Source organism: Salmo trutta, unplaced genomic scaffold (assembly GCF_901001165.1).
Source record: "Salmo trutta unplaced genomic scaffold, fSalTru1.1, whole genome shotgun sequence".
NCBI lineage: Eukaryota > Metazoa > Chordata > Actinopteri > Salmoniformes > Salmonidae > Salmo > Salmo trutta.
The window spans coordinates 533444-605532 of NW_021823195.1; the positions used below are offsets into that span (position 1 = coordinate 533444).

A 72089-nucleotide genomic window follows, 5' to 3' on the forward strand; every position below is an offset into this window, starting at 1 on the left:
GAGATATCAGCTGATGCAAAAAGGGCTTTTTAAATAAAGTTGATTGGACTCAGTGTAATAGTCGAATATTGTTTAACATGATTTTTGAATGACTACCTCATCTCTGTACCCCACACATACAATTAATCTGGAAGGTCCCTCAGTCGAGCAGAGAATTTCAACCACAATGACCAATGAGGTTTTCCAATGCCTCAAAGGGCACCTATTGGTAGATGGGTAAAAATGTTAAAAAAAACAGACATTGAATATCTGAGCATGGTGAAGTTATTAATTACACTTTGGATGGTGTATCAATACACCCAGTCACTACACAGATACAGGCGTCCTTTCTAACTTAGTTGCTGGGGATGAAGGAAACCACTTGGATTTCACCATGAGGCCAATGGTAACTTTAAAACAGTTAGAGTTTAATGGCTGATAGTCGACCTGAGGATGGATCAACAACATGTAGTTACTCCACAATGTGAAAATATTGTACAATCCAGGTGTGCAAAGCTCTTAGAATCACCTTTGGCAGTGGGTGAGTGTCTAACATGTATTGACTCAAGGGTGTGAATACTTATGTAAATTTGATATTTCTATTTAATTTGATACATTTTGAAATCTAAAAATGATATGAATACAGGCTGTAACACAATGTGGAATAAGTCGAGGGGTATGAATACTTTCTGAAGGCACTGTATATACTTACATGGAGTTGTTGCCTCTATCAGGAAGTTTCTGGATTGATACAGTGGCAGTTGAATTGGCTTGTTCTTGGCATCATTTTTCAAACCAGGATCATCTAAAAACTACATGGGGGAAAAAGTGTGCGGTTTAAATAAATATGTATTTCAACCAGGGGTTGGAACTGGTTCGTGGAAATAATGAAATGTTTCTACGAACAGAACCAGAACCGGGAATGAAAGTGATCTATACTGTTCCGGAACAGAACTGTTACGTTAAACACATGGGAACCAGTTAATAACGTTATCCCTCTGTCAATCAGAAACTTCTTCCAGCGTCTGCCTGCCAGCTAAAAATCGTTGCCATTATGTGTGCGTGTAGGCTACCTGCCCCTCGCCCTCCAAAGCATTGCTGTAACCTACTGACGTTACAAGCATGATTCAGAAGATGCGGGGAGAGATTTTTAATTAGAGAAGAATGGATTCACTTTTTCAATGCTAGTTAGGGATACTGTAGTTATCACATTGGGTTTATTAACTACAGAAAGGTAAGATGTGATTTGCATTCTGGTACCGCTCTGCACACACAAGCTTGTTAACTAGCTAGCTTCTCTGGTCCAATGTTAAACCAACTCTGAAGATCAAAGACGTTCAAAGTTCCTCCAGAAGCCGCTCCTCTGTAGGTATAATTCTGTGGCCCTGATTCCAAATTTCAGTTGCATCTCACGCCCGACTAGTCTTTCTATCACACATGTAAACACCTCACTGAGCTATAGCTTTCCAGCTCCATAACAAGCTGCTCTACTGCACTGCAGGATTGGTGAAGTTGGTTTAAAAAGGAACGATATAAACCGGTACTTTTCTTTGGTTCGAACCAGTTCAGAACTTTTATTTTGCTGGTCAGAACAGAACGGGACTAGTCATTAAGGCTGTGTTACTATAGGTTGACTAGTCATTAAGGCTGTGTTACTATAGGTTGACTAGTCATTAAGGCTGTGTTACTATAGGTTGACTAGTCATTAAGGCTGTGTTACTATAGGTTGACTAGTCATTAAGGCTGTGTTACTATAGGTTGACTAGTCATTAAGGCTGTGTTACTATAGGTTGACTAGTCATTAAGGCTGTGTTACTATAGGTTGACTAGTCATTAAGGCTGTGTTACTATAGGTTGACTAGTCATTAAGGCTGTGTGTGTTACTTTAGGTTGACTAGTCATTAAGGCTGTGTTACTATAGGTTGACTAGTCATTAAGGCTGTGTTACTTTAGGTTGACTGGTCATTAAGGCTGTGTTACTTTAGGTTGACTAGTCATTAAGGCTGTGTTACTTTAGGTTGACTAGTCATTAAGGCTGTGTTACTATAGGTTGACTAGTCATTAAGGCTGTGTTACTATAGGTTGACTAGTCATTAAGACTGTGTTACTATAGGTTGACTAGTCATTAAGGCTGTGTTACTTTAGGTTAACTAGTCATTAAGGCTGTGTTACTATAGGTTGACTGGTCAATAAGGCTGTGTGTGTTACTATAGGTTGACTAGTCATTAAGGCTGTGTTACTATAGGTTGACTGGTCATTAAGGCTGTGTTACTATAGGTTGACTAGTCATTAAGGCTGTGTTTTACTCACATCATCCCGTTGAAGCTTGTGTAACATATCATTGTTTTCCTCTGAAGTACGTCTCTCCTTCTTAAAACACTTAGTTACAGGAGAGGAGCTGCCGTCTCTAAGGTCGGTCCCTCTCCACCCCACTGCACAGAACAGAGGACAGGACACACTGGAATCAACTGTTTCTAATGATCATAATAATAACCTATTTCTATAACACACAGTCAAGAGATCTTCTGGCAGAGAAGGTACAATTCACCTGGTTTCTTTACTGTGTCTGCAGGACCCTGTTCAAAGATGGAGTGGGACTGAATGGTTTGAGGGGGGCGCTCTCTTCTCTCCGCTCTTCTCTCCCTGTGCCTGTCCTCCCTCACTCTTCTGTCCTTCGTTGGTGCAACATGGGCCTCTTCCTTTAACCTGGGGGAAGGTGATCAACATTAACATGTATTCTTCTAAACTGGATCCTTGGTAGTCTAATGGAATGTCTCTTCAAGCAATACAGTCCACACTCACTCATCTTTACTTTTCCTCAGAGAATGGACATTGGGTACGAAGGTTTTCTGTAATAAAAATATAAATGATTAATTTCTACTATTTTTGTCACATTTGAATATCATGACTGTTTTGTTTAATGCTTGTGACAGGACACTGGACAGCTGTATATTTGCCTTTTGTTCATCACCCACTGTGTTTCCGTTTACACTGTAGACTGGTTATTTAGTAGTACTTAAAATAGTGGCGAGGACGATGAGTCTACCGTGACCGGAAGAGACTTCAAATTCATTTTCTGGATTCAGATTCACGCAGACAGAGTTTTAAGCTTTTACGATGGACATTTACAGCTGATTTTGGCATAGCATATCGATTCGCTCTCCTTAAATATTTCCCATCTGATATTCCTTTGTCTCTGAATTGTTTAATCAAACTTTTCCCCGACAGCTCCTGATATCAGGGTATAAAAACTACAATCTGTTCTGAATTAGCCTAGTGCGCATGTCCGCCCAGCTATATCCGGTCTCTAGCTTGTTTTCCCTGGCTAAACTAGCCGTGTTAGTTTTCGTCACTGTCAAACTTCATAAATACTGCACCTTCAACTTCAAAACTCATTTGCTAGTTTATATAATTATGTAACTAAGAAATTCGCTGGAAAGAAACTTAAATGATGTATTGTTTTTGAACAGTCACGACTGGTTTGAGTTATATGTCAGATAACGGTGGAGAAGGATGATATCGTTGCTACTTGACCCGGATCCACCGACGTCATTGGCGTAGCTGGACGCTGACTGGTCTGGGAACTGACGTCATGCAGCCTCTTCTCGCATGGCTCGATGGGATATGTCGTGCAATAACTCAAATCGTCTGCACTCCTAAACAACGTATATTTTTTTATATGTTGGAAAAGGGTAAAGTCTACAAAACGTAGTCCACTCTGTTCGTAAACATATTCATTCTTGTTTTCGAACAGAAAATTGTATTGAGATCAAATGTTTCATCGATGAGAAAATTAGCAGAATGTCAGCCAACATCCATCTCGTTCCATCTTTTCCCACCGCCGGCCACTGGGCTTCCTCTCACTACCATATTTGGTAGTAAGTGGAAACGCCAAGCGGATGCTTCACATTTATACATCAGGTGAAATATATGGCTCATTGTTCTATCTATGGGATTAGCACGGGCAGCACCACAGGGCTTTCGCCATTTTAATGGAGTCAACTGGGTGGGACTTCAACTTCATTGGCTGATCCTATTGGGGTCATGTCCAACTGGGTCATCAGGAGGGTTCAGCCAATCGTGAAGAAGAACATCTACCTTCTTGCCCTTTGTACTGTTGTCTGTGACCAATGTTTGTACAATTTTTTTTGTGCAGCTACCATGTTGTGTTGCTACCATGCTGTGTTGTGTGTTGCTGCCTTGCTATGTTGTCTTAGGTCTCTGTTTATGTAGTGTTGTGTTGTCTCTCTTGTCGCGATGTGTGTTTTTTGTCCTATATTTATTTATTTTTATTTTCAATCACAGCCCCGTCCCCGCAGGAGGCCTTTTGGTAGGCTGTCATTGTAAATAAGAATTTGTTCTTAACTGACTTGCCTAGTTAAATAAAGGTTAAATACATTTACATTTTAGTGGCCCCCCACTTTATGGTGGAGATAATATATTTATGTTTTAAAGTACATTTCCTGGCATTCTACACCTTTTGCCATGGGGTGAAGATAATGTTGCAGTTTTAAAGTAAGTTTTCTACAGTTCTACACAGTTTGGCATGGGGCAGAGAGACATTTTTTCAATTGTATAACATTTCATGCAATTCTACTCGTTTTGCCATGGGGCAGAGCAATTTTTTGTTGTTGCCGTTTTACAGCTAATTTCCTGCAATTTTGCATGTGCCCTGCGTTGCCTGGTCGGTATACCTGGGGCAGCAGGTAGCCTAGTGGTTAGAGCATTGGACTAGTAACCGAAAGGTTGTAAGATTGAATCCCTGAGCTGACAAGGTAAAAATCTGTCGTTCTGCCCCTGAACAAGGCTGTCATTGAAAATAAGAATTTGTTCTTCACTAACTTGCCTAGTTAAATAAAGATAAAATTAAATAAAAAATGTGGCTACGATTAGTTTAGATAAATTGGCTGGCTAGACTATCAATCCATTTTTTTTTCTGACGTGGCTAATTGAGTAGGGGGGCGTCTTAGCAGCCTGGGGCCCCTTAGCAGCCTGGGGCCCTAAGCGGCTGCTTATTTAGCTTATACCTGGAGCAGGGCCCTGGCGGCACAGATACAAAGATGAGTCCTCTATCTATCTCTATGGGTTGAGTGCGTAGTCTGTGATATACCGTATGAGCGTTCCCATTGGGTATCACCTTTTTGAACCCGCCCAGAGTCAGGTCCCGGGACCGCAGGGACGTCAGTCTGCCTGGAGGAGGGGGAGAGTTCAGCACAGTCCGACGAGGTAACCCACTGCCAGCTACATTTAGTCTGGTGATACCGGAGTAGCCAGCCATAAAGTCCGTGTTGCTGTTTGGATCAGTCATTCTGCATCACTGGCTGGAACGGACGGCTTTGTGACAATACAGTATTAAGGGGATGTAGACTGTTGAAGGCTATACTAAACCTACACCCTTTATTCGATGGGGTAGCCTACAAATGAAATGGCAGTATAACTCCGATTTGGAATAAACAATATTTGAACCGAATTCCTATTTCTTCTTCATCACGCTGTCCAATAGCCTAATACACAGGCCTGTGATAAGTGGATGAATAATAGGCCTTCTTACTGTGAAGTCAGAGAATGCAGGTTTCCCCTCCGTAAACACGGATATCGGTGTTCACACACCCCTCTGTTATTGTACTGTAAGCCCCCAGAAGCCACCGCGTCCATCTTGTCCGTAATGTCTGGCCACATCTGACCAAAAACAGCGACTGAACAGCAGCCTATATACGATCCAAATCCAACAGTCTGTCCTGGAAAGCATATTGTAGGTGTTGCGTCCAAGGCCTTGGTAAAAAGCATTCGGCTACATCCTTGATACAAAGTAACTTACTACCTGATCACAGTAAACACAACCTACATCCGGTCTCTGCAGCCCAGTTCCTACTAATATAGGACACTTCACAATAGACGGTTCCCCGAGTTAATCACATCAGCACCGTTTATTCTGCTTTGTTATGTCTTCACATGATTCCGTTATCTGAACACAAGGTGGCAGTGTTTATTCGGTCTGAAGTATATCTGTATTGTTTTTTGTTTGTTTGTTTGTTTATTTATTTAACCTTTATTTAACCAGGTAGGCCAGTTGAGAACAAGTTCTCATTTACAACTGCAACCTGGTCAAGATAAAGCAAAGCAGTGCGACACAAATAACAACACAGAGTTACACATGGAATAAACAAAACATACAGTCAATAATACAGTAGAAGAAAAGAAAAAGTCTATATACAGTGAGTGCAAATGAGGTAAGTTAAGGCAATAAATAAGCCATGGTGGCGAAGGAATTACAATATAGCAATTAAACACTGGAATGGTAGATGTGCATATCTATTGTAACCTGATAAAATAGTATTGCCAATTGTAGAAGAGAACCCCTATTGAATTTGTTCCAATTCATTATTGGTATGTTTCCTTTTCTGCCGTTTTGGTGAGAATAATAATTCCCGTGAGATGATAAGGCCCAGGACTGTGCGACGTGGTAAAGGCCACACCCTCTCATGCAACACTATGCCAATTGGCCACATGGTGGCGCTATAACAATCTATTGAATATGCTAACTTTGAAAGGTCAGCCCCCGCACCCCGTGTGACTTGGAGTCATGAAATTTGGTCCATAGGTCCCTCTCCTCACAAGGAACAAATTTCCCTCAAGAACCCATAAAGTCCGCCATGATGGATTTTCCGCCATTTAGAATTTTGTGAAAATCACTTGAAACTCTACTCCTCTCGCACCGATTGACGGATCTGCACAAAACTTGACATGTGGCATGTATGGACCAAGGTTAATCAACACAATCATTTCCATACTAGTAACAAAAACATGGCCGCTATTTCCCAATTAACATTCATGTGGGCGTGGTCTCACACATAAATGCATACAAAGCAGACAAGGATATTCGTATTGTGACAAAAATTGGTTCACTGTCAAAACTCAACATATGTAAGCACATTTAGATTGGCCACACGGTGGAGCTACAACAGGCAGGGGTTTCAGTCCAGCTAAGTTGTAAAGTATGGTTCAGCAGGGGTGTCAGTCCAGCTAAGTTGTAAAGTATGGTTCAGCAGGGATGTCAGTCCAGCTAAGTTGTAAAGTATGGTTCAGCAGGGATGTCAGTCCAGCTAAGTTGTAAAGTATGGTTCAGCAGGGATGTCAGTCCAGCTAAGTTGTAAAGTATGGTTCAGCAGGGATGTCAGTCCAGCTAAGTTGTAAAGTATGGTTCAGCAGGGGTGTCAGTCCAGCTAAGTTGTAAGGTATGGTTCAGCAGGGGTGTCAGTCCAGCTAAGTTGTAAAGTATGGTTCAGCAGGGGTGTCAGTCCAGCTAAGTTGTAAAGTATGGTTCAGCAGGGATGTCAGTCCAGCTAAGTTGTAAAGTATGGTTCAGCAGGGATGTCAGTCCAGCTAAGTTGTAAAGTATGGTTCAGCAGGGATGTCAGTCCAGCTAAGTTGTAAGGTATGGTTCAGCAGGGATGTCAGTCCAGCTAAGTTGTAAAGTATGGTTCAGCAGGGATGTCAGTCCAGCTAAGTTGTAAAGTATGGTTCAGCAGGGATGTCAGTCCAGCTAAGTTGTAAAGTATGGTTCAGCAGGGATGTCAGTCCAGCTAAGTTGTAAAGTATGGTTCAGCAAGGGTGTCAGTCCAGCTAAGTTGTAAGGTATGGTTCAGCAGGGATGTCAGTCCAGCTAAGTTGTAAAGTATGGTTCAGCAGGGATGTCAGTCCAGCTAAGTTGTAAAGTATGGTTCAGCAGGGATGTCAGTCCAGCTAAGTTGTAAAGTATGGTTCAGCAGGGGTGTCAGTCCAGCTAAGTTGTAAGGTATGGTTCAGCAGGGGTGTCAGTCCAGCTAAGTTGTAAAGTATGGTTCAGCAGGGGTGTCAGTCCAGCTAAGTTGTAAAGTATGGTTCAGCAGGGATGTCAGTCCAGCTAAGTTGTAAAGTATGGTTCAGCAGGGATGTCAGTCCAGCTAAGTTGTAAAGTATGGTTCAGCAGGGATGTCAGTCCAACTAAGTTGTAAGGTATGGTTCAGCAGGGATGTCAGTCCAGCTAAGTTGTAAAGTATGGTTCAGCAGGGATGTCAGTCCAGCTAAGTTGTAAAGTATGGTTCAGCAGGGATGTCAGTCCAGCTAAGTTGTAAAGTATGGTTCAGCAGGGATGTCAGTCCAGCTAAGTTGTAAAGTATGGTTCAGCAGGGATGTCAGTCCAGCTAAGTTGTAAAGTATGGTTCAGCAGGGATGTCAGTCCAGCTAAGTTGTAAAGTATGGTTCAGCAGGGATGTCAGTCCAGCTAAGTTGTAAAGTATGGTTCAGCAGGGGTGTCAGTCCAGCTAACTTGTAAAGTATGGTTCAGCAGGGGTGTCAATCCAGCTAACTTGTAAAGTATGGTTCAGCAGGGGTGTCAGTCCAGCTAACTTGTAAAGTATGGTTCAGTTCGGCACATGGTGGTGCTGTTTATCAGGAAAAAATGTCACGCAAGTTCATTGGCTTGTAGCGCCATGTTGTTTGATGTAGTCTTGGAAAATACTGTGTTTAAATATGTCCGTGGATAGCTGCTACAAACCAAATTGGGTTTTGATCGGTCCAGCGGTTTTGGTGAAGTAGAATTTTAAAGTAATTAAGAAAAGGTCCAAAATGGGCATTTTGTATGATCTGTTTGATGTTGAGTTCTGATATTTGGCAAGCACGGTATAAAGTACATATTTACTCATCCAACTGGAATGGATCCAATTTGTCCTGATGGCGGCACTATGGAACCAACAATGCACCAACAGATGTGATGCTTATTTACAAAGTCATTTTAGGCCTCAGCCCCCTTATCTGAGACACCTACTGCAGCCCTCATCCTCCACATACAACACCCGTTCACTCCCCCCTATCTGAGATATCTACTGCAGCCCTCATCCTCCACATACAACACCCGTTCACTCCCCCCTATCTGAGATATCTACTGCAGCCCTCATCCTCCCCATACAACACCCGTTCACTCCCCCCTATCTGAGACACCTACTGCAGCCCTCATCCTCCACATACAACACCCGTTCACTCCCCCCTATCTGAGATATCTACTGCAGCCCTCATCCTCCACATACAACACCCGTTCACTCCCCCCTATCTGAGACACCTACTGCAGCCCTCATCCTCCACATACAACACCCGTTCACTCCCCCCTATCTGAGACACCTACTGCAGCCCTCATCCTCCACATACAACACCCGTTCACTCCCCCTTATCTGAGACACCTACTGCAACCCTCATCCTCCCCATACAACACCCGTTCTGCCAGTCACATTCTGTTAAAGGTCCCCAAAGCGAACACATCCCTGGGTCGCTCCTCTTTTCAGTTTGCAACATCTAGCAACTGGAACGAGCTGCAAAAAACACTCAAACCGTTCTAGTGTTCTATATTGTTGTAGTGTTCTATATTGTTCTAGTGTTCTATTTTGTTGTAGTGTTCTATATTATTATAGTGTTCTATATTGTTGTAGTGTTCTATATTGTTGTAGTGTTCTGTATTGTTATTGTGTTCTATATTGTTTTAGTGTTCTATATTGTTGTAGTGTTCTATATTGTTGTAGTGTTCTATATTGTTGTAGTGTTCTATATTGTTGTAGTGTTCTATATTGTTGTAGTGTTCTATATTGTTATAGTGTTCTATATTGTTCTAGTGTTATATATTATTATAGTGTTCTATATTGTTATAGTGTTCTATATTGTTATAGTGTTCTATAGTGTTCTATATTATTATAGTGTTCTATATTGTTGTAGTGTTCTATATTGTTCTAGTGTTCTATATTGTTATAGTGTTCTATAGTGTTATAGTGTTCTATAGTTTTATAGTGTTCTATATTGTTATAGTGTTCTATATTATTATAGTGTTCTATATTGTTATAGTGTTCTATATTGTTGTCGTGTTCTATATTATTATAGTGTTCTATATTGTTGTAGTGTTCTATATTGTTATAGTGTTCTATATTGTTGTAGTGTTCTATATTATTATAGTGTTCTATATTGTTGTAGTGTTCTATATTGTTGTAGTGTTCTATAATATTATAGTGTTCTATATTGTTGTAGTGTTCTATATTATTATAGTGTTCTATAGTGTTCTATATTATTATAGTGTTCTATATTGTTGTAGTGTTCTATATTGTTGTAGTGTTCTATATTGTTGTAGTGTTCTATATTATTATAGTGTTCTATATTGTTCTATATTATAGTGTTCTATAGTGTTCTATATTATTATAGTGTTCTATATTGTTGTAGTGTTCTATATTATTATAGTGTTCTATAGTGTTATAGTGTTCTATAGTGTTATAGTGTTATAGTGTTCTATATTGTTTTAGTGTTCTATATTGTTATAGTGTTCTATATTATTATAGTGTTCTATATTGTTATAGTGTTCTATATTGTTATAGTGTTCTATATTGTTATAGTGTTCTATATTGTTTTAGTGTTCTATATTGTTTTAGTGTTCTATATTATTATAGTGTTCTATATTGTTATAGTGTTCTATATTGTTGTAGTGTTCTATATTGTTATAGTGTTCTATATTGTTTTAGTGTTCTATATTGTTTTAGTGTTCTATATTGTTATAATGTTCCATATTGTTGTAGTGTTCTATATTATTATAGTGTTCCATATTGTTGTAGTGTTCTGTATTGTTATTGTGTTCTATATTGTTTGTGTTCTATATTATTATAGTGTTCTATATTATTATAGTGTTCTATAGTGTTCTATAGTGTTCTATATTATTATAGTGTTCTATATTAGTATAGTGTTCTATATTGTTGTAGTGTTCTATATTGTTGTAGTGTTCTATATTATTATAGTGTTCTATATTGTTATAGTGTTCTATATTGTTATAGTGTTCTATATTATTATAGTGTTCTATATTATTATAGTGTTCTATATTATTATAGTGTTCTATATTGTTATAGTGTTCTATATTGTTGTAGTGTTCTATATTATTATAGTGTTCTATATTATTATAGTGTTCTATAGTGTTCTATAGTGTTCTATATTATTATAGTGTTCTATATTGTTGTAGTGTTCTATATTATTATAGTATTCTATAGTGTTCTATATTATTATAGTGTTCTATATTGTTGTAGTGTTCTATATTATTATAATGTTCTATAGTGTTCTATATTGTTGTAGTGTTCTATATTGTTGTAGTGTTCTGTATTGTTATTGTGTTCTATATTGTTTTAGTGTTCTATATTGTTGTAGTGTTCTATATTGTTGTAGTGTTCTATATTATTATTGTGTTCTATATTGTTGTAGTGTTCTATATTGTTGTAGTGTTCTGTATTATTATAGTGTTCTATATTGTTATAGTGTTATATATTGTTGTAGTGTTCTATAGTGTTATAGTGTTCTATATTGTTCTATATTATTATTGTGTTCTATATTGTTGTAGTGCTCTATATTGTTGTAGTGTTCTATATTGTTGTAGTGTTCTATATTATTATAGTGTTCTATATTGTTGTAGTGTTCTATATTATTATAGTGTTCTATATTATTATAGTGTTCTATAATATTATAGTGTTCTATATTGTTTTAGTGTTCTATATTGTTGGAGTGTTCTATATTATTATAGTGTTCTATATTGTTTTAGTGTTCTATATTATTATAGTGTTCTATATTGTTTTAGTGTTCTATATTATTATAGTGTTCTATATTGTTTTAGTGTTCTATATTGTTATAGTGTTCTATATTATTATAGTGTTCTATATTGTTGTAGTGTTCTATATTGTTTTAGTGTTCTATATTATTATAGTGTTCTATATTGTTTTAGTGTTCTATATTGTTATAGTGTTCTATATTATTATAGTGTTCTATATTGTTTTAGTGTTCTATATTATTATAGTGTTCTATATTGTTTTAGTGTTCTATATTGTTATAGTGTTCTATATTATTATAGTTTTCTATATTGTTTTAGTGTTCTATATTATTATAGTGTTCTATATTGTTTTAGTGTTCTATATTGTTATAGTTTTCTATATTATTATAGTGTTCTATATTGTTGTAGTGTTCTATATTGTTGTAGTGTTCTATATTATTATAGTGTTCTATATTGTTTTAGTGTTCTATATTGTTATAGTGTTCTATATTATTATAGTGTTCTATATTATTATAGTGTTCTATATTGTTATAGTGTTCTGTATTGTTATAGTGTTCTATATTGTTTTAGTGTTCTATATTGTTGTAGTGTTCTATATTATTACAGTGTTCTATATTGTTTTAGTGTTCTATATTATTATAGTGTTCTATATTGTTATTGTGTTCTATATTGTTTTAGTGTTCTGTATTATTATAGTGTTCTATATTGTTTTAGTGTTCTATATTATTATAGTGTTCTATATTGTTTTAGTGTTCTATATTGTTTTAGTGTTCTATATTGTTGTAGTGTTCTATATTGTTCTAGTGTTCTATATTGTTATATTGTTCTAGTGTTCTATATTGTTCTAGTGTTCTATATTGTTCTATAGTGTTCTATATTATTATAGTGTTCTATATTGTTTTAGTGTTCTATATTATTATAGTGTTCTATATTGTTGTAGTGTTCTATATTGTTTTAGTGTTCTATATTATTATAGTGTTCTATATTGTTTTAGTGTTCTATATTGTTATAGTGTTCTATATTGTTTTAGTGTTCTATATTGTTTTAGTGTTCTATATTGTTGTAGTGTTCTATATTGTTCTAGTGTTCTATATTGTTATATTGTTCTAGTGTTCTATATTGTTCTAGTGTTCTATATTGTTCTATAGTGTTCTATATTATTATAGTGTTCTTAACTATGAAGTTGTTCATGCTCTCAGCTTTATCATTAGAAAATAGACGCATAAAAAGATTCTGAGGATGAGCATCTTCAATATGTTCCCATTGTTCCTCTTTAGGATATTTAACTATATGTTGCAAGTAAAAGCCTTGGGTAGTGAGTTGATACAATTCCAAGTCTGGAAGGTTAAAACCTCCCTCAAACTTAGATGTAAAACGTTCCTTTTTATTCTATTTTATTTGCCCATAATGACCGAGTATACTTTTTAAAGAATGTCTTCGGTGAGGTAATTGGTATTACCAAAAATACATTTAAAAACCTTGACAACAGTGCAATTCTAAAGATGTTTATTCTACCTGTAAGATTTATGGGAAGATTATTCCATGTAATTAAATCTTGTTTCATATTGTTGAGTAATGGAATATCTTTATATATTTGTTGTCTGTTATTAAGGATCCTAAGTATTTAATATTGTTTTGTGGTCCACTGAAAGGATTGCTGTAGATCATGAGTTATTTTTTATTTTTCCTATTGCCATTAATTTGTTTTCTTTCCACGTACATTTTATAACCTGAGATTTTTGAGTATTCTGAAAATACTTTTAGCAAAGGGGGTATTGAGTTTTCAATTTTGGTCCAGTATATCGGGAGATAATATGCAAATAAATGTAGTTTATATTCATGTTTACCAATACTGATACCTCTTACATTTGGGTCCCGTCTAATTTTTACTCATTTTTGTTATTATTTATTCACTGTATATTTATTCCTCATGTGACTATTTCATTAAAAAATATATATATTAATCTATCTATCTACAGTATCTATCTACAGTATCTATCTATCTATCTATCTATCTATCTATCTATCTATCTATCTATCTATCTATCTATCTATCTATCTATCTATCTATCTATCTACAGTATCTATCTATCTACAGTATCTATCTATCTATCTATCTATCTATCTATCTATCTATCTATCTGTCTATCTGTCTATCTGTCTATCTGTCTCTTTGAATCGGCATTGTTGGAAAGGACCCGTCAGTCAGCATTTCACTGTTAGTGTACACCTGTTGATTATGAAGCATGTGACAAATAACGATTTGATTTGATCTGATGGTGTGCCGTCACAGGTGAAGGTAGGTGCCTGCAGCCGGCATATTGTCACATTTCAAATGAAGTATTTACTGGCCTTCTCATTTATTTGTAGACCAAAATAGAGATGAATGTGAAGGCGACAGAGGTTTCATTGGAGCTGCGACACTGCGCAGCAGAGTAATCTGGTTACATCAGCCGTCATTTAATTCATTTTTTCTGCTAATCCCTGCTCTATGTTCTCTGCCCCGAGGCTAAATAAACACACGTGGCCTGTTACATCAGCAACGCATTAATAACACAATAACGTGTCTAATAGATAACGCCATGTTCCCTCCTTTTTCTCCATTTCTTTCCGTTTATCCACTGCGTCTCAGCGGGGACCGTTTGTCCAAGTAGTGCCGTGCCATGCCGCTGTGCTGAAGCTGCTTGAGTACTGGAAGGGGACCTGAGAGGAGCAGGGGGGGAGGAGGGGAGGGGGTAAGGGAAGAGGAGGGGAGGGGAGGAGGGGAGGGGATAAGGGAAGGGGATAAGGGAAGAGGAGGGCAGGGGGTAAGGGAAGAGGAGGGGAGGAGATCAGAGGAGGAAGGGAGGGGAGGAGGGGAGGGGGTAAGGGAAGAGGAGGGGATCAGAGGAGGAAGGGAGGGGAGGAGGGGAGCACTGAGCACAGCGAGTGACTGGACTGTGTATTGAAGGTGAAGATCAGTTCAGCACCACGAAGAGACAACAGTAGGAGACGCTGTAAAGGCCATGGAGGTTCCGCGTGTGGACGACGGCACCAGCAGCCCTGTCAGCCGCTGCGACGACATGATGGAGAACCTGAACCTGGACTTGATACAGCTGAGTGACAGAGAAGGTAAGGACCCTGGAGGACGGCAGGGCCATGGCTTGAAGGAGCGGTGTGTAGCCTGCATTGGTCAAATCAAACTTTATTTGTCAAATGACCAACAAGTGCAGTTCAAGAAGAGGTAAGAAAATATTTACCAAATAAACGAAATAAAAAAATAAAAAGTAACACAATAACATAACAATAAGGAGGCTATATGCAGGGGGTCCCGGTACAGAGTCAATGTGGAGGCTATATACAGGGAGTCCCGGTACAGAGTCAATGTGTGGGGGCACCGGTTAGTTGAGGTAATATGTACATGTAGGTAGAGTTATTAAAGTGACTGTGCATAGATAATAACAGAGAGTAGCAGAGGCATAAAAGGGGGGGGGAGCTGTTTAGGAGCCTTGACCCATGTCAAAACCTTTCAGTCTCCTGAGGGGAATAGGTTTTGTCGTGCTCTCTTCACGACTGTCTTGGTGTTCTTGGACCATGTTAGTTTGTTGGTGACACAATCATCTCCTTAGTCTTGGTTACGTTGAGGGATAGGTTGTTATTCTGGCACCACCCGGCCAGGTCTCTGATCTCCTCCCTATAGGCTGTCTCGTTGTTGTCGGTGATCAGGCCTACCACTGTTGTGTCGTCTGCAAACGTAATGATGGTGTTGGAGTCGTGCCTGACCGTGCAGTCATGAGTGAACAGGGAGTACAGGAGGGGACTGAGCACGCACCCCTGGGGAGCTCCAGTGTTGAGGATCAGCGTAGCAGATGTGTTGTTACCTACCCTCACCACCTGGGGGTGGCCTGTCAGGAAGTCCAGGATCCAGTTGCAGAGGGAGGTGTTTAGTCCCAGGGTCCTTAGCTTAGTGATGAGCTTTGAGGGCACTATGGTGTTGAACGCTGAGCTGTAGTCAATGAATAACATTCTCACATAGGAGTTCCTTTTGTCCAGGAGGGAAAGGGCAGTGTGGAGCGCAATAGAGATTGCATCATCTGTGAATCTGTTAGGGCGGTATGCAAATTAGAGTGGGTCTAGGGTTTCTGGGATGATGGTGTTGATGTGAGCCATGACCAGCCTTTCAAAGCACTTCATGGCTACAGACGTGAGTGCTACGGGCGGGTCGGTAGTCATTTAGGCAGGTTACCTTGGTGTTCTTGGGCACAGGGACTATGGTGGTCTGCTTGAAACATGTTGGTATTACAGACTCAGACAGGGAGAGGTTGAAAATGTCAGTCAAGACAGTTGCCAGTTGGTCAGCGCATGCTCAGAGTACATGTCCTGGTAATCCGTCTGGCCCTGCGGCCTTGTGAATGTTGACCCGTTTAAAGGTCTTACTCACGTCGGCTACGGAAAGTTTGATCACACAATGGTCCGGAACAAATCAAATCAAATTGTATTTGTCACATGCGCCGAATACAACAGGTGTAGACCTTACAGTGAAATGCTTACTTACAAGCCCTTAACCAACGATGCAGTTTTAAGAAAATACCCCCAAAAAAGTAAGAGATAAGAATAACAATTAATTAAAGAGCAGCAGTAAATAACAATAGCGTGGCTATATACAGGGGGTATATAGTCTGGGTAGCCATTAGTCTGGGTAGCCATTTTGATTAGCTGTTCAGGAGTCTTATGGCTTGGGGGTAGAAGCTGTTTAGAAGCCTCTTTGACCTAGATTTGGTGCTCCGGTACCGCTTGCAGTGCGGTAGCAGAGAGAACAGTCTATGACTAGGGTGGCTTGGAGTCTTTGACAACTTTTAGGGCCTTCCTCTGACACCGCCTGGTATAGAGGTCCTGGATGGCAGGAAGCTTGGCCCTGGTGATGTGCTGGGCCATATGCACTACCCTCTGTAGTGCCTTGCGGTTGGATGCCGAGCAGTTTCCATGCCAGGCAGTGATGCATCCCGTCAGGATGCTGGTTCTCTCATGCATGATTCAGTGTTATTTGCCTCGAAGCGAGCATAGAAGTAGTTTAGCTCGTCTGGTAGGCTCGTGTCACTGGGCAGCTCTCGGCTGTGATTCCCTTTGTAGTCTGTAATGGTTTGCAAACCCTGCCACATCCGACGAGTGTCGGAGCTGGTGTAGTACGATTCGATCTTAGTCCTGTATTGACACTTTGCCTGTTTGATAGTTCGCTGGAGGGCATAGCGGGATTTCTTATAAGCTTCCTTATTAGAGTCCCGTTCCTTGATAACAGCAGCTCTAGCCTTTAGCTCAGTGCGATTGTTGCCTGTAATCCATGGCTTCTGGTTGGGGTATGTACGTACAGTCACTGTGGGGACGACGTCATCGATGCACTTATTGATAAAGCCAGTGACTGATGTGGTGTACTCCGCAATGCCATCGGAAGAATCCCAGAACATATTCCAGTCTGTGCAGCAAAACATTCCTGTAGCTTAGCATCTGCTTCATCTGACCACTCTTTTATTGACCGAGTCACTGGTGCTTCCTGCTTGAATTTCTGCTTGTAAGCAGGAATCAGGAGGATAGAATTATGGTCAGATTTGCCAAATGGAGGATGAGGGAGAGCTTTGTACGCGTCTCTGTGTGGAGTAAAGGTGGTCTCGAGTTTTTTCCCTCTGGTTGCACATTTAACATGCTGATAGGAATTTGGTAAAACAGATTTAAGTTTCCCTGCATTAAAGTCCCCGGCCTCTGGATAAGCGTTTTCCTATTTGCTTATGGCGGAATACAGCTCATTGAGTCCGGTCTTAGTGCCAGCATTGGTCTGTTGTGGTATGTAGACAGCTACGAAAAATACAGATGAAAACTCTAGGTAGATAGTGTGGTCTACAGCTTATCATGAGATACTCTACCTCAGGTGCGCAAAACCTCAAGACTTCCTTAGATATCGTGCACCAGCTGTTGTTTACATATATGCATTGTCCTCCACCCCTTGTCTTACCAGACGCCGCTGTTCTAGCCTGCCGATACAGCGTATAACCAGCCACCTGTATGTTGATAATGTCGTCGTTCATCTACGAATCCGTGAAGCATAAGATATTACAGCTTTTAATGTCCCCTTGGTACTTTAATCTTCCGCATAGGTCGTCGATTTTATTTTCCAATGATTGCACGTTAGCTAGTAGAACGGATGGCAGGGGGGGTTTATTCGATCACCTACGAATCCTCAGAAGGCAGCCCGACCTCCGTCCTCTTTTTCTCCCTCGTCTCTTCACACAAATGACGGGGATTTGGGCCTGTTCCCGGGAAAGAAGTATGTCATTCACGTCGGGCTTGTCGGACTCGTTAAAGGAAAAAAAGCTTCTTCCAGTTCGTGGTGAGTAATCACTGTTCTAATGTCCAGAAGTTATTTTCGGTCATAAGCGGCAGTAGCAGCAACATTATGTACAAAATAAGTAAAAAACAATTGTTACAAACAACGCAAAAAAACGAACATAAAAACACAATCAGTTAGGAGCACATAAAACATCTGCCATCTTCTCTGGCGCCGTCTTTAGTAGTAGTGGTGGTAGTCAAGGTGTCTCATCAGGAAATTGAGCCTATCATAGTTCATGTGGGATCCAATGACATTATGAAGGGCAGCTCAGAACTGCTGAAGATGGATTTTAAAGAACTGATTGGGTCACTACTTGACACCAACAAACACCCCATAATATGTGACCCTCTGCCCTCCCTAAATCGTGGCATTGAACGGTTCAGCAGACTTTTAGCCCTCCATAACTGGCTACCAGACTATTACAGCTCTGTGGGTGTAACATTTATTGACAATTTTGATACCTTCTGGAAACAAAGCTCGTATTATATAAGGAGGATGGGATCCAGCCAAATCATTTGTGTTCCTGGATCCTTTCACAGCATTATAAGGCTGCGTGGAGACAATGACTTATCAATGACCCCAAGCCCAGCTCAGCTAATCCCTAGCATTGTGTCGCTGAGTTGTCATAATGCTTCAGCAAATGTACATTATACCAGGGGTGCTGGAAGACACAATGTAAGTAACCTAATTTATGTCCCTCTAACTGCCCTGAATGCCTCTGCTGATCCTACAGCTATTGTATGAAGTAATCATGTGCCTTTGACCAGACTTATACTGTTAGCACTGAGGCGGTTTGCCTTAGCAGGAAATCCACCGTGTGCAGCTCACCCTGCACTAACGTAATTAACCTGAGCATGTCTACCTCCTGCTAAGCTTCCCGGTAAAGCAATGAAAACAACCAAGCATCCCAGAAAAGTGTTGAAAATTGCCCACATTAACATATGTAGCTTAATTTTTATTTCATTTTTTTATATAACTTTTATTCAACTAGGCAAGTCAGTTAAGAACTAATTATTATTTACAATGACGGCCTACTCCGGCCAAACCCGGACAACGCAGGGCCAACTGTCCTCCGCCCTATGGGACTCCCAATCACGGCCAGATGTGAGGCAGCCAGTTAAGAAACAAGGTTCATGAAATCAATAATTTGCTAGTAACAGATGACATTCATATTCTGACCATCTCTGAAACTCACTTAGATAACACCGTTGATGATACAGTGGCAGCAATACATGGTTATAAGATCTACAGAAATGCCAAAGGTGGAGGTGTGGCCACTTATATTCAGAACCACATTCCTGTAAAGCTTAGAGAGGATCTCATGTTAAATACTGTTGAAGTAATATGGTTACAGGTTCATCTGCATCACCTAAAGCCCATTCTGGTGGGAAGCTGCTATAGACCACCAAGTGCTAACACTCAGTATCTGTATAATGTTAAATACTGTTGAAGTAATATGGCTACAGGTTCATCTGCCTCACCTAAAGCCCATTCTGGTGGGAAGCTGCTATAGACCACCAAGTGTTTACAGTCAGTATCTGGATAACGTGTGAAATGCTTGATAATGTATTTTTTTACTTTATTTTATTTCACCTTTATTTAACCAGGTGGGCCAGTTGAGAACAAGTTCTCATTTACAATTGCGACCTGGCCAAGATAAAGCAAAGCAGTGCAACAAAAACAACAGAGTTACACATGGAATAAACAAACGTACAGTCAATAACTCAATAGAAAAAGTCTATATACAGTGTGTGCAAATGTAGTAAGATTAGGGAGGTAAGGCAATAAATAGGCCATAGTGGTGAAATAATTACAATTTAGCAATTAAACACTGGAGTGATAGATGGGCAGATGATGAATGTGCAAGTAGAGAGACGGGGCTGCAAAGGGGCAAAAAAATAAAAAAACAATATGGGGGAGGTATTTGGATGGGCTATTTACAGATGGGCTATTTACAGATGGGCTGTGTACAGGTGCAGTGATCGGTAAGCTGCTCTGACAGCTGATGCTTAAAGTTAGTGAGGGAGATATAAGACTCCAGCTTCAGTGATTTTTGCAATTTGTTCCAGTCATTGGCAGCAGAGAACTGGAAGGAAAGGTGACCAAAGGAGGAATTGGCTTTGGGGATGACCAGCGAGATATACCTGCTGGAGCGCGTGCTACGGGTGGGTGTTGCTATGGTGACCAGTGAGCTGAGATAAGGCGGGGCTTTACCTAGAAAAGACTTATAGATGACCTGGAGCTAGTGGGTTTGGCGATGAATGTGTAGCGAGGGCCAGCCGACGAGAGCGTACAGGTCGCAGTGGTGGGTAGTAATGGGGCTTTGGTGACAAAACGGATGGCACTGTGATAGACTGCATCCAGTTTGCTGAGTAGAGTGTTGGAGGCTATTTTGTAAATGACGTCGCCGAAGTCGAGGATCGGTAGGATAGTCAGTTTTACGAGGGTATGTTTGGCAGCATCTGATATTAACTACAGGTTAAGTCTCCTTTCCTTTAGGGCTGATATTAACTACAGGTTAAGTCTCCTTTCCTTTATGGCTATATCCTATACCATTCTGTTACTACATACCACTGACAGTGGGCTATACCCCATACCATTCTGTTACTACATACCACTTACAGTGGGCTATACCCCATACCATTCTGTTAGTACATACCACTGACAGTGGGCTATACCCATACCATTCTGTTACTACATACCACTTACAGTGGGCTATACCCCATACCATTCTGTTACTACATACCACTTACAGTGGGCTATACCCCATACCATTCTGTTACTACATACCACTTACAGTGGGCTATATCCCATACCATTCTGTTACTACATACCACTGACAGTGGGCTATACCCATACCATTCTGTTACTACATACCACTTACAGTGGGCTATACCCCATACCATTCTGTTACTACATACCACTGACAGTGGGCTATACCCCATACCATTCTGTTACTACATACCACTTACAGTGGGCTATACCCCATACCATTCTGTTACTACATACCACTTACAGTGGGCTATACCCCATACCATTCTGTTACTACATACCACTTACAGTGGGCTATACCCCATACCATTCTGTTACTACATACCACTGACAGTGGGCTATACCCATACCATTCTGTTACTACATACCACTTACAGTGGGCTATACCCCATACCATTCTGTTACTACATACCACTGACAGTGGGCTATACCCCATACCATTCTGTTACTACATACCACTTACAGTGGGCTATATCCCATACCATTCTGTTACTACATACCACTGACAGTGGGCTATACCCATACCATTCTGTTACTACATACCACTTACAGTCGGCTATACCCCATACCATTCTGTTACTACATACCACTTACAGTGGGCTATACCCCATACCATTCTGTTACTACATACCACTGACAGTGGGCTATACCCCATACCATTCTGTTACTACATACCACTTACAGTGGGCTATATCCCATACCATTCTGTTACTACATACCACTGACAGTGGGCTATACCCATACCATTCTGTTACTACATACCACTGACAGTGGGCTATATCCCATACCATTCTGTTACTACATACCACTTACAGTGGGCTATACCCCATACCATTCTGTTACTACATACCACTGACAGTGGGCTATACCCCATACCATTCTGTTACTACATACCACTTACAGTGAGCTATACCCCATACCATTCTGTTACTACATACCACTTACAGTGAGCTATACCCCATACCATTCTGTTACTATTGTTACAACTGCCACACCCTCTACTTCTCATCCTGTCTCCCTAACCTGCCGCCACTCCCCCAGTGCTCTCTCTCCCTCTCCCTCACTCTCTCTCTCTCCCTCTCTCGCTCTCTCTCTCTCCTACGCTCTCTCTCTCTCTCGCTCTCTCTCTTCTCTCTACTCTCTCTCTCTCTCTCTCTCCCCCCAGGACTCTCATCCCTCTCCTCTCTCTACTCATCTCTCTCCTTCCCTCTCGTCCTCTCCCTCTCCTTCCCTCTTCCCTCTCCCCTCTCTCTCTCTCTCTCTCTCTCTCTCTCTCTCTCTCTCTCTCTCTCTCGCTCTCTCTCCCTCTCTCTGTGTTGGTGTATCTGATTGTGTGAGAGGAGACAGGTGTGCTGGAGGCAGAGCAGATCCCCACCAGCTGCAACCTGCAAGCATATTGATCTCCTCTCCCTCTCTCTAATGCCTTTTTTGATTTATTTACTATTTGTTGACTGTGTTGTCTACTTCCTGTGTTGACAGGAAACAACTCTCAGGACAGAAGCATCGCGGAAAAGCAGGATCTTCCTGTTCCTCAGAACGTCAAGATCACCAATATCACCTGTGACTCCTTCAAGATCAACTGGGACATGGACTGTAGAGCCAAGGACCGCATCACTAACTACTTCCTAGACCTCAACAAGAAGGAGCACAACAACTCCAACAAGTTCAAACACAAGGTGCATCAATACAGTCAGTATATCAATACAGTCCATCAATACAGGTTAGGTACAGTCCATCTTATAGGTCAAACACAAGGTTAGATATGATACAGTACATTGTCATTGTTCAGATAACCTTCAAGGCTGTACGGTAATATACAGTTGAAGTAGGAAGTTTACATACGCCTTAGCCAAATACATTTAAACTCAGTTTTTCACAATTCCTGACATTTAATCCTAGTAAAAATTCCCTGTTTTAGGTCAGTTAGGATCACCACTTTATTTTAAGAATGTGAAATGTCAGAATAATAGTATAGAGAATGATTTATTTCAGCTTTTATTTCTTTCATCACATTCCCAGTGGGTCAGAAGTTTACATACACCCAATTAGTATTTGCTAGCATTGCCTTTAAATTGTTTAACTTGGGTCAAACGTTTCGGGTGGCCTTCCACAAGCTTCCCACAATAAGTTGGGTGCATTTTGTCCCATTCCTCCTGACAGACCTGGTGTAACTGAGTCAGGTTTGTAGGCCTCCTTGCTCACACACGCTTTTTCAGTTCTGCCCACAGATTCTCTATTGGATTGAGGTCAGGGCTTTGTGATGGCCACTCCAATACCTTGACTTTGTTGTCCTTAAGCCATTTTGCCACAACTTTGGAAGTATGCTTGGGGTCATTGTCCATTTGGAAGACCCATTTGCGACCAAGCTTTAACTTCCTGACTGATGTCTTGAGATGTTGATTAAATATATCCACATAATTTTCTTTCCTCATGATGCCATCTATTTTGTGCAGTGCACCAGTCCCTCCTGCAGCAAAGCACCCCCACAACATGATTCTGCAGCTCCCGTGCTTCACAGTTGGGATGGTGTTCTTCGGCTTGCAAGCCTCCCCCTTTTTCCTCCAAACATAATGATGGTCATTATGACCAAACAGTTCTATTTTTGTTTCATCAGACCAGATGACATTTCTCCAAGAAGTACAATCTTTGTCCCCATGTGCAGTTGCAAACCGTAGACTGGCTTTTTTATGGTGGTTTTGGAGCAGTTGCTTCTTCCTTGCTGAGCGGTCTTTCAGGTTATGTCGTTATAGGACTCGTTTAACTGTGGATATAGATACTTTTGTACCTGTTTCCTCCAGCATCTTCGCAAGGTCCTTTGCTGTTGTTCTGGGATTGATTTGCACTTTTCGCACCAAAGTACGTTCATCTCTAGAAGACAGAACGTGTCTCCTTCCTGAGCGGTATGACGGCTGCATGGTCCCATGGTGTTTATACTTGAGTACTATTGCTTATACAGATGAACAAGGTACCTTCAGGCATTTGGAAATTGCTCCCAAGGATGAACCAGACTTGTGGAGGTCTACCATTTTTTTCTGTGGTCTTGGCTGATTTCTTTTGATTTTCCCATGATGTCAAGCAAAGAGGCACTGAGTTGGAAGGTAGGCCTTGAAATACATCCACAGGTACACCTCCAATTGACTCAAATGATGTCAATTAGCCTATCAGAAGCTTCTAAAGCCATGACATCATTTTCTGGAATTGTCCAAGCTGTTTAAAGCCACAGTCAACTTAGTTTATGTAAACTTCTGACCCACTGGAATTGTGATACAGTGAATTATAAGTAAAATAATCTGTCTGTAAACAATTGTTGGAAGAATTGCTTGTGTCATGCACAAAGTAGATGCCAAAACTATAGTTTGTTAACAGGAAATTTGTGGAGTGGTTGAAAAATGAGTTTTAATGAGTCTAACCTAAGTGTATGTAAACTTCAACTGTATGTGTATGTAACACTATCCCTAATAGATCTCTGACCTTTGGGTTCTGCTCTCAATGATTTGATGGTGCAGATCAGCTGTTAATCCCTTAAGCCTCCATTAGCGTTTCTGAGCCTGGCTACAGGGTAGAGGCTAGAGGATAGTGGCTAGAGGCTAGTGGGTAATAGCTGAGCCTGTAGAGGCTAGTGGGTAATAGCTGAGCCTGTAGAGGCTAGTGGATAATAGCTGAGCCTGTAGAGGCTCGAGCCTAGTGGGTAGTGGATAATAGCTGAGACTGTAGAGGCTAGTGGATAGTGGGTAATAGCTGAGTCTGTAGAGGCTAGTGGATAGTGGGTAATAGCTGAGCCTGTAGAGGGTAGTGGGTAGTGGGTAGTGGGTAATAGCTGAGGCTGTAGAGGCTAGTGGGTAGTGGGTAGTAGCTGAGCCTGTAGAGGCTAGTGGATAGTGGGTAGTAGCTGAGGCTGTAGAGGGTAGTGGGTAATAGCTGAGTCTGTAGAGGCTAGAGGCTAGTGGATAGTGGGTAATAGCTGAGACTGTAGAGGCTAGTGGATAGTGGGTAATAGCTGAGGCTGTAGAGCTACTCTTGGCAGGAACTAATGGGGATCCATAATAAACCCCAGGAAGAGTAGCTGCTGCCTTGGCAGGAACTAATGGGGATCCATAATAAACCCCAGGAAGAGTAGCTGCTGCCTTGGCAGGAACTAATGGGGATCCATAATAAACCCCAGGGAGAGTAGCTGCTGCCTTGGCAGGAACTAATGGGGATCCATAATAAACCTCAGGAAGAGTAGCTGCTCCCTTGGCAGGAACTAATGGGGATCCATAATAAACCCCAGGAAGAGTAAATCAAATCAAATTAAATCAAATTTATTTATATAGCCCTTCGTATATCAGCTGAAATCTCAAAGTGCTGTACAGAAACCCAGCCTAAAACCCCAAACAGCAAGCAATGCATGTGAAAGAGGCACGGTGGCTAGGAAAAACTCCCTAGGAAAAACTCCCTAGAAAGGCCAAAAACCTAGGAAGAAACCTAGAGAGGAACCAGGCTATGAGGGGTGGCCAGTCCTCTTCTGTTTGTGCCGGGTGGATATTATAACAGAACATGGTCAAGATGTTAAAATGTTCATAAATGACCAGCATGGTCAAATAGTAATAATCATTGTAGTTGTCGAGGGTGCAACAAGCACGTCCGGTGAACAGGTCAGGGTTCCGTAGCCGCAGGCAGAACAGTTGAAACTGGAGCAGCAGCATGGCCAGGTGTACTGGGGACAGCAAGGAGTCATCATGCCAGGTAGTCCTGAGGCATGGTCCTAGGGCTCAGGTCCTCCGAGAGAAAGAAAGAAAGAGAGAAAGAGAGAATTAGAGAGAGCATATTTAAATTCACACAGGACACCGGATAAGACAAGAGAATACTCCAGATGAAACAGACTGACCCTAGCCCCCCGGCACATAAACTACTGCAGCATAAATTCTGGAGGCTGAGACAGGAGGGATCAGAAGACACTGTTGCCCCATCCGATGATACCCCCGGACATGGCCAAACAGGCAGGATATAACCCCACCCACTTTGCCAAAGCACAGCCCCCACACCACTAGAGGGATGTCTACAACCACCAACTTACCGTCCGAAGACAAGGCCGAGTATAGCCCACAAAATTCTCCGCCATGGCACAACCCAAGGGGGGTGGCGCCAACCCAGACAGGAAGACCACGTCAGTGACTCAACCCACTCAAGTGACGCACCCCTCCCATGGACGGCATGGAAGAACACCAGTAAGTCAGTGACTCAGCCCCTGTAATAGGGTTAGAGGCAGAGAATCCCAGTGGAAAGAGGGGAACCGGCAAGGCAGAGACAGCAAGGGCGGTTCGTTGCTCCAGCCTTTCCGTTCACCTTCACACTCCTGGGCCAGACTACACTTAATCATAGGACCTACTGAAGAGATAAGTCTTCAGTAAAGACTTAAAGGTTGAGACTGAGTCTGCGTCTCTCACATGGGTAGGCAGACTATTCCATAAAAATGGAGCTCTATAGGAGAAAGCCCTACCTCCAGCCGTTTGCTTAGAAATTCTAGGGACAATTAGGAGGCCTGCGTCTTGTGACCGTAGCGTACGTATAGGTATGTACGGCAGGACCAAATCGGAAAGATAGGTAGGAGCAAGCCCATGTAATGCTTTGTAGGTTAGCAGTAAAACCTTGAAATCAGCCCTTGCCTTAACAGGAAGCCAGTGTAGGGAGGCTAGCACTGGAGTAATATGATCAAATTTTTTGGTTCTAGTCAGGATTCTAGCAGCCGTATTTAGCACTAACTGAAGTTTGTTTTGTGCTTTATCCGGGTAGCCGGAAAGTAGAGCATTGCAGCAGTCCAGCCTAGAAGTAACAAAAGCATGGATTAATTTTTCTGCGTCATTTTTGGACAGAAAGTTTCTGATTTTTGCAATGTTACGTAGATGGAAAAAAGCTGTCCTTGAAACAGTCTTGATATGTTCTTCAAAAGAGAGATCAGGGTCCAGAGTAACACCGAGGTCCTTCACAGTTTTATTTGAGACGACTGTACAACCATCCAGATTAATTGTCAGATTGAACAGAAGATCTCTTTGTTTCTTGGGACCTAGAACAAGCATCTCTGTTTTGTCCGAGTTTAAAAGTAGAAAGTTTGCAGCCATCCACTTCCTTATGTCTGAAACACAGGCTTCTAGCGAGGGCAATTTTGGAGCTTCACCATGTTTCATTGAAATGTACAGCTGTGTGTCGTCCGCATAGCAGTGAAATAGAGTAGCTGCTGCCTTGGCAGGAACTAATGGGGATCCATAATAAACCCCAGGAAGAGTAGCTGCTGCCTTGTCAGGAACTAATGGGGATCTATAATAAACCCCAGGAAGAGTAGCTGCTGCCTTGGCAGGAACTAATGGGGATCCATAATAAACCCCAGGAAGAGTAGCTGCTGCCTTGGCAGGAACTAATGGGGATCCATAATAAACCCCATGAAGAGTAGCCGCTGCCTTGGCAGGAAATAATGGGGATCCATAATAATCCCCAGTAAGAGTAACCGCTGCCTTGACAGGAACTAATGGGGATCCATAATAAACCCCAAGAAGAGTAGCCGCTGCCTTGGCAGGAACTAATGGGGATCCATAATAAACCCCAGGAAGAGTAGCTGCTGCCTTGACAGGAACTAATGGGGATCCATATTAAACCCCAGGAAGAGTAGCCGCTGCCTTGGCAGGAACTAATGGGGATCCATAATAAATCCCAGGAAGAGTAGCCGCTGCCTTGACAGGAACTAATGGGGATCCATAATAAACCCCAGGAAGAGTAGCTGCTGCCTTGGCAGGAACTAATGGGGATCCATAATAAACCCCAGGAAGAGTAGCTGCTGCCTTGACAGGAACTAATGGGGATCCGTAATAAATACAAAATACAAATAAAGCTTACTTTAGGGTTAGAAGACAGACTGTAGCTTCCAGCAGGGTAGCCTACACTGCATCATGGTTTACTACATCCTGCTTTCTGCATCAGTCCATGTCCCCATGAAACGGATTTGTCTGTCCTTGTATTTCAGGATGTCCCCACTGAAGTGGTTGTCTGTCTGTGTTTCAGGGTGTCCCCACTAAGCTGGTTGTCTGTCCTTGTGTTTCAGGATGTCCCCACTGAACTGGTTTCTGTCCTTGTGTTTCAGGATGTCCCCACTAAGCTGGTTGTCTGTCCTTGTGTTTCAGGATGTCCCCACTAAGTGGTTTGTCTCTGAGTGTTTCAGGATGTCCCCACTAAGCTGGTTGTCTGTCCTTGTGTTTCAGGATGTCCCCACTAAGCTGGTTGTCTGTCCTTGTGTTTCAGGATGTCCCCACTAAGCTGGTTGTCTGTCCTTGTGTTTCAGGATGTCCCCACTAAGTGGTTTGTCTGTCTGAGTGTTTCAGGATGTCCCCACTAAGCTGGTTGTCTGTCCTTGTGTTTCAGGATGTCCCCACTAAGCTGGTTGTCTGTCCTTGTGTTTCAGGATGTCCCCACTAAGCTGGTTGTCTGTCCTTGTGTTTCAGGATGTCCCCACTAAGTGGTTTGTCTGTCCTTGTGTTTCAGGATGTCCCCACTAAGTGGTTTGTCTGTCTGAGTGTTTCAGGATGTCCCCACTAAGCTGGTTGTCTGTCTCTGTGTTTCAGGATGTCTTCACTAAGCTGTTGTCTCTCCTTGTGTTTTATTATTTCCTCATTAACCTCTCTGGGAAATGTGAGACGCTAGCGTCCCACCCGCTGGACGCACTATTCAACAGCCAGTGAAATAGCAGGGCGGCAAATTCAAAACAACAATAATCTCATAATTCAAATTTCTCAAACATACAACTATTATACACCATTTTAAAGATTAACTTCTCGTTAATCCAACCACGTTGTCCGATTTTCAAAAAGGTTTTACGGCGAAAGCATAGCATTAGATTATGTTAGGACAGCGTTGAGACAAGAAAAACCACAGCCATTTTCCAAGCAAGGAGAGGCGTCACAAAAACCAGAAATACAGCTAAAATTAATCCCTAACCTTTGATGATCTTCATCAGATGGCACTCATAGGACTTCATGTTACAAAATACATGTATGTTTTGTTCGATAAAGTTCATATTTATATCCAAAAACCCCATTTTACATTGGCGTGTTCAGAAATGTTTTGCCTCCCAAAACTTCCGGTGAATGAGCACATCAATTTACAGAAATACTCATCATAAACGTTGATAAAATATTAAACTGTTATTCAAAGAATTATAGATGCACTTCTCCTTAATGCAACCGCTGTGTCAGATTTCAAAAAAACTTTACAGCGAAAGCACACTTTGCAATAATCTGAGTACAGCGCTCAGAGATGAAACCAAACCCACCATTTTGTGGAGTCAACAAAACTCAGAAATAACATTATAAATATTCACTTACCTTTGATGATCTTCATTGGAATGCACTCCCAGGAATCCCAGTTCCCCAATAAATGTTCATTTGTTTCGATAAAGTCCATATATATGTCCAAATACCTCCTTTTTGTTCACGCGTTTGGTAGAGTACTCCAAATGCACTGTGCTCTCGCAGTTAGTTAAGACGAAAAGTCAAAAAAGTTATATTACAGACGATGTATAGAATGTCAAACGATGTATAGAATCAATCTTTAGGATGTTTTTATCATAAATCTTCCATAATATTCCAACCGGACGATTCCTTTGTCTTCAAAAAAGAAAAGGAACACAGCTAACTCTCACGGGAGTGCGCGCCACTGAACTCATGTCATTTTCTCAGTCATCTACTTCCAGGAGCTCTTATTCTCTCCCCATTCACAGTAGAAGCATGAAACAACGTTCTAAAGACTGTTGACATCTAGTGGAAGCCTTAGGGAGTGCAAAATGAACCCTAAGTCACTGTATATTGGATAGGAATCACTTGAAAAACTACAAACCTCAGATTTCCACACTTCCTGGTTGGATTTTTCTCAGGTTTTTGCCTGCCATATGAGTTCTGTTATACTCACAGACATCATTCAAACAGTTTTAGAAACATCAGAGTGTTTTCTATCAAAATATACTAATAATATGCATATCCTACCTTCTGGGCCCGAGTAGCAGGCAGTTTAATTTGGGCACGTCATTCATCTGAATTTCCGAATACTGCCCCCTGTCACTAAAAAGTTAAACTGGTTGTCTGTCTCTGTGTTTCAGGATGTCCCCACTAAGCTGGTTGTCTGTCTCTGTGTTTCAGGATGTCCCCACTAAGCTGGTTGTCTGTCCCTGTGTTTCAGGATGTCCCCACTAAGCTGGTTGTCTGTCTCTGTGTTTCAGGATGTCCCCACTAAGCTGGTTGTCTGTCCCTGTGTTTCAGGATGTCCCCACTAAGCTGGTGGCGAAGGCGGTGCCACTGCCCATGACAGTGAGAGGCCACTGGTTCCTGAGCCCCAGGACAGATTACACTGTAGCTGTCCAGACTGCCTCCAAGCAGAGTGACGGGAACTATGCCGTCTCTGAATGGAGTGAGATCATTGAATTCTACACTGCAGGTGAGAACAAGGGGAGGAGAGACGGGGTGACAAACAGAGAGAGAAAGAGTGATGAAATAGAGGAGAGACGGGGTGACAAACAGAAAAGAAAGAGTGATGAAATAGAGAAACGGGAGAGGGAGTGCATGAAGATGTAGAAAGAGGTGGAGGGATAATTAGAGAGAGCTGGTGGGCGAGAGAGAGTTTAATTGAGGGAAGAACCGTGTCCATGAGCAGACAGACAGCTGATGGTTTAGAGTTACATAGCAGCAGAGATGTGACAGGGATTTCTTAACGGAGGGCTAGAATAGCACCAAAGTCATCGTCATAGAGACAGACGGCTCCAATCCTCCAGGGTCACAACAACCAACTGACAACCAACTGGCAACCAAATGACAACCAACTGGCAACCAACTAACAACCAACTGGCAACCAACTAACAACCAACTGGCAACCAAATGACAACCAACTGGCAACCAAATGACAACTTCCTCCGGTTTTAATCCCCTGTTGAATAGCTTATCAAAAAGTGCAAGTTTGGTCTGTTTCAAGCAGTGCCCAAGAACACAAAGGCAACCTGCCTAAATGACTACAGACCCGTAGCACTCATGTCCGTAGCCATGAAGTGCTTTGAAAGGCTGGTCATGGCTCACATCAACACCATTATCCCAGAAACCCTCGACCCACTCCAATTTGCATACCGCCCTAACAGATCCACAGATGATGCAATCTCTATTGCACTCCACACTGCCCTTTCACACCTGGCCAAAAGGAACACCTATGTGAGAATGCTGTTCATTGACTACAGCTCAGCATTCAACACCATAGTGCCCTCAAAGCTCATCACTAAACTAAGGACCCTGGGACTAAACACCTCCCTCTGCAACTGGATCCTGGACTTCCTGACGGGCCGCCCCCAGATGGTAAGGGTAGGTAACAACACATCTGCCACGCTGATCCTCAACGCTGGAGCTCCCCAGGGGTGTGTGCTCAGTCCCCTCCTGTACTCCCTGTTCACCCACGACTGCATGGCCAGGCATGACTCCAACACCATCATTAAGTTTGCAGACGACACAACAGTGACAACGATGAGACAGCCTATAGGGAGGAGGTCAGAGACCTGGCCGGGTGGTGCCAGAATAACAACCTATCCCTCAACGTAACCAATACTAAGGAGATAATTGTGGACTACAGGAAAAGGAGGACCGAGTACGCCTCCATTCTCATCGACGGGGCTGTAGTGGAGCAGGTTGAGAGCTTCAAGTTCCTTGGTGTCCACATCACCAACAAACTAGAATGGTCCAAACACACCAAGACAGTCGTGAAGAGGGCACGACAAAGCCTATTCCTCCTCAGGAAACTAAAAAGATTTGGCATGGGTCCTGAGATCCTCAAAAGGTTCTACAGCTGCAACATCGAGAGCATCCTGACTGGTTGCATCACTGCCTGGTATGGCAACTGCTCGGCCTCTGACCGCAAGGCACTACAGAGGGTAGTGCGTACGGTCCAGTACATCACTGGGGCCAAGCTTCCTGCCATCCAGAACCTCTACACCAGGCAGTGTCAGAGGAAGGCCCTAAAGATTGTCAAAGACCCCAGGCACCCCAGTCATAGACTGTTCTCTCTACTATCGCATGGCAAGCGGTACCAGAGTGCCAAGTCTTGGACAAAAAGGCTTCTCAAATGTTTTTACCCCCAAGCCATAAGACTCCTGAACAGGTAATCAGATGGCTACCCGGACTATCTGCATTGTGTCCCACCACCCCCAACCCCTCTTTTACGCTGCTGCTACTCTCTGTTTATCATATATGCACTGTCACTTTAACCATATCTACATGTACATACTACCTCAATCAGCCTGACTAACCAGTGTCTGTATATAGCCTCACTACTGTATGTAGCCTCTCTACTGTATATAGCCTCTCAACTGTATATAGTCTCTCTACTGTATATATCCTCTACTGTATATAGCCTCTCTACTGTATATAGCCTCTCAACTGTATATAGCCTCTCTACTGTATATATCCTCTACTGTATATAGCCTCTCTACTGTATATATCCTCTACTGTATATAGCCTCTCTACTGTATGTAGCCCCTCTACTGTATATAGCCTCGCTACTGTATATAGCCCCTCTACTGTATATAGCCCCTCTACTGTATATAACCTCTACTGTATATAGCCTCTCTACTGTATATAGCCTCTCTACTGTATATAGCCTCACTACTGTATATAGCCTCGCTACTGTATATAGCCCCTCTACTGTATATAGCCTCGCTACTGTATATAGCCCCTCTACTGTATATAGCCTCGCTACTGTATATAGCCCCTCTACTGTATATAGCCTCTCTACTGTATATAGCCCCTCTACTGTATATAGCCCCTCTACTGTATATAGCCTCACTACTGTATATAGCCCCTCTACTGTATATAGCCCCTCTACTGTATATAGCCTCGCTACTGTATATAGCCCCTCTACTGTAAATAGCCTCGCTACTGTATATAGCCCCTCTACTGTATATAGCCTCGCTACTGTATATAGCCCCTCTACTGTATATAGCCTCTCTACTGTATATAGCCCCTCTACTGTATATAGCCCCTCTACTGTATATAGCCTCACTACTGTATATAGCCCCTCTACTGTATATAGCCCCTCTACTGTATATAGCCTCTCTACTGTATATAGCCTCTCTACTGTATATAGCCTCTCTACTGTATATAGCATGGGTGTCAAACTCTGGCCCGCGGGGTAATTATATTTGGCCCGCGAGACAATACCAAATTACTACTGGAGCTGGCCCGCCGGTATTATACAGCGCATTCACCGCTAATACTACGAATCCCATAATGCTCTGCTGTTGTTTTCGCGCGCCAATCAGGACAGGACCCAGAAACGCCCTCTCCTCTGTGACAGTAGTCATAGCAACATAGACGCTACAACTGAATCCTACAGACGAAGAACCGTATATGTGACATTTTTCAAAAAAAAGCTCTCGTGGAATAACCGTTTATGTGAACCACTCAGAATGGACGGATAAGCGCACAACTTTTCTGTTGCTGATGAAAATCGCCGAAATGTGGGAAAGAAACGTAAAACAAAACTAAAAGAATGGAAAGACAGGCAAAGGAAGATCTTACGGAATGCGGGAAAACCCCTATACAAATCATAAGGGTCAAGAAAACACTGGGAAAACCCTATACAAATCGTAAGGGTCAAGAAAACACTGGGAAAACCCCCTATACAAATCATAAGGGTCAAGAAAACACTGGGAAAACCCTATACAAATCGTAAGGGTCAAGAAAACACTGGGAAAACCCCCTATACAAATCATAAGGGTCAAGAAAACACTGGGAAAACCCTATACAAATCGTAAGGGTCAAGAAAACACTGGGAAAACCCTATACAAATCGTAAGGGTCAAGAAAACACTGGGAAAACCCCCTATACAAATCGTAAGGGTCAAGAAAAAACTGGGAAAACCCTATACAAATCGTAAGGGTCAAGAAAACACTGGGAAAACCCTATACAAATCGTAAGGGTCAAGAAAAAACTGTGAAAAGCTGTCCAAAAGAGGTATGTGGAAGAACCGTATATCAAACAATCAAGCTAGCTAGCTATAGAGTACAGTAACTAACATGTATGTTCTGGGTTGTCTAATTTGTAACTATAGAGAAAACATATTAGCTAAAGTTCGTTGGCTACTAATTTATACACTATCGTTACAAATGTTATTGCTAGATTATAGAAGAAACATAGCTAGCTACTTTTTGTCCATCCACCGGATGATTCGACATGGCTACAGTAGCTAGCTAGTTATATGTAACGTTACACTGTATCCTGCAGGGAAGAGCGTGTTCCACGACGTGCAGAAATGATTGTGGAAAGTTGACTGATGAGCGCAAGCTGCATCTGTTCAACAGTTTCTACACTGTCCCATTCGAGAAACAACAAGCGTTGATTCTCTCCGGCTTAGAACAGGTTAGAAATAGGACAAAACTCCTATTATTATAATAGCTATATTGAACACTTGCATAGTTTAACTTTGACAGTAATGATACGTACATTAACGTTAACTCTAAAAGTGCAGTGTTACACAATGGTGCAACACAAACTCATTCTGTGTATAGGTTGGGAGTGTGTGAAAGATGGGGGTCCTGATCAAGCAATACCCTGAATGTGCTACAGTATATGTTTTACTATCAATAAATGTATATGTTCTACAAAGAGAAGAATACCACATCATCTGCAAAATTCTGGGTTTATAGGGACATTTTCAAACAGCAGTCTCAATTTCGGCCAACCCAGGAGTGACACCTGTGGCAAATGTGACGCATTCTTCACTAAGATGTCAGCAGCAACATCTGAAGAGGAGAAGAGGAAGATTGCAGTTGAAAGTGAGTTGCACCATCGAAAAGCCGAAAAGGCCTACACACAGCTTCAAAGTGACACTGAGTGGGCTAAAGCCAATGCTGACTGCCATGTCATTTCTGTGGATCTATAGGGGGTGATGTACACCCCTAATCTGACCCACTCCAATGTCTACTATCAGCGGCAGCTGTCAAATTTTAACCTTTGCATCCAGGAACTTGGAAAAGAAGATCCTGCATACATGTGTGTTTGGCATGAGGGGATTGCACACCGAGGGTCCATTGAGGTAGCAAGCTGCATATTGAAGTGGGTGAAGACAAAATTCACGCCACTCACCAAACCAGAGGTGCGCAAGTTGATCATCTTCAGTGACAGATGCTGTGGGCAGAATAACAACTGGCGGATGCTCAATCTGATGTCGATGCTCGTCTCTATGGGTTACTTTACCCAAGTTGAGCAGAAGCTCATGGTCTCTGGTCATTCTTTTCTTCCTTGTGATCGATCTTTTGCCACCATCGAGAAGAGGTGCAAGGTGTCAGTCCTTCATACACCTGATGATGTTTCAAAGATGATACTTGAAGCACAACCAGCGAAACCATTCAAGGTGATGAGGATGCAATGTGAAGACTTCAGGCACCTTCCAGATTCTGTCCTCAAGCGACCAGCTGGACTACAGATCACCTCAGTGAGGTGGTTAAAAGTCACAGGTATTGCACAGAAAATAGTTTACTAACATCCCATCAACATGCAACATGTTGTTCTAACAATAAAATATCCTAATGATTCCCTTTTTTTATTCATTACAATATACAGTACATCTCTCTGTCACCACATTTAGCATTAACTCTAAGCAGTTAACTTATTTACTGCTGTCACCTCAGTACAGAAGGACATTTCTTGCCTTTAGCATGGGTTTAACGCAATTCAAAACTTAATTGCTGATCATAGTGTTAAATGCAAAGAGAATGGTTTTCTGAACGTTTTGTAATATTGACCTTAGGGACCTGCACAATGGACATGCATATTGGCACATCACATTGATCCATATTTGATATGTACAAGTTGTGCTTCTTTTGATTGAATTAATTTAATTGTATTCTATTTTTGTAGTTATTCTATGGTATGTTCACATTGAGGGCTTCATTTTAAATGAGACTAAGATTTCATGACTCAACTTTTAAGAAAAGTCATCAGTGCTAAAGTTGATAGACCACCTTTAAATGAACCTCCATACAAATTAATTAACTACATATTGCATTTAAGTTATTTACATGAAGGGCATCTGTACTTGAAAGTACTTAAAACATCATATCAGCTGTTAAAAAAGGACATCTTACAAGTGTCATGCAAAATGTCACATATACTGTTCTTCCACAAACTGAAATCATCGCTGGAGATATACTGTTCTTCCACATTCTAAAAATTAAAACAGCAATAAAATAAGTATTTTTTGAAATAACAAAAAAATATCAATTGTTGTTGGAAGATATGAGTATGGTGAATTATTTGTCAACCATAAAACACCTAATGTGGTACACACAATTAATAATATAAAAATAACTGATTATCTTAAAATGGAAAAATTGTCACATATATGGTTCTTCGTCTGTAGGATTCATGTCAGCGCGCTATCCCTTCCCAAAAATGGCGAAAATGGGCACATCAGATTAGATCAGTGTGCAATAATTAACGTTTTCTTTGTGCACTTTTTCTTGCTACAAGGCATGGGCTTGAATGGTTGATTGATTTATTATCATTTTATTTGTAAAATTATTAGCCAGTGGAAAAAGTTTATTTTGGTATTTAAATCAGAAGGCTGCAAATAGAAGAGGCATACGATTTTTATTTAAATTTTATTTATTTAATAAATGAATGCCATTGATGTGTTTTTTCATTTGAAATTCGATTTTGCATGTCTCCACTATTAAATTCTATATTGTATGGTAATAAGCGATGCTTGTTCCATATTCAATGTTAAAGCAAAACTTGTTTGGGTCCATATTAAAAGGTTCATTTGTTCAATGTTGGCCCGCGACTTTGTTCAGGTTTTACATTTTGGCCCACTGGGTATTTGAGTTTGACACCCCTGGTATATAGCCTCTCTACTGTATATAGCCCCTCTACTGTATATAGCCTCTCTACTGTATATAGCCTCTACTGTATATAGCCTCTACTGTATATAGCCTCTCTACTGTATATAGCCTCTACTGTATATAGCCTCTCTACTGTATATAGCCCCTCTACTGTATATAGCCTCTCTACTGTATATAGCCCCTCTACTGTATATAGCCTCTCTACTGTATATAGCCTCTACTGTATATAGCCTCTCTACTGTATATAGCCCCTCTACTGTATATAGCCTCTCTACTGTATATAGCCTCCCTACTGTATATAGCCTCACTACTGTATATAGCCTCTCTACTGTATATAGCCTCTCTACTGTATATAGCCCCTCTACTGTATATAGCCCCTCTACTGTATATAGCCTCACTACTGTATATAGCCCCTCTACTGTATATAGCCCCTCTACTGTATATAGCCCCTCTACTGTATATAGCCTCTCTACTGTATATAGCCCCTCTACTGTATATAGCCCCTCTACTGTATATAGCCTCTCTACTGTATATAGTCTCTCTACTGTATATAGCCTCTCTACTGTATATAGCCCCTCTACTGTATATAGCCTCTCTACTGTATATAGTCTCTCTACTGTATATAGTCTCTCTACTGTATATAGCCTCTCTACTGTATATAGTCTCTCTACTGTATATAGCCTCTCTACTGTATATAGCCTCTCTACTGTATATAGCCTCACTACTGTATATAGCCTCTCTACTGTATATAGCCTCTCTACTGTATATAGCCTCTCTACTGTAAATAGCCTCTCTACTGTATATAGCCTCTCTACTGTATATAGCCTCACTACTGTATATAGCCTCTCTACTGTATATAGCCTCTCTACTGTATATAGCCCCTCTACTGTATATAGCCTCTCTACTGTATTTCACTGTCTTTTTACTGTTGCTTTTATTTCTTTACTTACATATTGTTCACCTAATACCTTTTTGCACTATTGGTTAGAGCCTGTATTCAGCATTTCACTGTGAGGTCTACTACACCTGTTGTATTCAGCATTTCACTGTTAGGTCTAATACACCTGTTGTATTCAGCATTTCACTGTTAGGTCTAATACACCGGTTGTATTCAGCATTTCACTGTAAGGTCTAATACACCTGTTGTATTCAGCATTTCACTGTAAGGTCTACTACACCTGTTGTATTCAGGATTTCACTGTGAGGTCTACTACACCTGTTGTATTCAGCATTTCACTGTTAGGTCTAATACACCTGTTGTATTCAGCATTTCACTGTAAGGTCTACTACACCTGTTGTATTCAGGATTTCACTGTGAGGTCTACTACACCTGTTGTATTCAGGATTTCACTGTGAGGTCTACACCTGTTGTATTCAGCATTTCACTGTAAGGTCTACTACACCTGTTGTATTCAGCATTTCACTGTGAGGTCTACTACACCTGTTGTATTCAGCATTTCACTGTTAGGTCTAATACACCTGTTGTATTCAGCATTTCACTGTGAGGTCTACTACACCTGTTGTATTCAGCATTTCACTGTAAGGTCTACTACACCTGTTGTATTCAGCATTTCACTGTAAGGTCTACTACACCTGTTGTATTCAGCATTTCACTGTGAGGTCTACTACACCTGTTGTATTCAGCATTTCACTGTGAGGTCTACACCTGTTGTATTCAGCATTTCACTGTAAGGTCTACTACACCTGTTGTATTCAGCATTTCACTGTAAGGTCTACTACACCTGTTGTATTCAGCATTTCACTGTGAGGTCTACTACACCTGTTGTATTCAGCATTTCACTGTTAGGTCTAATACACCTGTTGTATTCAGCATTTCACTGTGAGGTCTACTACACCTGTTGTATTCAGCATTTCACTGTAAGGTCTACTACACCTGTTGTATTCAGCATTTCACTGTAAGGTCTACTACACCTGTTGTATTCAGCATTTCACTGTGAGGTCTACTACACCTGTTGTATTCAGCATTTCACTGTGAGGTCTACACCTGTTGTATTCAGCATTTCACTGTAAGGTCTACTACACCTGTTGTATTCAGCATTTCACTGTAAGGTCTACTACACCTGTTGTATTCAGCATTTCACTGTGAGGTCTACTACACCTGTTGTATTCAGCATTTCACTGTGAGGTCTACTACACCTGTTGTATTCAGCATTTCACTGTGAGGTCTACACCTGTTGTATTCAGCATTTCACTTTAAGGTCTACTACACCTGTTGTATTCAGCATTTCACTGTAAGGTCTACTACACCTGTTGTATTCAGCATTTCACTGTGAGGTCTACTACACCTGTTGTATTCAGCATTTCACTGTTAGGTCTAATACACCTGTTGTATTCAGCATTTCACTGTGAGGTCTACTACACCTGTTGTATTCAGCATTTCACTGTAAGGTCTACTACACCTGTTGTATTCAGCATTTCACTGTAAGGTCTACTACACCTGTTGTATTCAGCATTTCACTGTGAGGTCTACTACACCTGTTGTATTCAGCATTTCACTGCAAGGTCTACTACACCTGTTGTATTCAGCATTTCACTGTGAGGTCTACTACACCTGTTGTATTCAGCGTTTCACTGTGAGGTCTACTACACCTGTTGTATTCAGGGCACGTGACAAATAAACTTTGATTTGATTCAAATTATTATTATTTATTATTTCCCAGACTACTCTACTCTGCATTATTATTTCCCCCCAGACTACTCTACTGTGCATTATTATTTCCCAGACTACTCTACTGTGCATTATTATTATTTCCCCCCAGACTACTCTACTGTGCATTATTATTTCCCAGACTACTCTACTGTGCATTATTATTTCCCAGACTACTCTACTGTGCATTATTATTTCCCCCAGACTACTCTACTGTGCATTATTATTTCCCCCAGACTACTCTACTGTGCATTATTATTTCCCCCAGACTACTCTACTGTGCATTATTATTTTCCCCGACTACTCTACTGTGCATTATTATTTTCCCCAGACTACTCTACTGTACATTATTATTCCCAGACTACTCTACTGTGCATTATTATTTCCCAGACTACTCTACTGTGCATTATTATTTTCCCCCAGACTACTCTACTGTGCATTATTATTCCCAGACTACTCTACTGTGCATTATTATTTCCCCCCAGACTACTCCACTGTGCATTATTATTTCCCCCAGACTACTCTACTGTGCATTATTATTATTCCCCAGACTACTCTACTGTGCATTATTATTTCCCCCAGACTACTCCACTGTGCATTATTATTCCCAGACTACTCTACTGTGCATTATTATTTCCCAGACTGCTCTACTGTGCATTATTATTATTCCCCAGACTACTCTACTGTGCATTATTATTCCCCCCAGACTACTCTACTGTGCATTATTATTATTCCCAGACTACTCTACTGTGCATTATTATTCCCCCCAGACTACTCTACTGTGCATTATTATTTCCCAGACTACTCTACTGTGCATTATTATTTCCCCAGACTACTCTACTGTGCATTATTATTTCCCCCAGACTACTCTACTGTGCATTATTATTTCCCCCCAGACTACTCCACTGTGCATTATTATTTCCCCCCAGACTACTCTACTGTGCATTATTATTTCCCCCCAGACTACTCTACTGTGCATTATTATTTCCCCCAGACTACTCTACTGTGCATTATTATTTCCCAGACTACTCTACTGTGCATTATTATTTTTCCCAGACTACTCTACTGTGCATTATTATTTCCCCCCAGACTACTCTACTGTGCATTATTATTTCCCAGACTACTCTACTGTGCATTATTATTTCCCCCAGACTACTCTACTGTGCATTATTATTTCCCCCAGACTACTCTACTGTGCATTATTATTATTTCCCAGACTACTCTACTGTGCATTATTATTCCCAGACTACTCTACTGTGCATTATTATTTCCCCCAGACTACTCTACTGTGCATTATTATTTCCCCCAGACTACTCTACTGTGCATTATTATTATTCCCAGACTACTCTACTGTGCATTATTATTATTTCCCAGACTACTCTACTGTGCATTATTATTTCCCCCAGACTACTCTACTGTGCATTATTATTTCCCCCAGACTACTCTACTGTGCATTATTATTATTTCCCCCCAGACTACTCTACTGTGCATTATTTTCGCAGACTGCTCTACTGTGCATTATTATTTCCCAGACTACTCTACTGTGCATTATTATTTCCCCAGACTACTCTACTGTGCATTATTTTCCCAGACTACTCTACTGTGCATTATTATTTCCCCCAGACTACTCTACTGTGCATTATTATTATTTCCCCCCAGACTACTCTACTGTGCATTATTTTCGCAGACTGCTCTACTGTGCATTATTTTCCCAGACTGCTCTACTGTGCATTATTTTCCCAGACTACTCTACTGTGCATTATTATTTTTCCCAGACTACTCTACTGTGCATTATTTTCCCAGACTACTCCACTGTGCATTATTTTCCCAGACTACTCCACTGTGCATCTGGAACAGTTGCTGGAGAAGGCTGAGGGGGTAGCTGGGAGGATGTTGAGCTTCTCAGTGTTTTATCGGAACCAGCAGGAGGACTACTTCAATAAAACGAGGTACGTACAGCATTATCTCTTACAGCATTTCCTCTCAACCTTTAAAGCTGAACAGCTTTCTATTGGTAATGAGAGAGTAGATGGTAGTACTGAATTCATACTAGTATTGGTAATAGTATTGTATTGATACTAGTATTGGTAATAGTATTGTATTGATACTAGTATTGGTAATAGTATTGTATTTATAATAGTATTGGTAATAGTATTGTATTGGTAATAGTATTGTATTGATAATAGTATTGATAATAGTATTGGTAATTGTATTGTATTCTTAATACTATTGGTACTAGTATTGTATTGATAATAGTATTGGTAATAGTATTGTATTGATACTAGTATTGGTAATAGTATTGTATTCTTAATAGAATTGGTACTAGTATTGTATTCATAATAGTATTGTATTGATAATAGTATAGGTAATAGTACTGTATTCATAATTGTATTGGTAATAGTATTGTATTCTTAATAGTATTGGTACTAGTATTGTATTGATAATAGTTTAGGTAATAGTGTTGCAAGATCGAATCCCTGTTACGGCTGTGTACGGGAGGCGAAGTCAGGTGCATGAGAGCAGAGTAGATTTAACAGGCACACTTTTATTCCGGTCAAGAAAGAGGCACAAAATGACATCAAAGTTCCCAAAAGAAAACACGGAACATGTACAAAAGTATAGCGCGAGAACATCGCACATAAGAATAAACAATAAGACACAAAGACATGATGGGGAACAGAGGACTAAATACATGTAGATTAATTGGGGAATGAGAACCAGGTGTGTATGGAACAAGACAAAACAAATGGACATATGAGAAATGGAGCGGCGAAAAATAAGAAAATAAGAATTTGTTCTTAACTGACTTGCCTAGTTAAATAAAGGTAAAAAAATAATTGTATTGATAATAATATTGCTCTCCTGTGATCCAGATAGCAGCCAGTAACAGACTAATGTAGCACTAAAAATATCTGATCTGTTTTTTTATTTATATATAGTATTATCTCAGATAGAAATATCTGATCTGGTTTATTATTTATAGTATTATCACAGTGATGAGCACTCAGGTCAAAGCCTCTCCTCCTCAGCAGACACTGACAGCTTATGGTTCTGCATTATGGAACCTCTTACCTCTCTCAGTATCTGTCAAATGATTAAGATTCTCAAAGTGTGACTCTGTTGAGATGCATTCTGACATTGTAAAAGTGACCCGTGGTGAGTAACGAGGAAAGGTTTGTGTTCCTAAAAGCTATTTTTGCTTGTCCTTCAAGCAGGATAGGACTAATGGGAAATTGACCTGTTGTAGACTCAGAGTTCTGTTTCCTTGCTGATTGTCTGTCTCTGTGTTTGATAGTGTTTGCACGCTGGTTGATTAACGTGGTCTGGTGTGGTGATAAGCCCCTCTTGTGATTCCAGAGAGACACAGGACAACCGGATGCTCCCGGCTGTAAAGGACAACAGTGGCAGCCACGGCTCTCCCATCAGTGGCAAGCTGGAAGGCATCTACTTCAGCTGCAACACGGAGTTCAACACAGGCAAGCCCCCGCAGGACTCCCCCTACGGACGCTACCGCTTCGAGATCCAGGCCGAGGCCCTGTTCAACACCAAGACCAACCTGTACTTCGGGGACTTCTACTGCATGTACACAGCCTACCATTACGTGATCCTGGTGCTGGCCCCAGAGGGCTCCCCAGGGGACCTATTCTGTAAGGGCCGCCTCCCGGCACTGGACATCTCAGACAACCGCTTCCTGACATGCACCCAGGAGGAGGAGGAGGAGGGGCGGCTGGTGTTCCACCACGCCCAGGATGTGACTCTGGAGGTGATCTACACCGAGCCCGTGGACCTGGCCCTAGGCAGCGTGGAGGAGATCCAAGGACACCAGCTCAGTAGCATGTCCACCATCAATGCTAAGAAGGACCCCAGTTGCAAGACCTGCAACATTAGCGTGGGACGCTAACCGGCTAACTGTGGGGGAGGGAGGGGTGTTACTACGAGGTCCCTGCAGTTCTACGGATAATAATACTTCTCTACCCCTATTGGCTGTGGTGATTCTCTAACCCTACTGGCTGTGGTGATTCTCTAACCCTATTGGCTGTGGTGATTCTCTAACCCTATTGGCTGTGGTGATTCTCCAACCCTATTGGCTGTGGTGATTCTCTACCCCTACTGGCTGTGGTGATTCTCTACCCCTATTGGCTGTGGTGATTCTCTAACCCTATTGGCTGTGGTGATTCTCTAACCCTAATGGCTGTGGTGATTCTCTAACCCTATTGGCTGTGGTGATTCTCTAACCCTATTGGCTGTGGTGATTCTCTAACCCTATTGGCTGTGGTGATTCTCTAACCCTATTGGCTGTGGTGATTCTCTAACCCTATTGGCTGTGGTGATTCTCTACCCCTATTGGCTGTGGTGATTCTAACAGACATCAGTCATATTATACAGGTGCAATGTAATGATATGCCAAAGGTAACAACACCTTGACCAAGCTGCTAGAAACAAGCTGTGGTAACAGCTTCAACAAGGCATAATGAATTAGTATTATGTAACATTGTCTTGTAATGGAATGTAATTACTGGATCATTCTAATATTATCTTGTAATGGAATGTGATTACTGGATCATTCTAATATTATCTTGTAATGGAATGTGATTACTGGATGATTCTAATGTTATCTTGTAATGGAATGTGATTACTGGATCATTCTAATGTTATCTTGTAATGGAATGTGATTACTGGATCATTCTAATGTTATCTTGTAATGGAATATGATTACTGGATCATTATAATGTTATCTTGTAATGGAATGTGATTTCTGGATGATTCTAATGTTATCATGTGATGGAATGTGATTTCTGGATGATTCTACGGCAGGGATTCATTCCGATCGCAGGTTATAGGTATTGCGGTTTTTAAAGACAAGTTCCTATGGAGCTGATATATGCAGCGTTTCCAGTGAATGGGATCTCCACGAATGAAGGAACAATGCCTTTAAACCTGCGATGGGATTGAATCCCTGCCTGAAGCATGGCAGGTTGCAGCATTACACTGATGTCAGTCTGATGTCTGATGGGTTCTGTGTTATATGTATTACCATCATTAAACAGAAACTACATTATCCTGCGTTCAACATAATAAACATCACAAAACCAACATAGAAAAATATTTATTTTTACTGTATAAAAAATAGGCGAACCAGACTGTGATCACAGCCAAGGGATAGATTTAGAAACATTCTAAACTAAATAACTGGTAAGTCAGTAAATGCTAAATGAGCGTGCGGTAAAGCTAACATTCAAACTGGTAAGTCAGTAAATGCTAAATGAGCATGCAGTAAAGCTAACATTCAAACTGGTAAGTCAGTAAATGCTAAATGAGCGTGTGGTTAAGCTAACATTCAAACTGCTAAGTCAGTAAATGCTAAATGAGCGTGCGGTAAAGCTAACATTCAAACTGGTAAGTCAGTAAATGCTAAATGAGCGTGCGGTAAAGCTAACATTCAAACTGGTAAGTCAGTAAATGCTAAATGAGCGTGCGGTAAAGCTAACATTCAAACTGGTAAGTCAGTAAATGCTAAATGAGCGCGCGGTAAAGCTAACATTCAAACCGGTCGTGTTAGAGGATGTGTACAACAGATCCTAACCAGGACGCATGATCGGATAGAAATGAGTCACATTTAACCACAGCTGACTGAATCACAACAATTCAACAGTTGATGTTGGTTGACATGCAGAGACACAAAACAAGATTGAATTCTACTGCAACCAGCTGTTCCAATCTGACATGGTTCTGATTGGGGATTCTTGATGACAGGGCAGGTTTGCACAGAGTTGAATTTTGAGCCATTTATAGCGGTGTCTCATGCCGTACACTCTTAGAAAAAACAGGTGCTATCTAGAACCTAAAATTGATCTTTAGCTGTCCCCATTGGAGAAACCTTTAAAGAACTATTTTTGGTTCCAGGTAGAACCCTTTTGGTTCCCTTTTGGTTCCAGGTAGAACCCTTTTGGTTGCAGGTAGAACCCTTTTGGTTGCAGGTAGAACCCTCTTGGTTGCAGGTAGAACCCTTTTGGTTGCAGGTAGAACCCTCTTGGTTGCAGGTAGAACCTTTTTGGTTGCAGGTAGAACCCTTTTGGTTCCAGGTAGAACCCTTAGGTAGAACTCTTTTGGTTCCCGGCAGAACTCTTTTGGTTCCCGGTGTCGTGACGTTGTATTAGTTAATGTGCGAACTGATGCTCATCGAATGATTAACGGTTTATAATTGCGTGATTAAATGAATTAAGCAATGAATCAAGCAATTATCAACTCATTAACCTGGGGCACCATGGGAACATTGTTTTGATTGAGTTTCTATTTCCCAAATTAACTCAAAGGATATCAGAATATCGATTTTACAACAGTCGCTAAATTAATCAATTTCCTCTACAGTCTCATTCTGAACGTCGCATAATCCGGGAATCTGCACGGACCCGGGCTTCACCAATGCATTTACCACACCAATCTTAGTTGATTATTTATTTACTAGCAAGCTAAAATGATGATAAAAATACACATACACAAAACACAGTCTAGCTATTGATTAGGACTTAGTATAACGGGCCAACACACTATGGCGCGTGTTACCCAAAATGGGGATTTAAAAGAGAGAGAAACAAAGGAAGTACACGAGAGAAATATACATTTGGGTTCATTTGTCAGCTATGCTTATTTAAAACCTAGCCTTGCCCCGAACTGCCGCTCTTATGGGTCAGAATATAATGATGTAATTACGTGTTGGAGGTCTCAGGTGGGAAGCTCCGCGTGGGTCCTTTAGGCTTCTCAATGACGCACTTCTCCGGCGCAACTCTCTGGTTGTCCTCACGATGTCAGTGTCCTTCTTGGCTTAGTGGTCTGATCCCTCGCGGTGTTCTGAGGACAGACAGCTCTGTAGCTCAGAGCTCACAGCGTCGGACTCGAATGGTGAAGATACCACGATTTGATGGAGAGTGGAGACTGGGTGGTTCGGCTTGAATTCACCCGCTTAGACACAGCTACTCGTCCGTAGCTCGTGTAGAAAAAGATTTCTTTGTCTTCAACCTTGTGTTTCGTTTTGGGGTTCGTCGACTTTGTTAGACCTTCGCTGCAGCTTAGGGTCAATTAGTCTCCTATGTTAATTCTTCACTCTCCTGTCTTATACCCTCGGGTCAGAAGTGGGTGTAACTGCCTTTAGGGCAATTCTCTGGGCGGACCAAGTAAAGGGGCAAGGCTTAGATTTTGACTAAAATCCAATTTTAGACACTAACTTCACATTTCATCTTTACCAAAACATTCTGTTTGATTTGGATATTTTCCACACAACGTACAATGTATAAACATCAGGCATATACTGGGAAAACTCTTAAAGGTACAATGTTTTCATAATAACGTCATCTCTTAACCTTTAAAAACAATACAAAAGTTACATACATTGTAATATTCCACCTCTCGTCATGACCACCATTGTGGCTGACGGAAACCATTGTTCCAAAGTCCCTTTATTGCATGTTTAATGTTCTGAGGCCAGTTCTCCATTGTTAGGACAAAGGAATTTCTCTGTGGCCTAAGGTTTATTATGGGCGTGAGGTGTCATAAACCCCCACATCTTCAGACCCCTAGATCTCTCCTCCTCTGTTGGGGGTTTGGGAGATAATCTGTAGGGTGGTGGTCTCCTGTACCCTGACCTGATCAGGACAGTCATGACAGTCCCCCTCTGGTAGGTTCAACTTGGAATGATTCTGCATGTTGCAACCCACAATAAGAATGACCATCGGATGTCCTGGTCTGTGGATCATCAGAGCAGCCCCCCCCCCTTTGGTGGTTCCCCCTGGTAGGCTTTCCGCAAGCTGTGGATCACCACCAGAATGGACCTAGGAGGTCTGGCAGTGGCTCTGTGTTCCGGCCCGTCGTCCGGTTATCCCGGTTAGTGGACCTAGGCAGTAACTTGGCAGACGTTAATAACGCACAACACTCAGGCAATACATCATTACATTTCCTCCCCAAACGAGCGGCGTCTTGGCTCTAAGGCTTCCTAAGTGTCAAAGGTAATGAAACGAAAAATTTGAATAAAAATATAAAAGTATACAAAATATGTCTACCACACCTTAATCATCTAATATGGACTATGTTCTATTTTTGTCCAAGGTCTTGGCTAAATAGCTCTATCATGGCATTGTCTCTAATGTCATGTCTAGGGTGATCCTACTTGCAGGTGGGTAGTTAAGGCACTTGGAAAAACTTGGCCCCTGAAGGCCAAAGCTTACATTAGGGACATTACTGGGCTGACCTAGCGAGTTCGGGAGAGGAGGCTGGGACTGGGCCCTGTAAGAGGGTTTCCGGATCCATTGCCAACTTTCCAAAAATCGGGATCGCTTCCGTCCCACGGGTGATCCTAGTATAAGACCTCATTAGGTCTTCCATTGCACGTGTGCGCCTGTGTACGTAGTAGGTGCACACGCCAAGGGAAATGAGACCAAGGATCATGGTAACAGTCAGGATACTGTCCGGCACCGTCCAAGAGCGGGCGACAGACCAATCTTTTGGTCTGTAGTCAGTCGGGTCGACTAACAGTGCCTCATCCAGTACGCTAAGATCAACAGTCATGGGTCCCTCGTACTGGATTTGGTATTGAATGGCTTGTGGTAACTCAAGGGAACGTTTAGCAAAAGCGTCCGGCATTTCAATCTCTGTGTCTATCCGGTCGTCGGGAAGGTGGTATAGAGCGAGGTCGTCTACGTGAATAATCGCCCCCTCTGGTACCGTAACAAAAACAGTCTGGTTGGGGAGGTTCAATTGGGTGATGGAGTCATGGCGTTCGTAAGTCATAGTGGCGGACGCGAACGGTGTGTTGACCAACCATCGGTTCCCTACCACCTCCACTTGTGTGGTGGTGGCCCCATCCCTGGCTGTTAGTTTGGCTCTACAGCGTTCTTCGCTGGTGATAGCTTTAATACCACAAAGACGCTCAGTGTTATCCCTGACAAATGGTTTGCTAGGACAAAGGTAGTGGACATCTTTGGTTAGAGTACACATTAGCAGGTTAGGGGTGAGATAGAAATCTGGGTTGTTTTCCTGGTAAGCTACAACTGGGGGCGTGGCAATCTTTACGTGGGTACTGTCACGCCAAAATCCTACATTGAGAACCGTTTTCAATCTATAGATATTCTCCAGTTCAACAACCGGCAGCGTCAGTAGAAAACCCACTTCATTACGATCAACATCAATGTGTATTGGGATGGCCGACCCCAGACTATAGGCCAAATGTGATTGTAACGGCCTTAGTGTGGTTGAAGTAGCTGAGGTCAATATGTCGTGCACCATTGAGAGGGGCACTAGATATGAGGGGATTCTATTCATGGCCAAGTGGTCCATAGAAGAGCTAACTTCACGGAGAAAATCCTCCAGTAACAATCGAACCAATTGGACATGGGCATAGTCATGGTTCATGACCTCTGCTAGCTTTCCTACAGACAGGATAGTTTTGTTCAGGAGAGTAGCGTGTGTGTTGACCACCAGAATAGTGTCCTGGAGAGACTTTCCCACATGTTGCAACCTAAGGGCCTGTGCCTTCATCTGCTGCTGGATAAGTGGAATCTCTTCAGTAATCTCCCTAACATTCCTCTTGACTGTGGCTAGACTGACTGCGTTGACGGCAGTGGTACCTAGGGCAAATAGTGACCCTACGGCTGCCCCTATCGATAGTAGCGCCCCGACGAATCGTTTTTCTCGCCTGGGCTCAGCTAGTTCTGACTGGGTTACTGTGAACTTTTGGAGTTGGGCCAACATATGGGCAGTGTCTAGCTGGGCGTGCTTAATTGCCTGGCTGGTCCAGTCAGCCCCGGCCCAACTCAAATGCGCCGCAGGTGGAATGTGTTGGCGGTACACATTCTCTGCATCTAGGCGGATATATACCCTCTGCGTGTGTACTCTGCAGTTAGTTATGAGGAGTCCTGGATCGTCGCGGAGAACGATTCCCGTAGGGGGTCCGTTCGTGATTACGTCTGCTGGGTTGGTTTTGACCAGGGCGCAGAGTGTCAGGATCATCCAAAGGAACTCCGTCCTACAGAAACGCATTAATCAGAGATTGTTGGATTATTTCAGTTATTTGTATTCGTAAACAAAAATTGTTTTGACAACTATTTTTCTGTTTTTCTTATTTTTAATCAGTACAGCGCAGGACGATATCACTAGTGACAACAGATGTATATCTGGTAGCTGGGAAGAGAATAAAATATATTAGGTGCAACGTACTGGTCTCCTGGAAGGGATCAGCTGAGGGTACTTAAGAATTTTCTTAGTACCTCTGGTTTTTTATCTATTCGGTGCTGGCTAGCACCCCTTCTATTCCCATGGGGGGAGTGTACAACTTGATTTGGTTCCGGTGGACCCACTTTAATGTGGCGTTTTGTCAACCTTTGCTGATTTTGATCTGGTAAGCTACAGGTGATAGCTTCACCACAATCTCGTGTGGCCCCGTCCAGTGGGGCAGGAACTTTGTTGCGACGCCCGCGGGTTTGGTGTATATGTAATACCACACCTTATCTCCGACCTCGAACACCTGGTGTGAGGCTTTTTTGTCGTAATAGGTCTTGTCACCTTCTGCACTTCTTTCATTACATTTACATTTACATTTTAGTCATTTAGCAGATGCCCTTATCCAGAGCGACTTACAGTAGTGAATGCATACATTTCATACATTATTTTTCTGTGCTGGCCCCCCGTGGGAATCGAACGCACAACCCTGGTGTGGCAAACACCATGCTCTACCAACTGAGCTACAGGGAAGGCCAATTTCCAATTGTCCTTGAGCGTACGCAAAGGTAGTCTGGAGATGGTTCCGCAAGTCGGTCACGTATTGATGAGCCGTGTAGGCGGTGGCTGCGGCGACATCTCCCGGTTGGTACAGGAGATGCAGTGGAAGGGTCATTTGCCGGCCTGTCATCATCTCAAAGGGTGTCATTCCCGTAGACCTGTTGCGTGTGGCTCTGATTGCCATCAGTACCAATGGGAGTTTGAGGTCCCAATCTTTGTGGTTGGCTGCCACATATTTCCTCAAGATTCTGACAATTGATTGGTTGCTCCTTTCTACCCCCCCCCGAGCTCCTAGGGTGGTACGCGATGTGGAGTTTAGCTTTGACTCCCAGGAGCTTCCACAGTTCGGTCATTACAGCTGCCGAAAAGTGGGTTCCTCTGTCGCTGTCCACGGTTTCTCCTGGCAGGCCGAAACGACTGAAAACGTGGTTTAGCAAAAGAACGGCAGTGGTTTCCGCTGTGTCATTGGTCGCCGGCAGGCACTCCACCCACTTTGTGAATGCGCAAGTCACTGTGAGGAGGTACTTGTTGCCTCTGGCAGACCTGGCAACTGGGCCGACCCAGTCGATCTGGATCGAGCTCCAGGGGTAAGACACACCCGTGCTTTGCAGGGGTGCTCTGTGAAGTGGCTTGGTGGGTTGAAACTGGCAGCAAACTAGACACCCCCTCACGTATCGTGCCACGTCTTGTTCCATGTGAGGCCAGTGGGCCACCTGTCGCAATGTTTCACATGTAGCCTTGACCCCCCTATGGCCTCCACATGGCTCGTCGTGGGCATGAGCTATCATTATCCCCCTCTGTGTTTTAGGAACCACCCACCTTCGAGCGGTGTCGGTTTCTGAAACATACACCAATAGGTCATCTACAAGTGTGAGGTGCTGTTTAGTTGCGTACAGCGAACGCAAGTCGTGTGAACCTGCCAAAGCCAGTTCGGACACTGGGTGGTTGACAGGATCCGACAGGAATGCCATCAACGTGGCGAGGGACTCATCTTGGTGTTGCATTGCTACCAGGTCGCCATTCATGAATGAATGCGTTAGCAACACATTATGATTGTGCGACGACGTTTTCCGTGGTGCTACATGGCTACGCGTTACCGCAGACACCATAGCTTCCTCAGTGTGTTTTTCGTGTCGAGCAGCAAACACCCAAGGGGTGCCGTGAATTGCACCAGATTTCGCCATGCTGTCAGCATGGTCATTGCCAAGTTTGTCACGACCAGGTGATTTGGAGTGTCCCTTGACTTTCTTCCAATACACCTGTATGTCGTGTTTGGTGATGAGGTCATCACAAGCTAGAATGAGCTCTTTGTTTTTCACCTCTTTACCACTTGAAGTAGTCATGTGCTTTTGTTTCCAAAACGGCAAGTGGCATAAGAAGGTGAGTCTCGCGTAGTTTGAGTCGGTGCAGATCGCCAGTTCTGCCAATTCGTGTTTCACCGCTGTTTGCAGGGTGATCAGCACGCCAGCCACTTCTGCAAACTGGCTGGTCTTGTTGCCAAGCTGAAATTGAAGTGGTTTGCACGGAATGTCGTTGTGCCATACCAATCCCACCCCAGCTTGCAAGTGGTCTAGATGGCGATAAGAACAGCCATCTACAAATGCCATCGGCATGTCGAGACACACGTTCTCTTCGAAATAGTGATGGTTCGAAGGCAATGGCGGAGCGATGTCACGCGGGGGTGGTCCGGAGTCGGTTTGATCGTCACCACAGTGTTGACACACCGCCAAAGCACTGCCCAAAGGCAGGTTCTTTGCTTTTGCGTAGTTGATTACTACATCATGGCTCTGCAGCGTCATGAGCCAAGCCGCTATCCTGCTGTTGTGTACAGCACCCTCACGGATTCGTTGGCTTTTCAGAAAAGTCACAGGCTGGTGACATGTTTCTATGATCACCTTTTGTCCGCTGACATAACTGGTGAAGTGTTTGATCGCCCAGACTGTCGACAGCAGCGCTTTTTCGCAGTCTGAGTATTTGTGTTCGGCGGGGTTGAGTGTTTTGCTCGCGTAAGCAACCACACGTTTGTCTTGGTCGTATTTTTGGTACAACCCAGCGCTAAGGCAGTGCTCTGAGAAACCGACTTCCAAAAAGAATGTCTTGTCTTTGTTGGGGTATACCAGGCAGGGTGCCTCGCAAAGCAGGTTTTTCAAAGAAGCCACCGCTTCGTTGTGATTGGCATCCCAAATGAATGGGGTGTCTTTCTGAAGAAGGTGAGTCAACGGTTTTGACAAGTCGGCGTAGTTTTCGATGAATTGACGGGAGTAATTACATACTCCCAAGAAGCTGCGCACCTCGTGAAGGTTTGTAGGTGTTTTGATGTTGCGGACTGCTCGGATTCGGTTAGACTGTGGTAGGATGCCCTCGGCACCCACCAGAAGCCCAACGTAGTTTACCTTGGTCCTGCACCATTGTCCTTTCATGATGGCCAACTTAGCCCCTGCAGTCCCGAGTTGGGTGAGAATGTGGTCCATTTCATTGAGGTGATGTGACCAAGTCTCACTTCTCATGAGAACGTCGTCCACGTAAATTATCGTCCCCCTAGAGGCTGCGTCTGGCATCGCCTTGTGCAGGAAGATGTTGAACTCTGAGGGGGAGTTTGCATACCCGAATGGGCAACGATTGAACGTGAAGAGCTTGTTCGAGAAAGAGAAAGCCAACTTGTGTTGGTCACGCGGGTCGACTGTCATGGTCCAGAAACCATTTGCCACGTCGACGGTGGAGAAGTACTTGGCATTTGCCACCTTTGGCAACTCTTGGTCGAGCTGTGTCATTGGCCAACGAGACAACGGAACCAGTTTGTTGAGTTGTCTATAGTCAATGGTAAGACGCCATTTACCCGTTGGTTTCAGAACGGGCCACACGGGAGCGCTGTACGTACTGTTACATTCCCTGATTATCCGTTTAGCTAATAAGGAATCGATAATCTCTTGTACTGCTGCGTATGCTGCGAGCGGGATTTTGTATTGTCTAACGAACGTAGGAGTTGCTCCGGGTGGCGTAGGAATACGCACCACATGGACACCCGTAACCCCGCAATCCAGCGAGTCTGTCGACCAGATCTCACTGTGTTTGTTAAACAATTCTCTCAACTGATGGCGTTCAGTGTCATTGACAAGAGCATCAGCCTCCGACAGTAGTTGTATTACCTGTGCATGGAAACCAGGATATGGTTCGGCGACATTGTACAGGTCTTCATCGGGTGGTGACGGCATGTCACTTTTGGAAGAGTCATCGGTTGTTACCTCACAAGAGTGTACTTCGCATGCAGGAGGAGACGCAATATCATCCTCCGTGACGATGGAGTATATTAACAGGTTGCTGTCAGGATCGACACCCAGCCGGAATGCCGATGTGTCGTCCAGTGGCAATACGGGAGTTAGTGCTATTGCTTTTGACTGACAAGTAAACAGCGCACCTCCCTCGCCGTCTAGGTCTAGGGAGGACGGAAGAGGCCCAATCACAGGAACAACTAGTTCAAAATCATGGAAGGCGTAATCGATCAATGTTCCTAGCTGAGTGTGCCGAGGAATGGAAATATCCGCTTGAGTCAGATTTTGTACCAGGAGGTAAGTGGATCTAGCGGTTAGTTCCAACAGTGGGTTGCCATTGATAGTTAGCCCCAAGTCGAATAGTTTTGGAGAGGGTTGGAAGAACGCAGTGGTGCCTTCCATCCGGTATCCGGGCGCCAGGTTCAGTCTTACAGAAACCTCTGTGGTTCTTGCCGGTATCAACATGGCGGACTCAGTTATCGCCTTGCAAGCTTCAGGAATAGTCTGCCCGGAAGCCATTCGCACCGGGTCGAAAGACAAGGCATGTTGGTTTGGCTGCGCCAAAGACCAAAGAACTTGGTGTATGGTATCAAGTTTAACACCCAATCTTGCCAAAATGTCCGCTCCCACATAGACTGTATGTGGGAGGTCCGCGACAACCAGTAGGTAGTGGGATAATTCCTTGTTTCCAATGCGCATCGATAGCGCACACACCCCTATTGCGGTGAGTGTTGTCTGGGGAGTCGTTCCCAGTGGAAATCTAAACGTTTTCGGCACAAGGGGATGGCAGTTAGCCGTTTTCGAAATTTCGTTGAACATTTCCAAACTGATTGCGGATTTTTCTGACCAGGTGGCCAGCCTGGTATCCTCAGCCATAGTGCCGTTTAGGCACACGCCCCCTATCAGAGGAGGGCGGTAAGTGTCGGCTGGTGAATCACCCAAGCCGCACAAGAAAACCACATGTTCGGTTAAGTTCCGAGTCGAACTCACATTGTCCTTTGCCACAAATGGCGGGCTCATGGCCAAGTTCACAGGGTTTGCGTCAGATGCTGACGTCGGACCCACGTCGTTGCACAATGTATGGCAGGTAGCCTTGGAAGAATGCGGCGAAGTCAACGGAGTTGGCATAGGTATTTGTGACCAGATTTGATTGGTTTTCCAATCCATTAGTGGTACCAAACGGTCAATTAAATCACTCCCAATCAGCATTCGTTCGATTTCGATGCTAGTCACATACACGGGGTGTATCAGTGACACGCTTTCGAAGTTGAGTTTAAGTAGGAGACGTTTGGTTAGGGGCGAGGTAGCTTGAGTGAAACCTCGAAGATTCGTATCGCAATGTTCCGTTTTCAACCAACATTTTGTTGGGTCCACTGCCCTTTTTAGTTCATCCAGCAAGGTTTCGGATATGAGGGAAATTGTCGAACCCGAATCTATCAGAGCGTGACAGGTCACACAGTCCTCCAGGACTGTTCTAAGGTATGGCCTGTTCGAGTTGGTTTTTCTCGTCATATCCCCAACAAAATGGAGTGGGTTGGGAGAACGGAGCGGTTTGTAATCTGCGTCGATTTCCAAGACAGATAAGTTACCTACGTGACCCAGTGGGTCCTCTATCGGAATGGTAGAGGAATCATCTGTTGCAAAGCTGCTTATCTCGTGCATCTCCACCTCCGTGTCCAAGTCTGTAGACAAAACCTGCGGGCTTGTGTCTAGAACGGGCGGTACCTGGACAGGGATTTGAGTGGGGGCGGGGGTAATGGAAATGTTTGCGTCCTCTTGAATTGCATGAATTTCGGCGGACTCGGTTTCCAACGATTTTACGCCTAGTCATGAGGATTTATCCTTGTCCTCTTTCTCAAATTTCTTACGATGCAGTACATCTTTTATCAGAGCTTCTATATCATTTCGGTTAGCGTTTAAATCATTGTTGAACACTTTGTTGCCCTTGTTACACTTGTTACCCTTATGTCCTGACCCTTTGTGAGAGTTAGGCGGAGGGGCATGTCGGCTAGGTTGATCTCTACGGGACCTGTTAGATTGGGGACGTTCATCGTAGCTATTGTTACGGCGGTGGTTGTCGGGGTGGTGGTTACTTGGTAGCCACCCCCTTTGATCGTCCTCTTTTACAGCATATGTCCCTGATGCAGCCCCTTCTAATTCGAGTGATGGTTCCCGCCTAAGCTCGAAAGTCGAGGTGTCCGGGCTCTTAGCCCGGCTTGCTTTTGATGCTTCAAAAGCGGTGCTTGCCAGCTCTCGGAGTGTCGAGATTGGCAACCCGACGTGGGCAGTAGGGCCCAAGTAGTTAATGAAGTTGGGAGACATGTTTGACAGAAAAAGTTGTTTGAACGGTAATAGGTCTTCCATTCCTGTTTCAGTGAGCATGCCAAAATAAGCTGAACGAAGCCGGTGATAGTAGGCTTGTGCGTGTTCATTTCGAGCTTGTCTGATATTGTTAGCCAACGAACTATCGTGTTTGCGAGTCGCAGAACCACTGAATTCTATTTTCAAAACAGTGGCAAGTTTAGCATAGTCGTTTTGCACGTGTTGCTCTTGTAGACGGATGAACCTTGTCACGTGTCTGTTGGACGTTCGCTTCAAAAGATAGAGCCTGTCTGCATTCGTAGCGTTTGGGTAGCCATCCAAGGCGTCCTCTATGTCTGCTAAGAATGTCTCAGTGTCGTTTGGCTTTCCCGGAACGGGGTCGAAGAGGCGGAAGTTTTTGACGATTTTGTCAAGGCGATCCCCGCCAAGTGCGTGGGGAGCATCTGCACTCTCCCGTGGAGAATTGTGGGCCGAGAGGCCAAGAGGAAAAGTCAAGCTGTGGTTGTGTTGGCGAGAAGGCCCCAATTCACTGTGGGCCGAATGGCCAAGAGAAAGAGGCTGAAATCTCCTGTCATCTACATTCCCTCGTTCTCTTAGCTCCGGATGTGAGCTAGGTTGCTTGTTTTGGTTGTCCCGCGATAGCGCGTGACTGTTCTGGAGTTCCTCCAGATGATACCTAAGGGTGGTGTTATGCTGCATCGCCGAGTCCACCTGGGAGTTGAGGGGGTTTATTTTCGACACGTAGGTGTCGCCCTTGCTTCGCTCGGCCTCATACTTATCTGTCATGGTTTGCAGGGAGAGGTCGCGAGTGTGGAGTGAGAGATCCAGTGATGCGATGTCCTCCTTTTGTTTAGAGGTCACATTTTCCAACTTTCTCACCTGGTCTTTCTCATCCTTCATTAAATCAGCGACTTCAATGAGTTCTGCTGTTTTGTCCTCCAACTTGGTCATTGTGTTCATTAACTGATCGTCTTTGGTCTGCAGCTTTTGGAATAGAGCATTATTGCTTTGAGTGGTTTCATTCACAACCGCTTGTAGGGCCTCAATTTGCTCGCCCCGTTTTCTAGCTAGCTCGTCCGATTCATCTAGTTTCGCGTGGACTTCATCGTATTTAGTTTTGGCTAAACCGAGTTGTTCTTTTAGAATAAGGACTTGGTCAAGAGTTTGTTCGCGTTCTTTGTTATAAGTGTTAGACAGATCTTCCAATTTATCTGTTCTCACACACAGTTCCTCAGCTAGCAGTAGCTTATCTTTTTCGGCTTTCGATGCCAGCTCCCTGGTTCTCTCCACCTGTACCTTGAACTCCCCAGCTTCCTGCTCGTGCCTCTGCTGGGCACTGAGGTACTGGTGCACTGTCCATCTCTGCTGGTGGGCATAGTTGAGGGCTAAACTGGAGAGAACCTTCACAAGGCCTCCGCCTGATGGTCTATTTTGAAGAGCGTCTGTCGCAATGTCTGCATTTTTCTCGCTTATGGCATTGAAATCTAACATTTTCAGCTCCTCGGCATAGTTAGGATTTGCATCGTTGCTGAGGTCCGCGATCAATCTTTCCGTGGGTGAAGGTCCACTGATTAGAGGGGAAATGGGTAGAAACCCATCTGATGGATTGCTCATTATTATGATTGTCAGTTATTTCAATTTACGTAATGTTTGGGGTTTTTAGTTGGAGGCTGCAAACACGATTTAACTCAGTTTGTAAACGTCAATGAATCATCAAGACTGGGTCAGTAATGTGAGTTGGTTATTACTGAACTTGCCAAAACAGGTTTAATTGATTAAATCGATTTTAATGATAAATCTAACCTGTATAGGCTATTTGGGAATTTTAATTTTAATTCACCTGAAAGAGTTGCTACCTCTAAGTTAACGTTGAAAAGGTTAACTATGTCTCATTGGTTAGAACACATTAGTTTGCGTATTATTCCAATAACCAACCTGGACAGGTAGTGTAGCAATTTAATGTATATTAAATTGAACGAGACAATGATATCCAATCAGTTGAGACTGGTTAGATATCGTACAGCATAACCTGAATTATTTAAAAATAATTACTGGTGATTCTTCACCACCGGAGGTCACTGTTAACACAAGCTAAAATCGACAGGGTACCAGTGAAAATACAATTTTACAATACTGTTAAAAAGTCTACCTAAACACCATTAAGCTGGTAAAACAGCTTTAATATATTAATCAATTTGAATGATTAGTCAACCCCGTATAGGCTAAAGGAATTAGCTTTAATTAACCTGAAATAGTTGCTATATCTAAGTTAACGTGGAACAGTTTAACCATGTCTCATTGGTTATGGCACATTCGTGTGTGTATTATTCCCATAACCAACCTGGAAAGGTAGTGTATCAATTTAATGTATGTATAAAATTGAACAAGACAATGATATCTAATCAGTTAAGACTGGTTTGATATCCTACAGCATAACCTGACTTATTTCACGAAAAATGACTGGCGATTCTTCGCCAGAGGTTACGGATAGCCCAAGCTGAGTTCTCACAGGATTCCCGTCTAACGCGGGAATTCACTATGAACAAAGAGGAAAACAAAAATGGCTGCTCCCCTTTGTTAGCTTAGCATCTGGCGCAATGCTTAGCTTTCCTTGCGCGGGGTTTCCCCCTCGCCGCACAAGGGAAGTTCCCTCCAACAAGGGAACAGGTTTACTTGGTGACGTCTCACGTTCAACCCTTAACCTCTTCCCGTTACCAAACGCAAGAGGTAGAGAGATAATAACTTCGCTTCGGTCAAACGAATAGATCTACTCTAATTTCCGTAATGGCTGGCTCATATGTCCTCTGCTCTAGGAATTACTTATGACCGAGTCAGATCACTCCTGAAAGCGATCGACAGAAATAACACTACGTTAGGCCCAACTAGTATTATTTCTCAGAATGCCTGCATCGGCTGGTACATATGCCCTAGCTGGTAGCATTCAGTAGACCCCCCTTCACGCTGGCTTTGGTCAGATATACAACAGGGGTCGTTCTCTCCCGACCAGTATCTGGGTGAAATGGAACGACACACACACTTCTCTCCCGCACTAGTCCTGCCTATAGCTATTAATGGAATGTATATATATTGCTACACAATTGATATGGAATAACACAACAGTGCGGCCTAGTCCTATCTTAGACTCCTCACAGGGGGCGCCATATGTCGTGACGTTGTATTAGTTAATGTGACGACTGATGCTCATCGAATGATTAACGGTTTATAATTGCGTGATTTCATGAATTAAGCAATTAATCAAGCAATTATCAACTCATTAACCTGGGGCACCATGGGAACATTGTTTTGATTGAGTTTCTATTTCCCAAATTAACTCAAAGGATATCAGAATATCGATTTTACAACAGTCGCTAAATTAATCAATTTCCTCTACAGTCTCATTCTGAACGTCGCATAATCCGGGAATCTGCACGGACCCGGGCTTCACCAATGCATTTACCACACCAATCTTAGTTGATTATTTATTTACTAGCAAGCTAAAATGATGATAAAAATGCACATACACAAAACACAGTCTAGCTATTGATTAGGACTTAGTATAACGGGCCAACACACTATGGCGCGTGTTACCCAAAATGGGGATTTAAAAGAGAGAGAAACAAAGGAAGTACACGAGAGAAATATACATTTGGGTTCATTTGTCAGCTATGCTTATTTAAAACCTAGCCTTGCCCCGAACTGCCGCTCTTATGGGTCAGAATATAAGGATGTAATTACGTGTTGGAGGTCTCAGGTGGGAAGCTCCGCGTGGGTCCTTTAGGCTTCTCAATGACGCACTTCTCCGGCGCAACTCTCTGGTTGTCCTCACGATGTCAGTGTCCTTCTTGGCTTAGTGGTCTGATCCCTCGCGGTCTTCTGAGGACAGACAGCTCTGTAGCTCAGAGCTCACAGCGTCGGACTCGAACGGTGAAGATACCACGATTTGATGGAGAGTGGAGACTGGGTGGTTCGGCTTGAATTCACCCGCTTAGACACAGCTACTCGTCCGTAGCTCGTGTAGAAAAAGATTTCTTTGTCTTCAACCTTGTGTTTCGTTTTGGGGTTCGTCGACTTTGTTAGACCTTCGCTGCAGCTTGGGGTCAATTAGTCTCCTATGTTAATTCTTCACTCTCCTGTCTTATACCCTCGGGTCAGAAGTGGGTGTAACCGCCTTTAGGGCAATTCTCTGGGCGGACCAAGTAAAGAGGCAAGGCTTAGATTTTGACTAAAATCCAATTTTAGACACTAACTTCACATTTCATCTTTACCAAAACATTCTGTTTGATTTGGATATTTTCCACACAACGTACAATGTATAAACATCAGGCATATACTGGGAAAACTCTTAAAGGTACAATGTTTTCATAATAACGTCATCTCTTAACCTTTAAAAACAATACAAAAGTTACATACATTGTAATATTCCACCTCTCGTCATGACCACCATTGTGGCTGACGGAAACCATTGTTCCAAAGTCCCTTTATTGCATGTTTAATGTTCTGAGGCCAGTTCTCCATTGTTAGGACAAAGGAATTTCTCTGTGGCCTAAGGTTTATTATGGGCATGAGGTGTCATAAACCCCCACATCTTCAGACCCCTAGATCTCTCCTCCTCTGTTGGGGGTTTGGGAGATAATCTGTAGGGTGGTGGTCTCCTGTACCCTGACCTGATCAGGACAGTCATGACACCATAAGAACTCTTTTGGTTCCCGGCAGAACCCTTTTTAGGTACCATATACAGTAGGACCCTTTCCACAGAGGGTTCCACATGGAACCCAAAAGGGTATATGTGGAACCAAAAAAGCTTTTCCCTGTAACCAAAAAGAGTTATCCTATGGGGACAGCTGAAGAACCCCATTGGAAGCCTTTTTTCTAAGAGTGTATCCTCGGTATTGGGTTCACATTGCATCACTCCCAGGTGGCATCAGACACAGAGAGTTTCTCACCCAGACCTCTGAGTAGACTGAAGCCATGAGACCCAGACCTCTGAGTAGACTGACCCCATGAGACCTGTCAAAAGGAGAGTTTCTCACCCAGACCTCTGAGTAGACTGACCCCATGAGACCCAGACCTCTGAGTAGACTGAAGTCATGAGACCTGTCAAAAGGAGAGTTTCTCACCCAGACCTCTGAGTAGACTGACCCCATGAGACCCAGACCTCTGAGTAGACTGACCCCATGAGACCTGTCAAAAGGAGAGTTTCTCACCCAGACCTCTGAGTAGACTGACCCCATGAGACCCAGACCTCTGAGTAGACTGAAGTCATGAGACCCACACCTCTGAGTAGACTGACCCCATGAGACCCAGACCTCTGAGTAGACTGACCCCATGAGACCCAGACCTCTGAGTAGACTGAAGTCATGAGACCTGTCAAAAGGAGTCTTCCCCAACTAGCTGATTATAGCGCAGGAAAACTATAGAATGCACTGCTATATTATTATAATAAATAAGGTATTATACACCTGTTAGGCCTTCCCTGTGGCTCAGTTGGTAGAGCATGGTGTTTGCAACGCCAGCATGGTGTGTGCAACGCCAGGGTTGTGGGTTCCATTCCCACGGGGGACCAGCACAAAAAAAAAAAAAAAAATGCATGAAATGAAATGTATGTATTCACTACTGTAAGTCGCTCTGGATAAGAGTGTCTGCTAAATGACTAAAATGTAAATGTAAAATGAGGGACTCTACACATCTCTTCTGATCAAACTGTTCCATGTATCCTACCAGGACGTCGGTATGCTGTAACCCTTAGGGCTTTATTCATGTATCCTACCAGGATAGGGCTTTATTCGTGTATCCTACCAGGACGTCGGTATGCTGTAACCCTTAGGGCTTTATTCATGTATCCTACCAGGACGTCGGTATGCTGTAACCTTAGGGCTTTATTCACGTATCCTACCAGGATAGGGCTTTATTCATGTATCCTACCAGGACGTCGGTATGCTGTAACCCATAGGGCTTTATTCATGTATCCTACCAGGACGTCGGTATGCTGTAACCCTTAGGGCTTTATTCATGTATCCTACCAGGACGTCGGTATGCTGTAACCCTTAGGGCTTTATTCATGTTTTCTACCAGGATAGGGCTTTATCCATGTATCCTACCAGGACGTCGGTATGTTGGGACCCTTAGGGCTTTATTCGTGTATCCTACCAGGACGTCGGTATGCTGTAACCCTTAGGGCTTTATTCATGTATCCTACCAGGATAGGGCTTTATTCATGTATCCTACCAGGACGTCGGTATGCTGTAACCCTTAGGGCTTTATTCGTGTATCCTACCAGGATAGGGCTTTATTCATGTATCCTACCAGGACGTCGGTATGCTGTAACCCTTAGGGCTTTATTCGTGTATCCTACCAGGACGTCGGTATGCTGTAACACTTAGGGCTTTATTCGTGTATCCTACCAGGACATCGGTATGCTGTAACCCTTAGGGCTTTATTCGTGTATCCTACCAGGATAGGGCTTTATCCATGTATCCTACCAGGATAGGGCTTTATCCATGTATCCTACCAGGACGTCGGTACCCTTACAGATTCCGCCATAGAAATGTAGAAGGTCATTTCTGATTGAAACTCAGTTGACTAAAACAACACCAGCCTTGGTGAGGAATTCAAACTCAGTTGACTAAAACAACACCAGCCTCGGTGAGGAATTCAAACTCAGTTGACTAAAACAACACCAGCCTCGGTGAGGAATTCAAACTCAGTTGACTAAAACAACACCAGCCTCGGGGAGGAATTCAAACTCAGGGGCCTCGGGGAACAAGCCTTGAACTTGAGTTCTCTGAGGTTCATGAGGCCAACAGATACGGTCCAAAGATGAACCCTGTTGCGGTTCAGGTAGTGTTGCCTGTTCCAAATCTAATGTTTTTATAAAGCCCTTCTTACACCAGCCGATGTCACAAAGTGCTTATACGGAACCAGCCTAAAAAACCCAAACAGCAAGAAATGCAGATGTAGAAGCACGGTGGCTAGGAAAAACTCCCTAGAAAGGCCAGAACCCAGGAAGAAACCTAGAGAGGAACCAGGCTCTGAGGGGTGACCAGACCTCTTCTGGCTGTGCCGGGTAGAGAGGAACCAGGCTCTGAGGGGTGACCAGACCTCTTCTGGCTGTGCCGGGTAGAGAGGAACCAGGCTCTGAGGGGTGGCCAGTCCTCTTCTGGCTGTGCTGGGTAGAGAGGAACCAGGCTATGAGGGGTGGCCAGTCCTCTTCTGGCTGTGCCGGGTGGAGATTATAACAGTGCATAGCCTTTAAGGCCAGATTGTTCTTCAAGATGTTGAAACGTCCATAAATGACCAGCAGGGTCAGATAATAATAATCCCAGTGGTTGTAGATGGTGCAACAGGTCAGCACCTCAGGAGTAAATATCAGCTGGCTTTTTCATAGCCGATCATTCAGTGGAGACAACACAAGAAGCTGCCTGACTGTGCTATGGAGTTACTCAATGTAACAGCCCCATCTAGTGGCCAGTTATAAACATGGCATGACTACAGCAGCATGGACTGGCTGCTGAAAATGGTCTGGACAACTCATGTTGTAACTGGGCTGTGTGGAGGTTCTAGTCACGTTGTAACTGGGCTGTGTGGAGGTTCTAGTCACGTTGTAACTGGGCTGTGTGGAGGTTCTAGTCACGTTGTAACTGGGCTGTGTGGAGGTTCTAGTCACGTTGTAACTGGGCTGTGTGGAGGTTCTAGTCACGTTGTAACTGGGCTGTGTGGAGGTTCTAGTCACGTTGTAACTGGGCTGTGTGGAGGTTCTAGTCACGTTGTAACTGGGCTGTGTGGAGGTTCTAGTCACGTTGTAACTGGGCTGTGTGGAGGTTCTAGTCACGTTGTAACTGGGCTGTGTGGAGGTTCTAGTCACATTGTAACTGGGCTGTGTTGGCCATGTTCTGTTATAATCTCTACCCGGCACAGCCAGAAGTGGACTGGCCACCCCTCAGAGCCTGGTTCCTCTCTAGGTTTCTTCCTAGGTTCCTTCCTTTCTCGGGAGTTTTTCCTAGCCACCGTGCTTCTACACCTGCATTGCTTGCTGTTTGGGGTTTTAGGCTGGGTTTCTGTACAGCACTTTGAGATATCAGCTGATGTAGAAAGGGCTTTATAAATACACTTGATTGATTGACTGTTAAATAGCCATCAACGACCGTCCTCCACCCAGTACCCTGCCCTGAACTTAGTCACGCTCACTCACTAGCTGGCTACCACCCGGTTACTCAACTCTGCACGTTAGAGGCTGCTGCTCTATGTAGGTACATAGACAAGGAATCCCTGGTCACTTTAATAATGTTTTCATACTGCTTTACTCATTTCATATGTACAGTATATACTGTATTCTATTGTATTTTAGTCCATGCCACTACGTCATTGCTCGTCCTAGTATTTATATATTTCTTAATTCCATTCTTTTACCTTTAGATTTGTGTGTATTGCTGTGAATTGTTAGATATTACTGCACATTCACCGCAGCACATTCACCACAAATGGGAGCATCAACCAATTGAACCAAAAAAATGTGACCAATAAATAATCAAGTGACTTTAGAATTACTCCAATAAATTACCGTGTTCTTGACCCATGGGTTTCATTTATATAAATTATATTTTTTTGCGTTCTTCACCCATGGCTTTCATTGCATTAGTTGTACAAACAATTTGTTTATGTTATTTTATTTCACCTTTATTTAACCAGGTGGCTAGTTGAGAACAAGTTCTCATTTACAACTGCGACCTGGCCAAGACAAAGCAAAGCAGTGCGACAAAAACAACAACACAGAGTTACACATAAACAAACATACAGTCAATAACTCAATAGAAAAATATATGTACAGTGTGAGCAAATGTAGGGAGGTAAGGCAATAAATAGGCCATAGAGGCGAAATAATTACAATTTAGCAATAATACTGGAGTGATAGATGTACAGATGATGATGTGCAAGTAGATACTGGGGTGCAAAGGAGCAAGAGGAAAATAACAATATGGGGATGAGGTAGTTGGGTGGGCTATTTACAGATGGGCTATTTACAGATGGGCTGTGTACAGGTACAGTGATCGGTAAGCTGCTCTGACAGCTGATGCTTAAAGTTAGAGAGGGAGATATAAGACTCCAGCTTCAGAGATTTTTGCAATTCGTTCAACACCATAGTACCCTCCAAACTCATCATTAAGCTTGAGACCCTGGGTCTCGACCCCGTCCTGTGCAACTGGGTCCTGGATTTCCTGACGGGCCGCCCCCAGGTGGTGAGGGTAGGTAACAACACCTCCACTTTGCTGATCCTCAACACTGGGGCGCCACAAGGGTTCGTTCTCAGCCCTCTCCTGTACTTCCTGTTCACCCACGACTGCGTGGCCATGCACGCCTCCAACTCAATCATCAAGTTTGCAGACGACACTACAGTAGTAGGCTTGATTACCAACAACGACGAGACAGTCTACAGGGAGGAGGTGAGGGCCCTCGGAGTGTGGTGTCAGGAAAATAACCTCACACTCAACGTCAACAAAACAAAGGAGATAATCGTAGACTTCAGGAAACAGCAGCCCCCTATCCACATCGACGGGACAGTAGTGGAGAAGGTGGAGAGTTTTAAGTTCCTCTGTGTACACATCACAGACAAACTGAAATGGTTCACGCAGCAGCGCAGCAGCGCCTCTTCAACCTCAGGAGGCCGAAAAAATGTGGCTTGTCACCGAAAACCCTCACTAACTTTTACAGATGCAGAATCGAGAGCATCCTGTCGGGCTGTATCACCGCCTGGTACGGCAGCTGCACGACCCACAACCACAGGGCTCTCCAGAGGGTAGTGAGGTCTGCATAACGCATCACCAGGGGAAAACTACCTGCCCTCCAGGACACCTACACCACCCAATGTCACAGGAAGGCCAAAAAGAACATCAAGGACAATAACCACCCGAGCCACTGCCTGTTCACCCCGCTAACATCCAGAAGGCGAGGTCAGTACAGGTGCATCAAAGCTGGGACAGATCAAAGCTGGGACAGAGAGCTGGGACAGAGAGCTGGGACAGAGAGCTGGGACAGAGAGCTGGGACAGAGAGCTGGGACAGAGAGCTGGGACAGATCAACGCTGGGACAGATCAACGCTGGGACAGATCAACGCTGGGACAGATCAACGCTGGGACAGATCAACACTGGGACAGATCAGAGCTGGGACAGATTAATAAACAGCTTCTATCTCAAGGCCATCAGATTGTTAAAGAGCCACCACTAGCACAGAGTGGTGGCTGCCTACCTACAGACTTTAATAATGGAACACCAGTCACTTTAATAATGGAACACTAGTCACTTTAATAATGGAACACTAGTCACTTTAATAATGGAACACTAGTCACTTTAATAATGGAACACTAGTCACATTAATAATGGAACACTAGCCACTTTAATAGTGGAACACTGGTCACTGTAATAATGGAACACTAGTCACTTTAATAATGGAACACTAGCCACTTTAATAATGGAACACTAGTCACTGTAATAATGGAACACTAGTCACTTTAATAATGGAACACTGGTCACTGTAATAATGGAACACTGGTCACTGTAATAATGGAACACTAGTCACTTTAATAATGGAACACTAGTCACTTTAATATTGGAACACTAGTCACTTTAATAATGGAACACTGGTCACTGTAATAATGGAACACTGGTCACTGTAATAATGGAACACTAGTCACTGTAATAATGGAACACTAGTCACTTTAATAATGGAACACTGGTCACTTTAATAATGGAACACTAGTCACTGTAATAATGGAACACGGGTGAATTCACACTTTATTTACACAAAGCTAGCTACTACTCATAATATTGCTGCTAGCTTGGCGTAGGTCCCTGTTCTGTTCCTGCTGTATATTTCTGTCTGAATGTTTCTAGCTACTACTCATAATATTGCTGCTAGCTTGGCGTAGGTCCCTGTTCTCTTCCTGCTGTATATTTCTGTCTGAATGTTTCTAGCTACTACTCATAATATTGCTGCTAGCTTGGCGTAGGTCCCTGTTCTTCTCCTGCTGTATATTTCTGTCTGGATGTTTCTAGCTCGATGTTCAACACTCTGGTCTCTAGCGAGTCGGTTGTTCTGAGCGGAGAAATTAGTACGCCTGGTTTGGACACGTTAGACGAGGAGATGAACTGCTGCCAGGCCCCGTCGAGACGACTCTCACTAGAACAGTCCGCCATCGTCCTTCCTGCAACGTCAACAGAGCGGAGTGGTTCACGTTGACTGTTGTGATGATGTTTGTGTAGACAGTGACCCCCCCGTCGCCACCTGTGGAACTACATTAAATGCAGGAGGCACTGCTCAAATGAACGGTCCAGAAATAACAACGCTACATCAACAACGAGTGGACAAAACATTAAGAACACCTTCCTCATATTGAGTTGCACCCCCTTTTTGCCCTCAGAACAGCTTCAGTTCGTCGGGACATGGACTCTACAAGGTGTCGAAAGACTTCCACAGGGATGCTGGTCCATGTTGACTCTAAGGCCCAGGTTCCCACAGTTCTGTCAAGTTGGCTGGATGTCCATTGGGTGGTGGACCGTTCATGCTTGTTACACGCGGGAAACTGTTTGAGCGTGAAAACCCAGCAGCATTGCAGTTATTGACACAAACCAGTGTGTCTGGCGCCTGCTACCATACCAGCTCAATGGCCCTTAAAACTTCACCCTCTGAATGGCACACACACACAATCTGTCTCTACACACACACACAATCCATGACTCTACACACACATACACAATCCATGTCTCTACACACACACACACACACACAATCTGTCTCTACACGCACACACAATCCATGACTATACACACACACACACACACAATCCATGTCTCTACACACACATACACAATCCATGTCTCTACACACACACACACACACACACACACACACACACACACACACACACACACACACACACACACACACACACACACACACACACACACACACACACACACACACACACACACACACAATCCATGTCTCTACACACACACACACAATGTTGTATTGTATATATGTGATAGTAGAGTAGTGGCCTGAGGGAACACAGTGTGTTGTGAAAAGTGTTATGAAATGTAATGTCATGTAATATTTTTTATTGTATATAACTTTCTTAATATTGCTAGACCCCAGGAAGAGTAGCTGCTGCCTTGGCAGGAACTAATGGGGATCCATAATAAACCCCAGGAAGAGTAGCTGCTGCCTTGGCAGGAACTAATGGGGATCCATAATAAACCCCAGGAAGAGTAGCTGCTGCCTTGGCAGGAACTAATGGGGATCCATAATAAACCCCAGGAAGAGTAGCTGCTGCCTTGGCAGGAACTAAGGGGGATCCATAATAAACCCCAGGAAGAGTAGCTGCTGCCTTGGCAGGAACTAATGGGGATCCATAATAAACCCCAGGAAGAGTAGCTGCTGCCTTGGCAGGAACTAATGGGGATCCATAATAAACCCCAGGAAGAGTAGCTGCTGCCTTGGCAGGAACTAATGGGGATCCATAATAAACCCCAGGAAGAGTAGCTGCTGCCTTGGCAGGAACTAATGGGGATCCATAATAAACCCCAGGAAGAGTAGCTGATGCCTTGACAGGAACTAATACGAATCCATAATAAACCCCAGGAAGAGTAGCCGCTGCCTTGGCAGGAACTAATGGGGATCCATAATAAACCCCAGGAAGAGTAGCTGATGCCTTGACAGGAACTAATGGGGATCCATAATAAACCCCAGGAAGAGTAGCTGCTGCCTTGGCAGGAACTAATGGGGATCCATAATAAACCCCAGGAAGAGTAGCTGCTGCCTTGGCAGGAACTAATGGGGATCCATAATAAACCCCAGGAAGAGTAGCTGATGCCTTGGCAGGAACTAATGGGGATCCATAATAAACCCCAGGAAGAGTAGCTGCTGCCTTGGCAGGAACTAATGGGGATCCATAATAAACCCCAGGAAGAGTAGCTGATGCCTTGGCAGGAACTAATGGGGATCCATAATAAACCCCAGGAAGAGTAGCTGCTGCCTTGGCAGGAACTAATGGAGATCCATAATAAACTCCAGGAAGAGTAGCTGATGCCTTGGCAGGAACTAATGGGGATCCATAATAAACCCCAGGAAGAGTAGCTGCTGCCTTGGCAGGAACTGACGGGGATCCATAATAAACCCCAGGAAGAGTAGCTGCTGCCTTGGCAGGAACTAACGGGGATCCATAATAAACCCCAGGAAGAGTAGCTGCTGCCTTGGCAGGAACTAACGGGGATCCATAATAAACCCCAGGAAGAGTAGCTGATGCCTTGGCAGGAACTAATGGGGATCCATAATAAACCCCAGGAAGAGTAGCTGATGCCTTGGCAGGAACTAATGGGGATCCATAATAAACCCCAGGAAGAGTAGCTGATGCCTTGGCAGGAACTAATGGGGATCCATAATAAACCCCAGGAAGAGTAGCTGCTGCCTTGGCAGGAACTAATGGGGATCCATAATAAACCCCAGGAAGAGTAGCTGCTGCCTTGGCAGGAACTAATGGGGATCCATAATAAACCCCAGGAAGAGTAGCTGCTGCCTTGGCAGGAACTAATGGGGATCCATAATAAACCCCAGGAAGAGTAGCTGCTGCCTTGGCAGGAACTAATGGGGATCCATAATAAACCCCAGGAAGAGTAGCTGATGCCTTGGCAGGAACTAATGGGGATCCATAATAAACCCCAGGAAGAGTAGCTGCTGCCTTGGCAGGAACTAATGGGGATCCATAATAAACCCCAGGAAGAGTAGCTGCTGCCTTGGCAGGAACTAACGGGGATCCATAATAAACCCCAGGAAGAGTAGCTGCTGCCTTGGCAGGAACTAATGGGGATCCATAATAAACCCCAGGAAGAGTAGCTGCTGCCTTGGCAGGAACTAATGGGGATCCATAATAAACCCCAGGAAGAGTAGCTGCTGCCTTGGCAGGAACTAACGGGATCCATAATAAACCCCAGGAAGCGTAGCTGCTGCCTTGGCAGGAACTAATGGGGATCCATAATAAACCCCAGGAAGTGTAGCTGCTGCCTTGGCAGGAACTAATGGGGATCCATAATAAACCCCAGGAAGAGTAGCTGCTGCCTTGGCAGGAACAAATGGGGATCCATAATAAACCCCAGGAAGAGTAGCTGCTGCCTTGGCAGGAACTAATGGGAATCCATGCCTTAATCCATGCCTTTGTTACTTCTAGGTTGGACTATTGCAATGCTCTACTTTCCGGCTACCCGGATAAAGCACTAAATAAACTTCAGTTAGTGCTAAATACGGCTGCTAGAATTCTGACTAGAACCAAAAAATTTGATCATATTACTCCAGTGTTAGCCTCCCTACACTGGCTTCCTGTTAAGGCAAGGGCTGATTTCAAGGTTTTACTGCTAACCTACAAAGCATTACATGGGCTTGCTCCTACCTATCTTTCCGATTTGGTCCTGCCGTACATACCTACACGTACGCTACGGTCACAAGACGCAGGCCTCCTAATTGTTCCTAGAATTTCTAAGCAAACAGCTGGAGGCAGGGCTTTCTCCTATAGAGCTCCATTTTTATGGAATAGTCTGCCTACCCATGTGAGAGACGCAGACTCAGTCTCAACCTTTAAGTCTTTACTGAAGACATATCTCTTCAGTAGGTCCTATGATTGAGTGTAGTCTGGCCCAGGGGTGTGAAGGTGAACGGAAAGGCTGGAGCAACGAACCGCCCTTGCTGTCTCTGCCTGGCCGGTTTCTCCTCTTTCCACTGGGATTCTCTGCCTTTACCCCTATTACGGGGGCTGAGTCACTGGCTTACTGGTGCTCTTCCATGCCGTCCCTGGGAGGGGTGCGTCACTTGAGTGGGTTGAGTCACTGACGTGGTCTTCCTGTCTGGGTTGGCGCCCCCCCTTGGGCTCTGCTGTGGCGGAGATCTTTGTGGGCTATACTCGGCCTTGTCTTCGGACGGTAAGTTGGTGGTTGTAGACATCCCTCCAGTGGTGTGGAGGCTGTGCTTTGGCAAAGTGGGTGGGGTTATATCCTACCTGTTTGGCCCTGTCCGGGGGTTTCATCGGATGGGGCCACAGTGTCTCCTGACCCCTCCTGTCTCAGCCTCCAGTATTTATGCTGCAGTAGTTTATGTGTCGGGGGGCTAGGGTCAGTCTGTCACATCTGGAGTATTTCTCTTGTCTTTTCCGGTGTCCTGTGTGAATTTAAATATGCTCTCTCTAATTCTCTTTCTCTTTCTTTCTTTCTCTCTCTCGGAGGACCTGAGCCCTAGGACCATGCCTCAGGACTACCTGGCTTGATGACTCCTTGCTGTCCCCAGTTCACCTGGCTGTGCTGCTGCTCCAGTTCCAACTGTTCTGCCTGCAGCTATGGAACCCTGACCTGTTCACCGGACGTGCTACCTGTCCCAGACCTGCTGTTTTCAACTCTCCAGAGAAAGCAGGAGCGGTAGAGATACTCTCAAAGATCGGCTATGAAAAAGCCAACTGACACTTACTCTTGTGTTACTGACTTGTTGCACCCTCGACAACTACTATGATTATTATTATTTGACAATGCTGGTCATTTATGAACATTTGAACATCTTGGCCATGTTCTGTTATAATCTCCACCCGGCACAGCCAGATGAGGACTGGCCACCCCTCATAGCCTGGTTCCTCTCTAGGTTTCTTCCTAGGTTTTGGCCTTTCTAGGGAGTTTTTCCTAGCCACCGTGCTTCTACACCTGCATTGCTTGCTGTTTGGGGTTTTAGGCTGGGTTTCTGTTCAGCACTTTGAGATATCAGCTGATGTAAGAAGGGCTATATAAATAAATTTGATTTGATTTGATCCATAATAAACCCCATGAAGAGTAGCTGCTGCCTGGGCAGGAACTAATGGGGATCCATAATAAACCCCAGGAAGAGTAGCTGCTGCCTGGGCAGGAACTACTGGGGATCCATAATAAACCCCAGGAAGAGTAGCTGCTGCCTTGGCAGGAACTAATGGGGATCCATAATAAACCCCAGGAAGAGTAGCTGCTGGCTTGGCAGGAACTAATGGAGATCCATAATAAACCCCAGGAAGAGTAGCTGCTGCCTGGGCAGGAACTAATGGGGATCCATAATAAACCCCAGGATGAGTAGCTGCTGCCTTGGCAGGAACTAATGGGGATCCATAATAAACCCCAGGAAGAGTAGCTGCTGCCTTGGCTGGAACTAATGGGGATCTATAATAAACCCCAGGAAGAGTAGCTGCTGCCTTGGCAGGAACTAATGGGGATCCATAATAAACCCCAGGAAGAGTAGCTGCTGCCTTGGCAGGAACTAATGGGGATCCATAATAAACCCCAGGAAGAGTAGCTGCTGCCTTGGCAGGAACTAATGGGGATCCATAATAAACCCCAGGAAGAGTAGCTGCTGCCTTGGCAGGAACTAATGGGGATCCATAATAAACCCCAGGAAGAGTAGCTGCTGCCTTGGCAGG

At 43.4% G+C, this 72089-nt stretch overlaps 2 protein-coding genes across 5 annotated transcripts; one reads left to right on the forward strand and one right to left on the reverse strand.

The window, feature by feature from the left end:
- Positions 1-514: 514 nt before the first annotated feature.
- Positions 515-5957, reverse strand: LOC115189585 (DNA-directed RNA polymerase III subunit RPC4-like). Of its 4 annotated transcripts, none has more exons than XR_003876955.1 (5): positions 5531-5957; positions 2782-2828; positions 2528-2685; positions 2290-2411; positions 515-791 (listed from the first exon to the last, which is right to left on the reverse strand). XR_003876955.1 is itself a non-coding variant. In XM_029748208.1 (5 exons), exons 1-5 carry the CDS (start codon positions 5285-5287, stop codon positions 579-581), a joined length of 711 nt encoding a protein of 236 aa, XP_029604068.1. In that variant the 5' UTR covers positions 5288-5524; the 3' UTR covers positions 515-578. The 4 variants fall into 4 exon arrangements, 3 of the variants coding, with proteins under 3 accessions (XP_029604068.1, XP_029604067.1, XP_029604069.1); XM_029748208.1 differs by lacking the exon at positions 5531-5957 and adding an exon at positions 5117-5524; XM_029748207.1 differs by lacking the exon at positions 5531-5957 and adding an exon at positions 5090-5524.
- Positions 5117-44324, forward strand: LOC115189579 (phytanoyl-CoA hydroxylase-interacting protein-like). The gene is made up of 6 exons (XM_029748200.1): positions 5117-5205; positions 14526-14686; positions 22185-22381; positions 29984-30158; positions 41097-41214; positions 42623-44324. The coding sequence occupies exons 2-6, from the start codon at positions 14581-14583 to the stop codon at positions 43164-43166; spliced, it is 1140 nt and encodes a 379-aa protein (XP_029604060.1). The 5' UTR covers positions 5117-5205; positions 14526-14580; the 3' UTR covers positions 43167-44324.
- Positions 44325-72089: the final 27765 nt, after the last annotated feature.

Coding starts and splice junctions, on each gene's coding strand:
- LOC115189585 (XM_029748207.1), bottom strand. CDS start 5,287: ATGACTGATCCAAACAGCAACACGGACTTTATGGCTGGCTACTCCGGT. Junction 2,412..2,527: donor AGACACAGTAAAGAAACCAG/GTGAATTGTACC, acceptor TGTTCTGTGCAG/TGGGGTGGAGAGGGACCGAC. Junction 792..2,289: donor ACAAGCTTCAACGGGATGAT/GTGAGTAAAACA, acceptor TCCCCCATGTAG/TTTTTAGATGATCCTGGTTT.
- LOC115189579 (XM_029748200.1), top strand. CDS start 14,581: ATGGAGGTTCCGCGTGTGGACGACGGCACCAGCAGCCCTGTCAGCCGC. Junction 14,687..22,184: donor ACAGCTGAGTGACAGAGAAG/GTAAGGACCCTG, acceptor CTGTGTTGACAG/GAAACAACTCTCAGGACAGA. Junction 22,382..29,983: donor CCAACAAGTTCAAACACAAG/GTGCATCAATAC, acceptor CCTGTGTTTCAG/GATGTCCCCACTAAGCTGGT.